Raw genomic sequence first — 72,089 nt, forward strand, 5'->3', positions numbered from 1 at the left:
GATGTTACTACAGTTATGATTCACCGGATCCTTGATAGGCCTGGCTATATTTAAAATTTAAGCATGCATGATTTTACTTTTTTGGGTACAGGTTTTGATTTGATATTTTATCCCCTGCTTCTCTATTTCAGATGTGCCTCTAGTCGTATTGTGTTATGTTTTACATACTCAGTACATATATCATACTGACTCTCCTTTTCTCGGGGGCTGCGTTTTATGCCCGCAGATACAGATACAGGTTTTGGGAGTCCGTCAGCTTAGAATTCCGCGCAGCTCAGCTAAAAGAGGCTCCATTATATCAGAGCCTAGTTTTTGATACTGACCACTGATGTATAAAATTATTTTATCTATTCAAGGATACGACGGGGGCCCTTTCCCGCCATATGTTGTCGTAATATTTTATAGGTCTACAGACATGTATATGTGGGTTGTGTATATCAGTTCAATTTAGCTGGGTCTACATGATGTATGGTATATGTTATTATGTTATGACAGCCTTGTCGGCTTGCATGTCCTTTCATGTTATGACACAAACAAAAAAGGGCTACGGGTTTATGAAAAATATTATCGCCCAATGGGGCTCTGTTACATGATATTGTTTTATTTACAGTTCAATTGGAACACAACTGATAGTTAGGTATACGGAGGGTCCAGGTCGGACCCTAGTCGTGGCCTACGGGGTTGGGTCATGATAGAAGTTATATCAGAGCAGTTCATCCTTAGAGTGTCTACAGACCGTGTCTAGTAGAATCTTGTGTATCGATGTGTTGCGCACCACATCTATAAACAGAAGGCTACAAGACATTTAGGATGTTACCTTTCTTTTACATCTGAGATTGTGCTATAGATCCGAGTCATAGGACAATTCCTTATACTAACCTTGGATCTTAACAGAAGGACGACACCAATAGAAGGAAGTAATTGACGATATGGGAAGTTACAAAGCACGCTGGTAAGTAAAGTAAAGGCCCAAAAGAGATCTATTTTGTAAGGTATTAACATGTGATTGAAATGTAAAGTTGAAACCTGAAAGGAAATAAGACAGGAAGTGCAACAGATACAGTTTGAAGTTGGACATAGATTCCATAAATACTAAGGTGCAACCTAAGATATTGGAAAGCTAAGAGTGGTTGATATTCATATTACTGTCATGTTGAATAGGTTCAAAGGATGACGAGGCGAACGGGATAAAGAGTAACTCATACGAGATATGTGAAGCCCTCTCTTGGCATGTTTTTGACATAGGTATGTAAAGCCTATCTTTTCTCTTTCTTTTGGCATATCTTAGATGTAAGCAGGATATGATATGAGCCTTGGGGGTAATTCCATTCCCAGATTCTGAATATGACTTCAGAACCCTCACTCATTTTTGAATGTTAAACTTTAAAGTAGTAAGCTACTATCTTCAAGTCTTTGATAGGTTAAATAATAACTGGAGGTATAGGCCTCTATCCTTAAGGGCTCCATGAGGACAGACGTATGGATCCTATAAGCTGTTTGGAAACATTGTGACACACGTCTATGGTTCATGAAGCTCCATACAGTCCTCCATGACACCTAGCAGGTACTTTAATTACTTCCAAGTGACGGTTCACTTGATGACTTCATTGAGTCTCAGATAATGATTTAAGTTGTGTTTGATTTCTCACTACTCTACTCGTGCATACTGTAACACTTCTTTTGTCGACCCTGGGGCCGAGAATAGTTATCGTGTACAATTCCACTGCATTGTTCATCGCGCCCTCACTAGAGGGACCGGTACATATGTATATATATGATGATATGATGATGTGTTGTAATAAGGAGGTGATGTTACTACAGTTATGATTCACCGGATCCCTGATAGGCCTGACTATATTTAAAATTTAAGCATGCATGATTTTACTTTTCTGGGTACGGGTTTTGATTTGATATTTTATCCTCCGCTTCTCTATTTCAGATGTGCCTCTAGTCGTATTGTGTTATGTTTTACATACTCAGTACATATGTCATACTGACTCCCCTTTTCTCGGGGGCTGCGTTTTATGCCCGCAGATACAGATACAGGTTTTGGGAGTCCGTCAGCTTAGAATTCCGCGCAGCTCAGCTAAAAGAGGCTCCATTATATCAGAGCCTAGTTTTTGATACTGACCACTGATGTATAAAATTATTTTATCTATTCAAGGATACGACGGGGGCCCTTTCCCGCCATATATTGTCGTAATATTTTATAGGTCTACAGACATGTATATGTGGGTTGTGTATATCAGTTCAATTCAGCTGGGTCTACATGATGTATGGTATATGTTATTATGTTATGGCAGCCTTGTCGGCTTGCATGTCCTTTCATGTTATGACACAAACGAAAAGAGGCTACGGGTTTAAGAAAAATATTATCGCCCAATGGGGCTCTGTTACATGATATTGTTTTATTTACAGTTCAATTGGACCACAACTGATAGTTAGGTATACGGAGGGTCCAGGTCGGACCGTAGTCATGGCCTACGGGGTTGGTTCATGACAAAAGTGGTATCAAAGCAGTTCGTCCTTGGAGTGTCTGCAGACCGTGTCTAGTAGAATCTTGTGTATTGATGTGTTGCGCACCATATCTATAAACAGGAGGCTACAGGACATTTAGGATGTTACCTTTCTTTTACATCTGAGATCGTGCTATAGATCCGAGTCATAGGACAATTCCTTATACTGACCTTGGATCTTAACAAAAGGATGACACCAACAGAAGGAAGTAATTGACGACATGAGAAGTTACAAAACACTCTGGTAAGTAAAGTAAAGGCTCAAAAGAGATCTGTTTTGTAAGGTATTGACATGTGATTGAAATGTAAAGTTGAAACCTGAAAGGAAATAAGACAAGAAGTGCAACAGATACAGTTTGAAGTTGGACATACGAGGTAAGTCAATATTTTTATATTATTATTGACATTGAAAGCCCTGTGTGGCTGTAATATGAGATGATATTAAAAGCCCTGTGCGGCTGTGATATGATACGAATATATATGTGTTTGCCCTATGAGGCATTGTTGGTATTTTCTGCGTGCAGGTTTGGGATAAGTAAGAAATATAGAAGAAACTCTGCCGAAATTTTCTTAGAACAAGAAAAAGGGGATAACACATAGCTTTATAACATGTCTTGGAAATTGATACCGAGTACCCATATTATGCCAAATTAAAGTTGTAAGAGGTACTCTTTATGTCATCGATAAGGGACACCCTTTTTACTCGGGGAAGTTTATTACGGAAAAATAAAAGTCTGTCTGAGCAGTACAGTTCAGACCACAGTATCTCTAACTGTAATTATGCTGTAGAAAAAAAAGAGAAGCTCAGGTTAAAAGGTAAGATGTCCAGTAATTGAGTTTCCCTCATTTTGAAAGTATCAAGCCCCCAACTCCTAATTGTAAATTAGATAAGTTGTTCATAACTCGAGGATAAACCCAGAAGGAGACCAGGTAGGTCAAGTATTAAAAGAAGTACTGTGATGTTTAAGAGATTCTAGTCTCTTCAAACAATGGTTGGAAAATGGTTTACGATAATAGTTTATAGTCCTCCACCGATTAATTGGGGAAAGAGCTTCAAACAGGAGCACCACAAAGAGATGTTAGGAATTGAATATGAGTACGAACAAAAGGGGGGATATGTAAGTATGAATTGAACGGGGTGATACAATTATATAGGGATAAAGTAGGACCACTAGTAAGGTGCACTTAGTATACGTTGACTAAGTTAAAAGCTTGCGTTGAGTATGCAGTAAGAGCATTTAAGATACAAAGAAATGACGTGTGTACACGATGTCACCCCAAAAATAGTGGAACCCTTAAGGGACAAGGATGGCAAACTTAAGGAATAATTGGTGTAACCTACATTAACCCCAAGGAATAAAAGACGGCTCCATTCATCTCAAGAAACAAAGGATATAAGTTGGGAAAGCCCCTACTCCAAGAGAACATGGGACAATGAATGCCTGAATACAAATGTTGCCTAGTTAAAAGAAAATTTAGAACGGCTACAAGTGTATATTAACTTTTTATAAAGACAAGTAGAATGTGGCCTCAGACGAGTTATTCCATGGGTCCATTACTCAAGTACAGATTAATAGATGAGGTGTTGCAATATGTATGAAAGGGTTCTCGACGCTTCATAATTTAGCCAAGGTTCCGTTACCTGGATAATCAGGTTGGCAAAAAAAAATAATGCAGAAAGACGGGGACATGATACAGTACCAAGTACATTGGAGAAGGAGACTGGACGAAATTAAGACTGTACATAGAGCAAGGTATAAGCGGATAAAGGTATAAGTACCCTTTAAAGGGGGGAAGCAAGTTAGAAAACTACAAAGGGTAAGATAAAGGCAATTGATGTGGCAACATGTTCGAGATGGATGCTTAAACTTCAATAAGATCCTTTGTTGAACCAAGTTAGAAGGATCTGGAAGTCGTCAATAATTGGATAGAAGTTAGAATGCTATGCAAGATAGTGTTAAGAAGTTTCCAGCAAGACCTGGAATAACATAATTCTAGAAGGTGGGTACGTATAAAAGCAAAAGAATATAGCAATGAAAGGATATCGAATAGCTCAAGGGACACTACAAAAGATAATGATAGCATGCTAGACCAAAAGCCAAAATGTTAGCTATAGAGTTGGTCACAAATGATGTTACGATAGATGTATAACCAAGGACAAAAGAATAGAAAGCCTCCTGTGGTAGGAAATGAGAAGAACACAGAGTGAATAGGGGAAAGGAAAGAAGTGCGACAAGGTGAGACCTAGCGAGACAATGCTAGGGTATTTCTCAGGTTAAGTTGAGCACCTTCTCACAGTTTCATAAAGGTAAAGGAAGACACGAGATAACAACAATAAAGTGTTACCAGCTGGGGTAAGGAAAGTGTAAAATGGCTTAAGTAAGACGGGCAGAACTAGCTGGTTACTACAAGATGGCGAGCTCTTATGCCAAACTTCTTCGGGACTATATCAACTAAGGATAGACGGAACTCAAAGTGGCTCTAAAGGTTACTATATGAACGAACTTTAACGCTACTCAGTAGCCAACCCCAATGAATGGGTGCGTATAAAAATGGAGGAATATAATAGGAGGAGTTAAACTAAAATGACCAAAAAGGGACATGGTCGTAGTGAAACTAAAGATCTACCCCTATACCGGTTGTAAGATAACAGAGGAAAGTGCAAGGCAACATATAAAGACTAGTGAGACGACGCTAAGATAAATTTTGGGCTAAGTTGAGTGCCCCGCACATTATTGCAAGGATTACCATGAAATGCGACATGAGGACTTCCCAAGGAGGTCACCCATCCCAGTATTTCTCTCACTCAAGTTCGCTCAAGCATGCTTAACTTCTAAATTCTGGTGGAATTTAGTGCGATAATGCGGGTGTGGTCGCGCGAGATGAAAGAATCTGAACTAGCGATGGAGAAACGACATGAGATTATGTTTCTGGAGTACTATAAGTTACGTTGAGGGTGTTGTAAAAAGGATTTAAGCAAGATAAGAAGGATTAGCTAACTGCTAATTAACGACGCACTCGAATGCCACAGTTCTTCAATATATACCAATTAATGAGAGGCAACCCACAAAATGGCTATATGGGCCAGTGGGCGGGGGGTTTTCGATACCACTTGGCAGCCAACTCTTAGGGCGGAAAAAAAAAAAGCAAAACCCAAAAGGTATGGGTACCAGTTGATGTAATTTATGGAAGACAGGAAGTAATACGCGAGGTCGAAAATCCCACAATATGACCCGGGCTACAAGACTCACTTCGCACTCCAGTGCCAGATGACTCTGGAGGGAATATTACTTGTGGATTAACGATATTATCCCCTGCTCCTTCGATCAAAGGCTACCTACTCAGCTGAAAAGGTGAAAAATTATAGGGTAAAAGTGTAGTAGGACCTTATGGAGTCCCCATAGCTATTATCCCAGACGAAGGATCCCAAGTTACAATTAACTACCGAGGATCATTCCACGAAGAAACTGGGAAGACAGATAAGTCTTCGTACACTACTTGACCCTCGAACCTGATGACCAGGCTAAAGCGTACCACTTAAATGCTAGAAGATATGTTATGAGTTGGTGTTGTTAACTTTGAAAATAGCTGGGATGATTATGTATCATTTATCAAGTTGACTACAATAATAATTACTACTCTAGTATCCCAATGGCCCCGTACAAGACTGGTAGAGCAAGACGTGTAAGTCCCCTATTGGATGGGTCGATGTTAGAAAGACTAAGTTAAAAAGGCCTTGACATGATTAAGCAAGCTATTGACTAAAAGCCCAGAGTCGGCAGAAATGATATACAGATAATCGACATCAACATACAGAGTTCAAATTGATGATTGGATGTTCATAATAGGGTCACCCAGAAAAGGAAACTTAACCCAAAATATATTAGACTGTATCAAGTTGCTCGTAAGGTGGGCAAGGTGGATGGAAAGTTGAGCTTACAACCTTATTTGGGAACTATATGCCCAATCTATTAGATAGGGATGCTTCACAAGGGTACTAACGAGCCACCCGGGGTATGTTCCATAGACGATGTCTAGGAAATAGGATCCTATGAGGAAAAACCTATCGCCATCTTAGATCGGCAAACTGGAAGATTATGGACTAAAGACGTGCCTTCCGTCAAGATATACTGTAGCAAAAACCAAAACCAGAAAAGGGGATGACCTGAGAAATTGAAGAGGACATAAAACACAAGTATTCGTACCCATTCCTGATGTCTACAGGTAACCCCAACTCCTAAAACTCGTATATTAATTACTTAGATGAAAATATATGTGATCGCAATAGAAAACAATCTCCCTACAATCGGTATAAAGTCTTAAGGGAAGTTTTATTTAACATTCGGGGACGAATGTTCTAAAGGGGGAAGGATGTTACACCCCACACTTTTGAGCTCGGAATGTCTCTTAAGCTTCTTAGAAGTTACTATGTGAGCCGGATAGTCTACAATGCTATTAAACAACTTCAAGGAAGGGAGAATGTGATACCCCATAGTAGGGAAGGTTGGAAATAGGGTTATGAGAAGTTGGAAGGAGTTGGAGGCCAAGTAAGGAGTTGTAGGAATCGACTTTCCTACGTAAGATACTAACTTAGAATTCCTACACACTTAAGCTACTTGAGTACACATCGAGCTTAAGTATCAAGGAGTGCATAGGCTCTTGAAGTAAGATGAGATTATGAGCTCACGAAAGAGAAATAAGGAAATGACGTGCCTAATCGAAGCAAGTAGGTGATGCACCTACTTGTACAAGCAGGTGATTCACCTACTTGGGGTCAAGTAGGTGACGCAGCAGCTTGGGGTGGACCCCACTGCCACATGGTAGCATGTGATTGGCCGAACAAGTTGAGGTGGCACCCTAAGAGGCTGCCACGTGTCACTCTAAGAGGCTGCCACGTGTCATCCTAGGGGGCTGCCATATGGAACCTTCTAAAGAGGTATATATATTTGTATTTGGATGACTACTAATTCATTCTTATTCTATTTGGGGCCAAAACTTCAGCAGCCAAAGAAGAGAGAAAACGTTAGGGCAAAAGGAGGCAGCCATGGTTAAAGAGAAAACTAAGGTAAGTTTCCAAGTTTCTCCTCGTGAATTACTTACCTACGGTGTTCCTTAACCACGTGGAGGTGTATATATGTGTCTTAGGATGCCTACGGAATCATGTTTTCAGATTTACACTTGGAACAAACAAGAAAAAGTTGAAGGAAAACTTAGAAAGCCAAAAAGAGAGGGTTACGAGTTTGGTCCATAGAAACGGTAAGGCTCAATTTTGTTCCGTGAATTAATTATTTAAGGTATAGAACAGTTGTATAATGATTTTTTATATCAAGAAATTCCAATTTGGGGCAGCGGAGAAGTGGCACAAACAGTCTGCAACTTTCAGCACGTTAAGGGGGTTTCCGAAGTTAATTTTCAGCAAGTTTGGGAAGCCATTTGTTAAGGTATGGCTTGGTCCTATTCTCCCATGTTTTGGTAAGGGTTCTTAAATGATATTAATGTGTTAATAATGAAAAATCATGTCTTGGAGCAGCACCAAACGGATAACAAGCAGTCCGCGCGATTTCAGCAAGTTTGAAAAGTTTCCGAGTTGCAATTTGGCAGTTTGGCCAATTTCGGGTGAGGTAAGATTTGTCCTTTCAATTTGGAATTTATGGTGTTGTTATGGAGTGTATTATACTCCCTATAGGTTCTGTAAATATGGAAATATCATAGGAACGCTTGACGTTCGAAACAAACTAAATTGTAGTCGTTATAGTTGAATTATCGTCGAAGTAAAGTGTTGTTCTTGTGAGGTGCTTCTGCAGGGGTGTGGTGTGTTGTTGCAGGGCCTAAATGTGTTTTAAAAGGGGTAGGGGTTCTTCTGTTTGAATCCACATGACCCCTCATTTCGTATAATTAAAGGTGCTACAAAATAAAGGCTAGACACACTATTTTGATATCGTAATTTTGAGCGAGTCGTTTGGAGTTTATGTTGTATATTGGTGGTGTGAATTACTTAAACATATGCTGCAGGTTATTGTTATTGGTTGGCTGTAGTGTTTAGGGATCTAATTGGAAATTTGGATAGGGCACGTTTTAGGGGAGGTGCTGCCCAATTTTCGTTAACTTCTTAACTAATTAAAGAACTAGTCGATGAGGCGAACAAGGAAATAGATTCCATGAATACTAAGGTGCAACCTATGATACTGGAAAGCTAAGAGTGGTTGATATTCGTATTACTGTCATGTTGAATAGTTTCAAAGGATGACGAGGCGAACGGGATAAAGAGTAACTCTTATGAGGTATGTGAAGCCCTCTCTTGGCATGCTTTTGACATAGGTATGTAAAGCCTATCTTTTCTCTTTCTTTTGGTATGTCTTAGATATAAGCAGGATATGATATGAGCCTTGGGGGTAATTCCATTCCCAGATTCTGAATATGACTTCTGGACCCTCACTCAAATTTGAATGTTAAACTTTAAAGTAGTAAGCTACTATCTTCGAGTCTTCGATAGGTTAAATAATAACTGGAGGTACAGGCCTATATCCTTAAGGGCTCTACGAGGACAAACGTCTGGATCCTATAAGCTTTTTGGCAACATTGTGACACATGTCTATGGTTCCTGAAGCTCCATACAGTCCTCTGTGACACCTAGCAGGTACTTCAATTACTTCCAAGTGACAGTTCACTTGATGACTTCATTGAGTCTCAGATAATGATTTAAATTGTATTTGTTTTCTCACTACTCTACTTGTGCATATTGTAACACTTCTTTCGTCGACCCCGGGCCGGGAATAGTTATCGTGCACAATTCCACTGCATTGTTCATCGCTCCCTCACTAGAGGGCCGGTACGTATGTATATATATATGATGATATGATGATGTGTTGTAATAAGGAGGTGATGTTACTACAGTTATGATTCACCGGATCCCTGATAGGCCTGGCTATATTTAAAATTTGAGCATGCATGATTTTACTTTTCTGGGTACAGGTTTTGATTTGATATTTTATCCCCTGCTTCTCTATTTCTGATGTGCCTCTAATCGTATTGTGTTATATTTTACATACTCAGTACATATTTCATACTGACCCCCCTTTTCTCGGAGGGCTATGTTTCATGTCTGCAGGTACAAATACAGGTTTTGGGAGTCCGTCAGCTTAGGATTCCAAGCAGCTCAGCTAGAAGAGGCTCCATTATATCAGAGCCTGGTTTTTTATACTGACCACTGATGTATAAAATTGTTTTATCTATTTAGGGGTATGGCGGAGGCCTTGTCCCGCCATATGTTGTCGTAATATTTTAGAGGTTTGCAGACATGTATATGTGGGTTGTGTATATCAGTTCAATTCAGCTGGGTCTACATGATGTATGGTATATGTTATTATGTTATGGCAGCCTTGTCGACTTGCATGCCCTTTCATGTTACGACACAAACGAAAAGGGGCTACGGGTTTATGAAAAATGTTATCACCCAATGGGGCTCTGTTACATGATATTATTTTATTTACAGTTCAATTGGACCACAACTGATAGTTAGGTATACAGAGGGTCCAGGTCGGACCCTAGTCGCGGCCTACGAGGTTGGGTTGTGACATGAACTCTGGTGAATTTATCAAAACGGCAACAAGCAGATAACGATGAAGGAATTAAACGATTCGTTAGAAACTAAAAGGATATTGTCACGACTCGATTTTTCAGATCATGATGGCGCCTACTACGACTCATTAGTAGGCAAGCCAACCCATATCCCGAAACTGCAAGTTATGGAATGTCAGGGTAGAAGACTAGCAATACAATCTAAAAGAGTAAAGAAATAATAGGAGCATACATAAACGGGTGGAAGCAACTAAATATATACAAACCAAAAGATCTCTCCCAGAACTTGAAAGTCACATGTACGGAGCTACTAGTAAAAGAGTACAAGTCTCAAAAGTGGACCACGGAAACTGAGTTATCTCAAAAAGTAAAAGATAGACGAAATTTATATACAGAGGGAGATAGAAAAATCCAGGATGCAATGTGCTCACCTTCGTCTCCGATCACCACTGCAACTGGCTCGAATCAATGCCGGTAGCTAGTACTCGAATCTGCATCACAAAAACAGATGCAGAGTGTAGTATGAGTACCAAAACAACAGGTACCCAATTGTTTTCGTAGGCCGACTGAGCAAGATAAGAAAAAGTAAACTAAAATGCGAGTAAAAGATCACAACCAAAGATAGGGTAAGAAGTAAATATAGGTATGTACATGAGCGTACTAACTAACAAAGAGAAGGAATCTAACTAAATCCGTCGGGCTCCCATAAATCCAACGGGTACGTTCGTGCACAAGTAAAAAGTAACCATCTGCACAGACTCCCATAAGCCCGACAGATGTAAGAATAGCTGAAGGAAAAATGAACAGAGCTAAAAGGATTCCAATAATATCACCACTTCTCGGACTTGAACCGAACCATTACCAAACTCTAATGCCTTAACTCAAGGCTGAGAATAGATAAGGATAACAATGGGGCGGGTGTGGGGCAGGTTGAGCTCAACCTGCAAAAATTTTAAACCGCCCCGCCCCGCATAACAATTTTTTTTATTTTCAACCCCTCCAGCCCCGCCCCATATAGACTCGCCCCGCATAAACCCGCCCAGTATAAATTTTTTTTCTTTTTTAATTGTGTTTAATATGAAAAATAAAATTTATAATTTTTTTTTTACTTTTTTCTAATTAACATCTCAATAACTAATTAAATTATTTCTAGTTAACATTTCAACTAATTGTTTTTTAATCTCTAATTAATATTTGTCTAGTTTAATTTTATGTTTTTTAAAAGAAAAAGTTAAAATTAAAGTCAAAGTTTAATATAAAAAGTTTATATCTTTGCTTTTTACTAATTATAAAAAATTAATTTTTTTTTAATTTCTATTAGATACCTTAAACCTGCATAATCCTACAACCCGCAATCCACCCCGCCCCGCGCCATCTAGCTCTAAACCCGCCCCATTGTCATCCCTAAGAATAGATAAAGACTTGAACTAAAGGTTCATCAAGAAATCATGAATCGAACCACGTGTAATATGGACCACGGACTACAACTAGGAAACTATAGCTAACAAGTTGACATGACTAAGCTAGACCACGAACTTTAACCTGGTAACTATAGCCAAGGGTCGAACACGGGTAAGCTAGACCACAGAGTTTAACCAGGTAACTGTAGCTAAGGAGTGTGATCACAAGTAAGCTAGACCAAAGACTTCGACCGGGTAACTATAGCTACGGAGCCGAACACAAGTAAGCTGGACCACGGATTTCAACCGGATAACAGTAGCTATGGGAGTGAACGGAATTAGAATTAGCGATCAACCGTACGTCATGGGGAGTACCCCCAAACTGAGTGTCATCAACGCACCACTCCAGCCTGAACCAAATTAACCCAAATCTTTGAGAAGACTCAAAAAAATCAAGAACCAAGCAATACAGGACCAATAGGAGAATAGGGCATTATGGAGGTAAGGTCACAAGTTCTGTTACTGCCTAGCTATGCTCAGACTATCAGATTCAAGTCTGCTATATCAGTCTACAGGGAGCTAACCATCCGAAATAACGTTGGAGAAACTCTAAGGCCTAACGACATTAAAATTGCGCAAGTCTAAGGCAATCACTAGTCTAAACCTATACTATGTCCCAACATACTTCCAAACATATAACCATAGGCAAATCATAAAACATAAGGCGGGACTTAATGATAAGAGCAGGAATCATGCTTACACAGTCCAACAATTTCCCAAAATAAAGCCTATGATAGAAATTCTAGGAATTTAGCATGCTTGACACCCAACCCCTCCAAACTCAAACAAATCAATATATAATTGCCTAAACAAGCTTAGACTTACAAGGGGAAAATCGTAGCCTACCTGTAGGATGACCATGCGCTCTCCAACTCATGAAATTGGAGCTTTTCCCTTCTGAGCGGCCTCCAAATGCTGCCATGCTATCAACAAATAAATCACAACGTCAATACGGTCGTTATGACACTAAAATTATCAAATTCAAAGACGGACTATTTTTGGGGTCTAAAGAGGACAATGTGGGACCTACGTCCGGAATTTTAAAATTGATCCCAAAAATAGATCCTAAATAGTACCCCAAGCTCAAGGATAAAATTACAATACAATTCGGGGCGGAAAAACAACGTAAGATGATCATGCAAAAAAATGCTCAAAATCCAAACTAAAAAAAATTAAAATGACAGCAACTTGATCAGCGATTCCTCAAAAAGTCAAACTCTCCCAATCCAAAAAAATTACACCATGATGTTCCTTGCGAAAAACCCCACAACTTATCCTCAAAAATTACTAAAACGGAGGTTATATGATCAAGATACAATCTCCAAAAATTCAGCAAAATCCCATTCCCAAAAAAGACTAAAATAGTAGATAATTTTGAAATTTTACCTCACACGACGCCTCTCCTTGAGATTCTGAGCTCACCACCGAATTTACCACGAAATTCTCTTGGATCTAGACCTTAAAATTGCCAAAATTGATTAAGAAATGAGATAGAAATTGAGTTCTAAATCTTTGAATGTGGTTGATTCTCGGTTCTGGTCTTAACTAAAAGAACAAGTAATTTCCCTTCGCGATCGCAGGAACACGTGTCGCTATCGCGACCAGCTCCCAAAAAGACCATCGCAATAGCGAGGGTCAAGTCTCGCGATTGCAAAGACTAACTGGATCAAACCCCTGTCAACTCTTTATCACGATCGCGGTGGACCCTTCGCGAACGCAATGAGGAAAGCCACCTGCACTAGATATCAGCAAAAGTTGAGTTTTTTTCAAGCTCAAGTACTCTGACGGGGTGCTCAAAATTCCGTGTATGCAAACGAAATATGCCACCCCACTAAATTTGATGTTTTGAACTCAATGGCATAGTCAAAATTTCCATATGAGGTCGTTACGACTGAAAGTAGGTCCCACACTCAAGGTCCATTTTGAGTATATTTCTACAACGGGCCTTGGGATTAAACCAAAAGCCTCGGAAAGCGAATGAAGAGTCATTATAGACCAAACTCGATATTTCAAAACTAATCGCGCTATCAGAAATTTTTATCCGAGCGCTTTTTTCAAGAATGTTGACCAAAGTCAACTATAGGCCAAATGTCAAAGGCAAAAGTGCCAAATGTTTCTAAACTCATGCTGACCATTCTATTAGCCTAATTTGGCCATTTCAGAGCTGATGGAACTGTTAGAATTCCGTTCTAAGATCATTTTCCTAAAGCTATGAACAAAGTCAATTTTTCAAGTTATAAAAGTTCCAAAATAGGAAAATGGACCTAAAACCCAAACGAACGACCAGGCGACCGAACAGTAAGTGTCAGCAAGTCATAAATGACTTAGAGTCGCTACAAGAATGCTCTAATATTTGCTTAAGGATGAGAAAACGTTTAAGTGTGAGGTGTTGATGTGAGGACAAAAATATATATTTTTAGTCATTTTTTGCCTCACACTTAGTTTTTATCCTTTTTGAGCATGGATTTTATGAATTATGCTTAATATTGTATTTTATGTGTAGAATTAAAATAACGTGAAGATAAAGAGATGTGAAGCCAAGACGAGTTAAAGATAGAAGATTATAGAAGGAAATTGATCTTAGGCATATTTATATGCCTAAAAGCCAAGTGAAACCCATATTTTGAGCTAATTTCGAGAGCAAATCCTATTTTGTTGATAATATTTGAGTCATATTTATGTTTTTGAACTAACCAATCTGATTGGGTATTTGTAGGTTGGAAATTGCATAAAATAAGCATAAAAAGGTTGAAAACGGAATTAGAGATGAAGCGGGAGCTAAAGCTAAGGACGGAACCTTGATTTCGTAAAGAACACAACTCCGTAATGGCTCCTCATCACAGAGCTGGGAAGTTAAAATTGGCACAAGAAGAAATTTCGAACCAGTTGTAATCCGTAGTGGAGTCGTGTTGTGGAGAAGGCTTTTTGGAAAAATATGCACGGACACAGCAGCTCTACATTGCAGAGCTGCGTCTTGAATTTTGGTCTCGTTTTTCCAGAACTATAAATAGACCGGCTTTTATTATTTTCAGGATTCTTTTTCGAATTCAGGAGGGATACTTCTTGGATGACTTGGGAGGCTCTTTTTAGGGTTCTTTCTTACCTCTTTTCATTACTTTAATTAGTCTATGAATTCTTCAATCCATACAAGTATTACTTTAATTCATGTATGAAATCATTAGTGGCGAAAACCCTTGTTTAGGGACTGTGGCTACGAGTGATGATTTAATATCAATTTCTTTGGATGGAGAAAGTTTATCATTTAAAGTTATTCTTATGGTCTTATTTTTACTATTTTAATGCCTGATCAATATAAGAATACATCTTTTGTCTACTCTTGAACTCGAAAAAGGAATATGGGGATAGAACGAGGAACATAAAGGAGTGTGTTCATTCTAGGTTAGAACTTGGAGTGATTCGTATCTAGGATAGAGACATACCTAGTATACCGCGTTGGTTACGAAACAATATGAGAGCCTAATGCTCCACGATTGATTTAGTCTATCCCCGCTCAACGATGTAATTAGACTGGAAATTATGATAGGCGATTAGAGGTCGAGAGATAATGATCATAAATTAACCTTGTAAATCAATAGTTTGATACCCTATAGGATTCTTAAGTAAAATATATCATACTCGAACTCATGCTATGCTGCAGCCCTAAAATTTCTCCAAGTCTTTGATAAACCTCTACTTGTAATCAAATCATGTGCTAGTTAGTTAGTTTATTTAAACTACTGAAATAGTTAGTAGAATAAATCATTCAAACTTCTTTTACGCATGTGCATTTAATTATAGTAGCAATAGAAATCATGTATTTGCTGAGCTAAATTCCTTTGGGTTCGATAATCCAGCTTGTAAGAGCCACTATATTACTTGGTTGACCACGCACACTTGCGTGTGTAATTAGAAGCAAAAGAAATCAAGCAGGCAGATTAATGGGATGAATATAATATAAAATTAATATTTACATATGTGTTCAAATTGAAGCAGTAAATTCAAATTGAAGAAGCAAAGAATGAATTTGAATTGAAACATGACTGCTGAAATGTGGCAACATATGAAGGCACGTCCAACTTGAAGAGCGACAACAACAATTGTTGAAGGCGGCTGGGCATTGGCGCACTGCAGGCGCGCCACGCCAAGGACAAAACTTTAGAAGCCCAATCCTGGCTCTATGGTGGCGCACTGCCCCAATGATGCCCCGACGAATTTTTCATATTTTAAGGATTTTGAATCCATCTAGAAAAATGGATTATTTTCCCAAACCCTATAAGTAGAAACTTAGGCTTCTTTTGGAGAGCCGTCTTATTATTTAGCGCACGAGCAAGAGAATAGAATTCACCTTTAGGTTTCTTTTCTTCTTCTTCTTCGACATTATTTCATGAAAACAATTCTATTCGAATTTGTGATTATTAAGAGTAGCTAAGAACTCTTGCTCTGGAGCTGCGACTACGAATGATTGTTGAATATTGATTCTTTGGATGAGGTTGGTTATCGTATAAATTACTTTAATTTTGTGTTTTTGAATTAGAATTTTGATGCTTGATCACCACTAAAATAAATATATTGTCTACTTTTGAACTCAGAGAGATGAATAGAGGAATAGAATGTGGAATACAAGGAGCATGATCTTTTCTTACATATCACTTGAATTAATTTGTGTTTAGGATAGAGATATACCTAAGTGTCGTGCTTGGTTACGAAACAGGATGATAACTAAATGCTAAATAGTTGATTCTATCTATCCCCGATCAATGATGTAGTTAGATGGTCAACTGGCATGGGGTAGGTGATTTGAGGTCGAGAGATCATGATCATAATATCAACTCTGTAAATTAGTAATTTGATAACCATCTGAAACCAATAGAATAAATATGACACATGAATTCTTAGTTAAGCTGCAGCCCTTGAATTGTTCCAATCATTGTAAATTAATCTTATTATTTAATTTTTGCAACTTTTAGCATATAAATATCAATTGCACTCTTTTGGCGCGCTTAGATAAATAGTTAGACTGAGTATAATTTAATAAAATAGTTAATTAACAAGTCCTTATGGGTTCGACATCCGTCTCCTAAAAAGAGCCACCTTATTACTTGCACGACCACATACACTTGCGTGTGCATCTGGACGCAACATCCACTTTAGCGGCCATACACCGCTTTAGCGATAACCGCTTTAGCCGTACTGGCTTGCACTTGGCTGCTTAAGCGTTCATTTAGCCATTTTAGTGGTGGTCAATTCAGACTTCTTATACCTTCCAGTTTCAACTTCCACATCAGTTATCTTCAGTTGTTAATTCTACAAATCTTAGTCTCATGCCAGATCATGGGTTAGCTTGTGATCACTTGTGGCTCTCAGCACCGTGTTACGATTAAGGGTAGTCTCGGATCGTGACACAAAGATATCATAATGAAACTATGAAAAAGGGGTAAAATGGTCAAAACATGACAAATCACAAAAATGCTATGAGGGTTGTTATAGTCAAGAATCCAAGAACTTAATCCAGGTTTGACTTGATTCTTCCTTCACGCGGCGGCTATTTTCATCATATTTTCAAAGCTTCCTCCATGTATGCAACTATGTTAATATTTCCATATTTTTTTCTTGTTCCATGTTCCATTAGATTATCCATAATTCTAATTTCTCAAGGAATTCTTCAATGCACTTGAAATCTGCTTTGCGCTTTGATTGATAGTCTTCTTTCAATCTATTGTGAAGGACCTATAATTCCTTTGCTTCTTGCAATGTACTCTTGTAAGCAACTCTTGCAGTAAATATGTTCATAAATTGTTTCTTCAGTAGTTCTTTGTCGTATATACTATTAGTCTTTATTTGAGAGATGCTTAATATCTAGTTTTTTCATATGCTTGTTATGTTAGTTAATCATTTGTTAATCATCAAAACTTCGTATTGTCAACCTAACTCATAGCTCTCTAGTTCATACCTCTCCCTAGACCATATCTCACTAGCTCATGTCTCTTAGCTCAACGACCAAAATGTCTTAGTGGTCCGAAATCTCCATCGTAGCTTAGCAATTGCCTTGGAAACATCACACATAGATTTACCCCCTCCAATGTTGGTAAAAATACATTCTGCCATGATACCTAATGTCAACTCCTTTCTTCCTTGTTACTCCAAAAATATCATGCAAATGTTATATGTAATTCTGTCGATCACTATTAGAAAATATGGAGTTAGCTATGAAATTTGTTGGTAATGCTCAATTGTCCATTGCTAGATAGCTCCTAGCTAATTTATTTTTTATATAATCCATCACTAATTCATAACTAAAAAGTATTAGCATAAAAAAATTGTTTAGTTATAAAATTTTGGCCGTTACTAATTTTATTTTTATTTTTATTTTTTATTTTTATGGCTAATTCATAACTAATATTTGTGTTAGTTATACATAAATAAAAAATTCTATCTCACGAAAAATTAAATAATACCAAGATCGATCAATACATATATTAGATTTTTTAATATATCCTACCAAGCACAAACCTTTATTCAATATATTATTATACATAGTATATCATGGCATTAAGAATACCAATTATTCTTATACTTACACACCTTATTCAATACTATTATACTATACAATAAATATATTATTTTTAATATAACAAATCAAACTGTGGATAAAAAATATTATAATGCCCACATGATTTGTTTTCGTTCCAAACGACCCCTTACTGTCTTACTGCTTCTTCAAGTCGAGGGGTCCAACGTTATCTCCAGTTATCCCATTGTGTTTCACGTGGCTTCCATCACATAGAGGAAAACTCCCAGATTTCCAACACCTGCACACAAAAATATCATAATTAATTTCAAAGAAGTGAAAATCTTTGCATTACTAATATACTTTGCATGTAGGACTATCTAATTAGGTATTAAACGGTCCAAAGATTAAATAGGAATATTAAAATTAAATTATTTCTAATTATAAAAAAAATTGTGTCACATAAATTGAAGCAGATAGAGTAAGAAGGAAAAAAAAAGAATTAAGATTAACCTGCAGTAAGAAGTAACAGGCTTCGAGAGTTGAGTGACATCAACAGTGTGAAGTACCAATTTTGGTACTTCATCCTTGTTAATATTTGGATTAATAGCCTCAGCACGAACCACAGTCTTACGCCCTCGCTTCGCGCTGAACGAAGATAATGAGAACCCACCTTGAATAATTATGCTAGTAATTGATGCCATTGATCTCAATTTTACTATACTCAATCACAATGTTAAGTGTAAATATATAGAGAGAGAAATGAACGTGTGGGGAGCACATCCCTCTCTTTGTTTTTACAAGATTTTAAGAAAAGTTTTACTCACACTAAACTTCTATCATTTCCATGACCTCTTTTACATGCCGGCCCACGTTGTCTTATTTTTCTGTCTTAAATCTTTTACTACAATTTAGGGATTTAATTATAGGAAAAATTATCAAACTACACACCTTTTATTACCATATTTTCTAAAAGTCTCAACCTTTTAAGTAATTTACCAAAATCTCTTATTTTCAGTTTGCCCCTTCATCTTCCGGATACATAACTAAAAAACATTCTCTCTCCTCTAAACCCTTTTCTCTCGTTCTCTCTCCATTTTCAAGATTCAAAAATTTAAGAAATTCACTGAGTATATCCCTAATTTCTTGCCTAAAATCACTCACACGAATTAGAGGTTACAATCTATCATCTCCTTTTGATTCTCCACTGCATTCTCTCTCTATTTTCATAGCTTTTAGTTATCGAAGGGTTCAAGGAATTCTTGTTTCACCGGATTTTGATTCATCTTGGAAAGGTTACGACGAGGTTAGATCCAAACATTGCAACGATCCAGGAGTGATGGATAAGCTACGTGCGAAATTGATGTCGAAATCTCCAGTTCAACATGCACCCAAAGAAGTAGACAAGAAGATTGAAGGGGTTACAACACGCCCTAATCTCCCAAAGGTATGAGTTCATCTAAGATGTGTTTTTTTTAAATGTTGTTTTTTCTGAAGATTCACTGCTTCTGATACATCGTATTTTTGTATCGAATTCTCATGTATCAAGCTTTACTGCTTCGGATACATCATGTTTATGTATCAGATTCTCATGTATCAAGCTTTACTGCTTCTGATACATCTAGTTTATGTATCAGATTCGTATGTATCAAGCTTTACTGGTTCTGATACATCTTGTTTATGTATCAGATTCCCATGTATCAAGCTTTAATGCTTCTGATACATCCTATTTATGTATCAAATTCAAGTTATATTTAAATCATTTATATGTCAATTTTATTTTTTTAAAAGTTGTGTATTTCTTTTTTTGCAAGGATTGTGGTATTTTCCTGGCTATTTTTGCTGAATATCTTAGTGATGGAATTTCTATTCCATCTACTACACTACATGCCGAATTCTTCTGTTCAAGATATGTCTCACTATTATGGAATTATGGTTGTCGAAAGGCCAAGGATGATTATGTTAGCGAAAACGATGATCCAAAAAACCCTAAGAGAGATTTCATCTCTCCTAGTCAAGGAGAACCAATGGACGTCAAGAATTTTTTTTTAATTTAGTAGTAGTATAATGTACAATTATGTTTTTGCACCAATAGTAAATATTTTTTTTGGCTATTCAACAATTTAGCAGACTTTTAAGTTTTTCTCATGTATCAACCTCGAATATAGTATGAAAGTCTATGTATCATATTCTCATATATCAAACTTGACTGCTTCTGATAAATCTTGTTTATGTATCAGATTATCATTTATCAAGCCTTGCTTCTTCTGATACATCTTGTTTTTGTATCATATTCTCATGTATCAAACTTGTTTGCTTCTGATACATCTTGTTTATGTATCAAATTCTCATGTATCATTCTTTAATGCTTCTGATACATATTGTTTATGTATCAGAATCTCATGTATCAAGCTTTAGTGCTTCTGATACATCTTGTTTATGTATCAGATTCTCATGTATCAAGATGTAATAATTCTAATACATCTTATTTATGTATCAGATTCTCATGTATCAAGCTTTACTGCTTCTGATACATCTAGTTTATGTATCAGATTCTCATGTATCAAGATTTAATGATTCTGATACATCTTATTTTTGTAACAGATTCTCATGTATCAAGCTTTAATATTTTTGATACATCTTGTTGATTTGAAATCTTGGAAGCAATTACAAAGTTGATCAACAACAACATAACCCCATGTTTGCCTCTACGTGGAACGATCATTGCCTCAGGTGATCTTGTTATGTTGTCCTACATTGCTGGTTTGCTCACTGGTAGGCCTAATTCCAAGACTATTGGACCCAATGGTGAGAATCTTAATGTTGAGGAAGCGTTCCGCATTGCTGGAGTTATAAGTGGATTTTTTGAGTTGCAGCCTAAGGAAGGACTTGCACTGGTGAATGGTACAGCAGTTGGTTATGGTATGGCATTAATGATCCTATTTGAGTCCAATATTCTTGCTGTTATGTCTGAAGTTTTGTCAACGAGCGATTCGCTTGATAAAAATTAAATTTTGGATTAAATTTTTTGTTCGCAGTTATGCTCTGTTTTTTGAGTTTTTCTTTCTCTTCATAACTGTTATATTTTTTTAAGGATTATTTTCCTAAATTAGCACGGTAATTGATTGAAACAACCAATCATAACTTAAATTATGTTACTATCCATAAATAAATCAACAACATTAATTATTATACACCCAAAATGTGATGTATCAAAAGAACCACTAATGTATCAGAAATCTGGGAAAAATCAGAGAAATTAGGTAATTCAAGAAAAATGAGGGATAAGTTGTAATTGAGTTTTTTCACTATGGGATTTAGGTAAAGTATACTTAATTATATTCAAGCACGTCTTACCAAAAAACAAAGAATGTATTGTTTTTCTTTTTTCAAATTTTTTAGTCCAACTTTTTATATGATATGTTTTTAGACCACAAGATCAAAGGAACTAGACTAACTTTAAGGAACTAATCTAACAATTTAATCTTATCTATAAGATGAGATTAGTTGACTTTTTCAAATAAATTCAAAAATTTAAACTTAAAATACTAACAAACTGATAACCTTAGGTTTATCTCAATACACCCCCCTCAAGTTAGGTGTGGTGCAACAACACCTAACTTGGATAAACATCGAAGAAAGGCAGGTTTGGATAGTGACTTGGTTAGAGTGTATGCAACTTGATCCATGGAAGGAAGATATTTGACAGTCACTTTGCCGGAGTTCATAGTGTTGCGAAGATAATGAAAATCCACTGCAATGTACTTCATCTTAGTGTGAAAAACTAGATATTTGCCAAGATATGACACACCAACGTTATCACAGAAAATACTTGGCATTTTGAAGATATGGTATCGTAATTCATCCAATAGGTTTTGAACTCATGTAAACTTAGAGAGTGCATTGACCACCGATTTGTATTCAGCTTTTGTGGATGACCGAGCAACTGATTGTTGCTTCCTAGAGGACTAAGATATGGGATTTGGTCCAAAGAAGAGCATATGATTCAATGTTGAGATTTTATCACTTGGATTGCCTTCCCAGTCAGCATCAACATACATATACAAATTCCTATCAGCATGATGATGAATTTCCAAACATGATGTTGTTGTTGACTTGAGGTAGAGCAGAACCCTTTTGTTTGTCGTTCAATATTCCAAACTTGGAGAATGCAGAATAATTTGTTACTGCAAATGAGATGTCAGTACGCGTGAATGATAAGTATTGCAACTTACCTAAAGTATGTCGATATAGGGTTGCATTAGGAGGGAGTGACATCACTTGCTCTGGAGGTGAGCTGGAACACATCGGTGTGGCAACCCCTTTGTAGTCTATCATATTTGTATCCGATAGAATTTCAAGAATATATCGAGATTGATATAGGATAATCCCATTGGGAGCATGCTTAATTTCTATTCCCAAGAAATAATTAAGTTCACCAAGATTATTTAGGAGGAACTTGTTAGCCAAAGAGTTGATGACCTGCGCAACTAAGTTTGGATGGTTCCCAGTAATGAGAATATCATCCACATACACCAAAATGTAATGGTAATAGCCAAGGATTTAAAAATGAACAGTGAGGCATCTTATAAAGACTTAACAAATCCAATAGTATTAAAATAAGTCATAGAGCCTCATACTAGGCACGCGATACTTGTTTTAGGCCATAAATGGCCTTTTTAAAGTGGCATACATGATCTAGAAAATCAAAATTAACATAGCCTTTGGGATGAGCCATGAATACCTCCTCTCGTAAGTTATTTTCTAAGAATGCATTCTTCACATCAAGTTGGTGAATCTTCTGGTTGTTTTGGACAATAATGGACAATATAATTCTAATGGTGGTTGACTTGACTACTGAACTAAAGATTTTATGAAAGTTCAGTCCCGGACATTACGTAAAACCTTTGTGACACTAGACGTGCCTTATGCCTATCAATGGAATCATCAGCTTTCCATTTAATGCGAAACAACCATTTACAGTCAACAACATTTTTCATCGACTCCCAAGGAACTAATTCCCAAGTTTGGTTTCTCATTAGTGCTTCATATTCTAAATTCATGGATTTCTTCTATTCGATGGGCTTACCAACATGCTTAGGTATTTGGTGTGGGGAGAGTGAGCCAAGAAGTTGAATCGTTGTTTTGATTTGAAAATATTATTTTTGGACCTTATGATCACACTAGTGGTGGAGGAGTAGAGGTTCATTGGTGGTTAGAGGGTTGTGTGGTTGCTGGTTTGATATTGTGAAGGGGATTTGAGTGAGTGATGGAGTAAAAGTGACGTTTGAAGGATTATTATATAGAAGAGGAGAAGAGGACGAGATAGGGAGAATACCTGATTGATGGAGATATGCTGGTAGTTGGCCTTCCGCCATGGACTCTTGATTATTAAGAGATGAGTGCAAATCTTGTGGATAACTAGAAGGAGATTAAATGGATAAGGAAATGGGTATAGACAGTAGAAGAGTTGGAACAAGGTTGGAGTCCAAAGTCTACTAATTTTTTGAAGTCTATTCTGAATGGGGCTCTATTATTGCTCAGTTTAATTTAGAAAATTTATTTTTTAACTGTGAGAACATTGTGGTAAATGGAAAAATAGTTTCACAAGATTGTACATCATGATTAACAAACATTTTTGAGTTTACTAAATCGAAACATAGTTGTACATGGTAAATAATCGAAACTCCTAAAATATACGCAAGGCGTGGATCTAGATTGAAATTTATTTTAAGTATATGGTTTGAGTCATGGATAACATAGACAACCAAAAACTTTTATCGACGAGTATTTTGGTAGTTCGCCAAATAATTTTTGACAAAGGGACTCATTATTAAGGCCAGGAGTAGAAACACTATTTATTAGATAGACAACATGGTGACAAGTAAATAACCACAATTCAGGTGATAGAGAGGCTTCATTGAGAAGAGTTCTAGTTGTTTCAATGTCGAGACCCAATTTAAGATCGTGACCAGCACTAAGGAGGAGAATCCCAAAGCAAACCTTACCAAAATTCTATAGAAAATAGGGCAGAGTTTCCTCTGTTTTTTGGTTCTATCCAAATTTTACCTTTCTCAAATATCCATGACACAACTAACAACCTCTTCACAATAAGCCACAATATCCATCAACAATCTAGTAGCAACGCAATAATACCAATTTATCTTCAAAATAAAAGAAAGTCTAAATTTAATCACATGACTTCAATACGAATGAATAATCTTGTCTCTAATAGAGAAAGGACAAATGGAGCGACTCTAAGAGTTGTACAAGAAAAGAAACTGAAAAACTCAATAAATTTCTTGCCACGCGAAGCAATGCGGGCTCACCAGATACTATAAATCCACGCTCTCTAGTTAACAAAATCCTTGCCAATGCCACTTGAGTTCTCTGTAAAAACATTTAGCGGGGGGTGAGACGCTAGATCAGTGAGTAATAACACTTAACCACAACTGTTTTAATGAGGGACAAGTCAGAAAATATCTTAGTATGATGATCAAAATCATGAAATAACTGTCTTTTTAGAAAAATGATAACAATACCAAATCTCATCTATCTCATGTAAACAAAATCAATATCATAAGCATATGGTAATAAACTCAGTAAAACACTTTTATATCAAATCTTATAATTGGGAGGTTTCCAAGAATGATTCATGTAATCGGTGTGGCCCCTCATAAAGAAGTCAAATATTCATAACAGTAGATCCATACTCGAGGGATATCGGTAACGATATACTAGTTCTACCTTCCCACTAGTGAGGGATATATCGGTAATATGTAAATACAAGGTGCACCAAGTCTAACGAACCCGCCGTTAGCTAAGGGATCCATCAAAGTCTACTCCCACTTATACTTTTCTTTATAACTAGTAAAAGCATTTTTTAAATATTACGAGACATTCAAGTTCTTATCAATTCACATTATTTAAAACTTAAACCATGAAAAATAAAACATATATAGATAGATAGATAGATAGATAGATAGATAGATAGATAGATAGATAGATAATTACTTTCGTGTAAATAGCAAATTTTTCCATAATGGTAAATCATATTTCAATTAACAACAAACAAGTCTTATATAAGTGAGAGTATCTCACATAACAATTTCTGTAACACCCCAAAATTTTTTGCCAAGACCTGATCCATTCTTCATATGCATATGGACTCGAACTCAATGAATTATAATTATATATATGAGTTAGGATCAATTACTAAATACTTAAAGTATATTATTTGTGGTTTAGAGTCATAAGGGATCTCTAACACCAAGCCAAGTACAAAGAATTTCTATCGGCTAAGTTTTCGTATGAGTCCATTTAAGGTTCAACTTCAAAGAACCATATCTCCTAGAATATAACTAATTAAGTGTCCTATGACCTATAAAATTAAAGTTTCTTGAGTCTTCTTTCCAACCACACCAAAATTGTATTTTTTGGAGTTCGGAGTAAAAAGTTTTGTCTAGTTAAACAGAAGGGTACACGACCAGTCCGCGTCGCGGACTTGGCCAATTTTGATTCAAGTTAAAATTTTAAAAAAACTGAACTATGGGGGGAAAACTCCATGACGTAGACTTGTTCCACGCTAGTTCAAATTTCTGCCTATTTTCAATTTTTGTGAGGGTCTTTTTAGTCTTTTCCCCACCTTTCCCAACCTAACCCACTACAATTTGGGACAAAATCCTCCCTTTATCAGCTCCTAAAGAGGTATTCATCTCATTCACCTTAGAATCTTTGAGAGAAGAGACTAGAAAGTAGAAGAAGAGCTTAGATTCAAGATCTACAAATTAGATCCTTGATTTTCGGTGAGATAATCTTCATTCCAGGTATGTAAGGCTACTCCTAACATGGATTGAGTTCATCCTCGTTCCCTACATCGTTATTGTGTTAAGGTTATTGAACTTCAAGGTTCCATTAGTTGATTTCTTGAGTTATCTATAATTTCTATTTAGTTTTTGTATATATAAATTTATATGTATTGATGATGTCCTTGGGTTGAGTATTTGAGGTACACATTCATGTCTTCATTCACATGAACCCAAATTGAAATTTCATTTTTGTTATACTATGGAGTGATGAAGTTTTTAAATCATGATTTTTGAAGTTTTTAAATGAGAAAGAGTTGAGTTTGAAGAGTTCCATAACTACCATTCTGAGTATGAAAGAGTTGAAAATTTATATATGTTCTTTTAAAACTTATATTTGAGAATGAGTTGAGTTGGACAAGTTTTTAAATTTTGTTATTTTTAACATGTAAATAATTATTTGAGATGGAGTTTTAGAAAGTTATGAATGAGTTTTAGAAATCTCTTAATTATTATTTTCAAACATTAGTATGTTGAGTATAAACGAGTTGAGCATTATTACATTATAACATCTATTTTGAGATTGAGTTGAGAAGATAAAATTATATTTTAAATGCATTCATTGAGTTAAGATTGTATCCATTTTAAAGACGAGAAGAGTTGAGAAGAGTTGAATTTTGAGCTAAGTCCAAGAGATACTAAACGATTATTGTGAGTATTTTACTCACTTTATGTATATGAGCATAATAGAGTATTTTGGGAGTATTATTGAGCACTGATATAGGGTGAGCCCATAAACTACATAGCCAGTGTAGGATAGAGGTTATGCCTCTAAGTCCCAAAATGAAGGACTTGATTGATTCTGGATCCAGTGAGTTTGAGCATTCTTTATACTGACAAGGTATTGTACGGCTACGGTAATGACAGTTCTTAAGTGTTGTATCATCACTGGCTCGTAAGTGATGATTGTTGGTTAGAGAAACTCTCCAGGAGAAAAATATTATATTTCTATATATTGATTTGCATCTCTTACTTGCATATGATTTAAAGCATTGTACTATTTTACTTCATGCTTTATTGAGATGAGTCATTTCGGAGTGAGTCTCTTGAGTTGAGTTGCATGAGGTTGAGTATTATGGATTGTGTTCCTTTCCAGCTATTTTACATACTTGTACATTTCATGTACTGATGCCTTTTTGCCTACATCGTTTTATAATGCAGATGTAGGTACTGGAGATCATCAACAGGCGCTCCGTTAAAGATCTATTTCCTTTCCTGATAGTGGTGAGACCTCCTTGTTTCATAGGAATCATATTTATTTCATCTGTTTCTTAGGAGTAGTTTATTTAAGGTATTTGTGGGCTTGTCTCGATACCTTCTTGATAGTGATAGAGACTTCATAGACATAAATTGAGTAGATCGAAGTTGAGGTCCCCTTTGAATCTATTTTTGCAAAATCTATGACATATGAAATTGAGTTGAATTTTATTATTATTTATTTGAAATTATTCCTTTATTGAGTATTGATTGGTTAGCCCACTTGAAAGTCTCCTTATTATTGAATTAAGTCTTCCGTTGAATGATTGAATGAGTAATTAGGTCAAGTGATTCGCTCGGGAGCAAGTAATGGTTTTTGAGTGTCGGCCACGTCTTGGGTACCCTCCTGGGGAGTGACAAACTTAGTATCAAAATACAGAGTTTAAGAGTCCTAGGGTGTCTATGAAGTCGTGTCTAGTAGAGTCTTGCTTATAGATGTATTGTGCACCACACTTATAATCAGGAGGCTATAAGACATTAGGAATTGTTTCACTTCTTTACATTCTGAGCTCATGCAAAGGAGTTTAACTATACAAAATCCCCTTCTAATTCGTGTGTTTATGCGTTGCAGATCATGCCTCTAGAGAAACGCCGCTAGCACTGAGGTTCCATATTCTGAGATGCCCCCACCCTCAAGGGTGAGAGCTAGGGGTTGACTTGCCCGATATACTGAGGTGCCTCAAATGCCTACTACTCTGCCCACTTCTACATCAGAGGCAGATTTTAGGGGAGCTATTGTCATGTTCACTCAATTGATAGCTGCCCAAAGTGGTAGCCGGAGTTCACCAGCCCCTAACTCTAGCTTTTAAGAGGCATCAACTTCTGCAAGGATTAGATATTTCTTGAGGATGAACCCACCAGTCTTCATGGGATCTAAAATTGAGGAGGACCCCCAGAACTTTATTGATGAGATGTGGAAAATTCTGAAAACGATCCATGCTATCGAAATTGAAGAAGTTGAGTTGGCTTCTTATCAGCTCAAGGATGTGTTAAATATTTGATACAACCAGTGGGAAAAAGGAAAAGGTGAGGATGTTGTGCCTGCTATTTGGGATGAATTTAAGGGTGCTTTCCTTGATCATTTATTTCCCAGAGAATTGAGAGAGGCCAAGGTTGAAGAGCTCGTGAACCTGAAACAAGAGGAAATGATAGTGAAAGAGTATGGTTTTAAGTTCATCCAGTTGTCCAGATATGCTTCGGAGATGATCCCAAATATGAGATCTAAGATGAGAATATTTGTCTCCGGTCTGGGTAAACATGTGAAGAAGGAGTGTAAGGCATCATTATTGATTTCTGACATGGATATTTTTAGGCTCATGGTTTATGCTCAGTAGGCCGAGGAGGATAAGAAGAAAGATAGAGATAAGCACTTGAAAAAGAGAGCCAAATCAGCTGGGCAAGAGAATGAACAGCAAAGGAAGGGCAATAGGGCCTTCTTTCAGAAGAGGTCTTCAAACTATGCTTCATTGTCAGCAAGTGCAACTGCACCCAATTACAAGTATGAACAGAAGTCACAAAGCCAGCATAATTTCAGAGCCTTGGGTTCTCAATCCCAAGAAAGTGTAGCTCAAGGTTCAAAGGGGAAGCCGCCCTGCGAAGAGTGTAGTAGGCTCTATTTGGGAGAGTGTAGGGAGGGCACTAGGGGTTGCTATAACTATGGTAAGGCGGATCATTTCTAGAGAGATTGCCCAATATTGGGCAATAGAGCCCAATCTTCTACCGTGGCACCACCGGGTTGAGGTAATTAGAGAGGTACTACTTTGAGAACAGGTGGGGGTTCAAACCGTCTATATGCTATGGCTAATCACTAGAACCAGGAGGACTCGCCAGATATTGTCACTAGTATGCTTTGAGTCTTTATTTTCGATGTTTATACTTTGCTTGATCTAAGTGCCACATTGTCGTTTATGACCCTTTATGTGGCTAATAAGTTTGAGATCCTTCCCGAGCATCTTCTTGAGCCTTTCAGTATTTCTACTCCTATTGGTTAGTCCATTCTAGATGAGAAGGTCTATAGAGGTTGTCATGTATCTATCTATAATGGAGATACCATGGCTGACTTAGTTGAGTTAAACATGGATGATTTTGATGTTATTCTTGGCATGGACTGGCTATATGCTTGTTATACCTCGGTTGATTGTAGAACTTGAGTTGTCAAGTTTTAATTAATGAATGAACCTTTCATAGAGTGGAAGTGTAGTCTAGTAGTGCCTAGGGGAAAATTCATTTCATACCTTAGAGCTAGAAAGTTAATATCCAAGGGTTGTATCTACCACTTAGTTCGAATTAGAGATGATAGTGTGGAGACTTCATCCCTTGAGTCTATTCCCATTGTTAATGAGATTATTGAAGTCTTCCCTGATGATATGCCTGGAGTCCCTCCATATAAAGAGATCGACTTTGGAATTGATGTCCTTCATGATACGCAGCCTATCTCTATTCCACCATATAGAATGTCTCCTGTTGAGTTAAAAGAGCTGAAAGAACAGTTGAAAGATCTCTTAGATAAGGGATTTATTAGGCCGAGTGTCTCACCTTGGGCGGTCATGTCCTATTCATGCGAAAGAAATATGGATCATTGATAATGTACATTGACTATCATTAGTTGAACAAGGTCACCATTAAGAATAAGTATCATCTTTCTAGGATAGCTGATTTGTTTGACCAACTTCAGGGTGCCACTTGTTTCTCAAAGATAGACTTTAGATCAATCTATCATCAGTTGAAGATGAGAGAGTGTGATATTCTAAATAAACCTTTACGCACAAGATATGGTCACTTCGAATTTCTTGTTATGTTCTTTGGTTTGATTAATGCTCTGCAGCATTTATGGAGTTGATGAATCGAGTGTTCAAGAAGTATTTGGACATGTTTATGATTGTGTTATCAATGACATATTGATCAACTCCAGAAGTAAGGAGGAGCATGACAATCATCTCAGGATTGTCCTTCAGACTCTCAAGAATAGGGAGTTATATGCTAAATTTTTGAAATGTGAATTTTGGCTTGCTTTTGTGGCATTTTTAGGCCATGTTATGTCCGGCGAAGGTATTCGACTCGATTCACAGAAGATTAAGGCGGTGAAAAATTAGCCAAGCCGCACATCCCTGACTGACATAAGGAGTTTCTTGGGTCTGGCTGGTTACTACCAGAGGTTTGTTGAAGCATTCTCATCCATATCTTTACTATTGACTAAGTTGACTCAAAAAAAGGCTAAGTTTCAATAGTCATATGCTTGTGAGAAGTGTTTTTAAGAGTTAAAAATGAGATTGAATACTACGCCAGTTTTATCCCTACCCGAGGGAACAAATGGTTTTGTAATCTATTATGATACGTCCAGAGTTGGATTGGGTTGTGTACTGATGCAGAAGGATAAGGTTATTGCATATGCTTCCAGATAGCTTAAGATTCACAAGAGAAACTATCTGACTCATGACCTTGAGTTGGCAGCTGTAGTATTTGCTCTCAAGATTTGGCGTCATTATCTCTATGGCATGCATGTTGATGTGTTTACTGATCACAAGAGCCTGCAATATGTGTTTACTCAAAAAGATATGAACCTGAGGTAGAGGAGATGGCTTGAGTTGCTCAAAGATTAAAATATGAGCATTTTCTATCACCCTGGTAAAGCTAATGTTGTTACTGATACTCTTAACAGGTTATCTATTGGAGGCACAACCCATGTAGATGAGGGAAAGAAAGAATTAGATAAAAAGGGTGGTACTATTATTCAAAATGGGGATGAATCATCTCTAGTTGCAAAGGTGAAAAAAAAATAAGAACAAGATCCCATCCTCCTCCAACTGAAAGACAATGTTCATAAGTAGAAGGTAATGGCTTTTGCCAAAGAGGGAGATGAAGTGTTGAGGTATCAAGTGTGGTTGTGTGTTCTAGCAGGTATTCGAGAGAGGATCATGGAAGAGGCCCATAACTCCAAGTACTCCATCCATCCAGGTTCTACAAAGATGTACCATATCTTGAGTAAGGTATATTGGTGGAGTGGGATGAAGAGGAATATAGCAGAGTTTGTGTCCAAGTACCCAAACTGCCAACAAGTTAAATTTGAGCACTAAAGGCCTTGTGGAGTGGCTCAGAATATAGAAATTCCAGAATAGAAGTGAGAGATGATAAATATAGACTTTATTACAATTCTACCGCGATCTCGCAGACAACATGACTCTATTCGGGTGATTGTGGATAGGATGACCAAATCAGCCCATTTCTAGCCGATTAAGACTACGGACACTGCAGAGGAATATGCCAGACTGTACCTTCGAAAGATTGTTAGACTGCATGGAGTTCCTTTGTCTATCATTTCAGATAGGGGAGCTTAGTTTACTGCTCAGTTTTGGAAGTTGTTCCAGAAAGGTTTGGGTTTGAAGGTGAATCTTAGTACAGCTTTCCATTTTAAAATAAATAGTTAGGCAGAGTGTACTATTCATACCCTTGAGGATATGTTGAGAGATTGTGTTATCGACTTCAAGGGTAATTGCGATGATCATTTGCCACTTATTGAGTTTTCTTACAATAATAGCTATCATTCGAGCATTCAAGTGGCCCCATATGAGGCTCTTTACGGGAGGAGGTGTAGTTCACTAATTGTTTGGTTCAAGGTTAGAAAAGCTGAGTTGATTGGACCAGACTTGGTTCATCAAGCTATGAAAAAAGTAAAGATTATCCAAGAGAGGTTGAAGATTATACAAAGTCGTCAAAAATATTAGACTGATATCAGGAGGAGAGACTTGGAGTTGAGGCAAAATGATTAGGTATACCTAAATGTTTCACCGATGAAAGGAGTTATGAGATTTGGGAGGAAAGGAAAATTGAGTCCATAATATATTGGCCCCTACCAAATTATAAAGAGAGTTAGCAATGTTGCCTATGAGTTGGAGCTTCCACCAGAATTGGATGTCGTTCATCCGGTGTTCCATATTTCTATGCTTAAGAAATTTTTGAGAGATTATTCACTCATTGTTCCTACAGAAAACATTGGAGTGAAAGGTAGTTTATCCTATGAGGAGATTCCCGTCCAAATTTTTGATAGATAAGATCATAAATCGAGGACCAAAGAGGTCGCTTCAGTTACAGTTTTATGGAGAAATTAATTCATTGATGAAGCTACATGGGAAGCCAAGTAGGATATGAAAGCCAAGTACCCACACCTATTTGTTCCTCCTAGTGTCGGTGTTGAAGGTACTATTTCTACCCTTATCTTTGAATTAGTCCTTTCCTGAATTAAGCAATTAAGTGAGTTATACTTACGTTAGAATCTTTTGAGCTCTGGTGATGTATTTGTGCCTTGGGTAAATCCTTAGCTTAGTCATCATTTGAGGACGAATGATCCCAAGGGGGAGATATTATAACACCCCAAATTGTTTTGCCAAGACCCGAATAATTTTTCATATATGTATTGGCTCGAACTCGATGAATTATAATTTTATATATGAGTTAGGATCAATTACTAAGTATTTAAAGTGTATTATATGTGGTTTAGGTTATAAGGGATCTCTAACACCAAGCCAAGTACAAAGAGTTTCTATTGGCTAAGTTTTCGTATGAGTCCGTTAAAGGGTCAACAACAAATGACCATATCTCCTTGAATATAATGAATTAGGTATCTTATAACCTAACAAATTAAAATTCTTTGAGTCTTCTTTCCAACTCCATATGTCCAGTTAACCAGAAGGGTAGCGGACTTGGCCAATTTTGGTTCAACTTAAAATTTCAAAAAAAAATAAACTATAGAGGAACAACTCCGCGATGCGGACCTTCTCCACCCTAGTTCAAATTTCTACCCATTTTCAATTTTTGTGAGGGGTTTTTTGGTCATTCTCCACCTTTTCCAACCTAACCCATGATATTTTAGGACAAATATCCGCCCCTTATCCGCTCCCAAAGAGATATTCCTCTTATTCACCTTAGGAGCTTTGAGAGAAGAGACTAGAAAGTAGAAGAGGAGCTTAGATTCAAGATCTACAAGCTAGATCCTTAATTTTTGGTGAGATAATCTTCATTCCATGTATGTAAGGCTACTTCTAATCATGCCCTACATCTTTATTGTGTTGAGTTAATTGAGCTTTGAGGTTCCATTAGTTTATTTCTTGAGTTATCTATAATTTCTATTGAGTTTTTGTATATATAAATTCATATGTATTGATAATTTCCTTGAGTTGAGTATTTGAGGTATGCATTCATGTATTCATTCACATGAATCCAAATTGAAATTTCATTTTTGTTATACTATGCAGTGATTGAGTTTTTAAAACATGATTTGTGAAGATTTTGAATGAGAAAGAGTTGAGTTTGAGGAGTTCCATAACTACCATTTTGAGTATGAAAGAGTTGAGAATTTATATATGTTCTTTTAAAACATAAATTTTGTTATTTTGAACATGAGTATTTTGAGTATAAGTGATTGTTTGAGATGGAGTTTTGGGAAGGTATGAATGAATTTGAGAAGTCTCTTAATTATTATTTTCAAACATTAGTATGTTGAGTATAAACGAATTGAGCATTATTACATTATAAAAGCTATTTTGAGATTGAGTTGAGGAGATAAAATTATGTTTTAAATGCATTCAATTATTAAGATTGTATCCATTTTAAAGACGAGAAGAGTTGAGAAGAGTTGAATTTTGAGCTAAGTCCAAGAGATACTAAACGATTATTTTGAGTATTTTACTCACTTGATGTATATGAGCATAATAGAGTATTTTGAGAGTATTATTGAGCACTGATATAGGGTGAGCCCATAAACTACATAGCCAGCGTAGGATAGAGGTTATGCCTCTAAGTCCCAAAATGAAGGACTTGATTGATTCTGGATCCAGTGAGTTTGAGCGTCCTTTATCCTGGCAAGGTATTGTACGGTTGCGATAATGACAGTTTTTAAGCGTTGTATCATCACTGGCTCATAAGTGATGGTTGTCGGTTAGAGAAACTCTTCAGAAGAAAAATATTATATTTCTATATATTGATTTGCATCTCTTACTTGCATATGATTTAAAGCATTGTACTATTTTACTTCATTATTTATTGAGATGAGTCATTTCGGAGTGAGTCTCTTGAGTTTAGTTGCATGAGGTTGAGTATTGTGGATTGTGTTCCTTTCCAGCTATTTTACGTACTCAAACATTTCGTGTACTGAAGCTTTTTCGCCTGCATTATTTTATGGGCAGATACAGGTGCTAGAGATCATCAACAGACGTTGAAGATCTATTTCCTTCCTGATAGTAGTGAGATCTCCTTGTTTCGGAGAAATCAAATTTATTTCATCCGTTGCTTACAAGTAGTTTATTTAAGGTATTTGTGGTCTTGTCTCGATAGCTTCTTGATAATGGTAGAGACTTCATAGACATAAATTTAGTAGATCAAAATTGAGGTCCCTTTTGAATCTATTTTTGCAAAATCTATGACATATGAAATTTAGTCGAATTTTTATATTGTTTATTTGGAATTATTCCTTTATTGAGTATTTATTGGTTAGCCCACTTGAAAGTCTCCTTGTTATTAGATTGAGTCTTCTACTGAATGATTGAATGAGTGATCAGACCAAGTGATTCGCTCGGGAGCCAGTAATGGTTTCTGAGTGTCGGCCACGTCTAGTATACCCTCCTAGTGTATGACGGTTTCAATATCATAGTAAGTAAAAGTCTTGTCCCATATGCAAGTTCAAAATATTCGGTAACACATTCACTTTGTAAACTTTGTTTAAATCATGTGCGTTATAAAAATATAAATTATGGTAAGATTACTACTCACAATACTCATGTCAAAATACCAAGGTTGTTACTCGAGTAATCCGTATGTTCCTTCGTTCAAATCTATAATCACATTCATATAAATTTTGTGTTAAATTCCTTCATTTAAGGCTATTTCATACTAAATTAGAATGCCCAACCCTTAGGATTTCGAGATTTGACTTTCCATTCACCGTGTCCTATCTATTCATGCTATGAATAATTCAGAAAGTTCATATTCATATCTATTTCAACCTATTTACACAATTCATTCAATTAATTTCTTAACAAGAAGTATACCAAACTAGTGCCTAAGATTAAGAACAACACCACTGCCTATATTTTTTTTGTTCAAGCATCAATTAAGCTTTGCACCCAATGGAAATCATAAAAATAAGAATTTAACACATTTTCTCTATCTCTTTAACCCCTCTCAATCCTATTTTTTATATAGCCATGGAATATGTAAATCAAGTCTATAAACTAGGTTCACAAACTTACCTTCCTCTTCCGCTTCTCTCTTTAGTTCAAGAATCAAAACTTTAATATTTTTTTCCTTCGCTTCTTCACTAAAACACAAGGCAGAGCCTCACTTTAGTTCTCCTTCTTTATTTCTACAACTACTGCATGCAGACCTTCACCCCCAAAAGCCTTTTTTAAGAAACTCTTTTCTTTTCTTAAGGCAGCGTTGCTGCCCTTTTGTTTGTGCTTTAGCCCCTTTTTTTAACCTAAAATTACATATGTGCCCTTAATATTATTATGGGTATTACATTTTTCGCACATTAAAAAATTTGGTCCCCGAATTTAAATAAGTGTGTATCTGAAGGCTAAAACAAGTGAGGACACTTGGCTCTCATGTCTTCCTCTGACTCCCAAGTAGTTTCTTTAATGGTGTCATTTCTCCATAAGACATTTACAGACATAATCTCTTTTGATCGTAACATTCTCACTTTTCTGTCAATAATAGCCACAGGTTCCTCTTTATACGTTAAATTTTCATCAATCTTTATAGTCAGTGCTTCAAGTACATGAGAGGAGTCCGATATATATTTCCTTAACATAGAGACATACAACACTTGTTGTATGAAAGACATATCAGAAGGAAGTGCCAAAAGATATGATACTCCTCATATCCGATCAAGTAGCTTATATGGTCCTATATACCGTGGGCTCAGTTTACCTCTGTTGTCAAAACACATCACCCCTTTTATAGGAGAAACTCCTAGAAAAACTTTGTCCCCAACTATGAACACTAGATCTCTTCTCCTCTTGTCCGCATAAGACTTTTGTCTTCTTTGAGCTATGAGCAATCTCTGTCTTATCAACTGAACCTTATCTAGAGCTTCCTACACCATGTCTGGTCCCAACAAATTAGACTCTCTAACTTCAAACCACCTTATCAGAGAACGACATCGCCTACCTTACAAGGCTTCATATGGTGCCATTTGAATACTTGATTGAAAGCTATTGTTATAGGCAAATTCAGATAAAGTCAAGTAATCATCCCAACTTCCTCCAAAATTAAGAATGCAAGCTCTCAAAATATCCTAAAAATTTTGTATAGTACGCTCAGACTGCCCGGCTATTTGTGGATGAAATACAGTACAAAGATCTACTCTCATACCCAATGCTTCTTGGAAAGATCTCCAAAAGCGTGAAGTGAATTGTGACCCTCTATCAGAGATGATGGATATTGGAACCCCGTGAAGTTGAACAATTTCATTCATAAATATCTAACATATTTCACTCTACTAAAAATAGTATTTACTGGGCAAAAATGTGTTGATTTTGTTAGTCGGTCTACAATTACCCATACAGAACCATAACTTTTAAGGGTTCGAGGTAGACCAACCATAAAATTCATAGTAACTCTTTCCCATTTCCACTTTGGAATCTAGATTTCTTGTAGTAATCATGCGTCTTCGTTAGATGCTCTACTTTAACCTGTTGATAAGTCAAACAACTAGAGACAAAGTTAGCAACATCTTTTTTCATACCTTCCCACCAATACAATTGATTCAGGTCATGATACATCTTAGTGAAACCAGGGTGTATGGTATCTCTAGAGTTGTAAGCTTTCTCGAGAATAACTCGTCTTAACCCACCTATGTATAGTACACATAATTGATTATCCAGCCGAAGCATACCATCATAGTCAAAAATCATCTTCTTACATTTACCAGCTATGACCTTTTCTTGATATCTGTAGAGTTGCCCATCCTCATATTGAGTATCCTTAATGCACTCTACTAATGAAGATTTGGCTTGCATACAAGCTAATAATATCTCTGAATTTCCCACACTAAATCTGACACCTGAACCTTTGAGTTTTTGCATATCCTTCGCCAATTGTCACTTTTCAAGAGCTATATGTGCTAAACTGGCCATAGATTTTTTGCTCAACACATCAGCCACAATATTGGCTTTTTCAAGATAATATAAAATAACACAACCGTAATTCTTGAGTAGCTCCATCCATCAACACTGTCGAAGATTTAGATCTCTGTGCTAAAAAATATACTTTAAGCTCTAACGGTTGGTATATATCTCGCAAGTCTCGCTGTATAAATAATGCCTCCAAATTTTAAGAGCAAAAAATCATTGCGGCCATCTCTAAATCATGTGTAGGACAGTTCTGCTCATGCTTCTTCAACTGCCTAGAAGCATAGGCAATAACACAACTATTTTGCATAAGAACGCATCCGAGTCCCACTCTCGAAGCATCATAATATACAGTGAATCCTCCAGAATCCGATGGTAAGGCTAATATAGGTGTGATTGTCAAGCATGTTTTGAGTTTCTTGAAGCTCTTCTCACATTCTTTTGTCCACTAAAACTTCATATTTTTCGATGTTAGCTTGGTCAATGGGGCTGCTATTCTAGAGAAATCCTGCACAAAGCAACTATAGTAACTTGCAAAGCCCAAAAAGTTGCGAATCTTTGTAGGTGAAGTAGGTCTAGGCTATTTTTACATAGCTTCTGACTTTTTAGAATCCACCATGATTCCCTCTTTAGATACAACATGCCCCAAAAATGCTACTAAGTCTAGCCAAAATTCACACTTTGAGAACTTAGCATAAAGCTTATGTTCTCGCAAAGTTTGTAACACCGTCTTCAGATGATTCACATGTTCTTTCTAGCTACGAGAGTATATCAGGATATCATCAATGAGTACTATTACAAACTTGTCTATAAATGGCCTGAACACCTTATTCATTAGGTCTATGAATGCAGCTAAAACATTGGTTAATCTGAAGGCATCACAAGGAACTCATAGTTCCCATATCGAGTTCTGAATGCTGTTTTGGAAATATCTTCCTCCCTGATTCTAAGTTGATGGTAGTCAGATCGAAGATCAATCTTTGAAAAATGGACAGCTCCCTGCAATTGATCAAACAAGTCCTCTATACGAGGTAAAGGACAGATATTACGTATTGTTACCTTGTTTAGTTGCCTGTAGCCGATGCACATTCTTAGAGACTCATCTTTCTTCTTTAAAAACAATACTGGTGTGCCTCATGGTAATATACTCAGTCAAATAAAACTCTTATCAAGTAAGTCTTGCAACTGCAGTTTTAGTTCCTTCAGCTCTGCTTGTACCATACAATACGGAAGTATAGATATTGGCAATATGTCAGGAGCCAAATCGATACCAAAGTCTATCTCTCGTACTAGAGGTAATCCTGGAAAATCATTGGGAAATAAATCAGAAAATTCATTCATCGCGGTTACCTTCTCCAAGCTAAATGTTCTCTTTTTGGTGTCCCTTACCATAGCTAAGAGAATCATGCAACCTTTCTTTAGTAATCTTTGAGCCTTCATAAGAGATATAATTTTACTAACCTCTGGGACTTGACCCCCTTTAAATACAAAAATAAGCTCATTGGGTATCTCGAACGCAACCGTCTTTGCATGAAAATTGACTTTAGCATGGTAAGAAGATAACCAATCCATGCTCATCAATACATCAAAGTCAATCATATCAAGAACAATTAGGTTATCTAGAGTATCCCTACCCTCAAATCTACTTTGACAACCACAATACACATATTCAACTAACAGAGAGTCTCCCACAAGAGTAGCAACAAGAAAAGGATGATTCAATATCTTTGGCTATCTAACAAACTTCAAAACAAAGTATGATGAAACATTGAAATGGGTAGATCCAGGATCAATCAAAGCATGTGCATTAAATGAACAAACTGAAAGAATACCTATAACCACTACATTTGAAGCCTGAGCATCCTGTCTAGTGAGTGCAAAAACTCTTTCTTGGCCTCTACCACCATTTTCCTGTCCTTGATATCTAGCAACATGATCTCCATCACCTCGACCCCTATTTCTTGTGCCAGTAGAGCCTGAAGCATACAAGTAGTCTAAGTAGGTGCATCTATCTAACTAGGAGCCTGGGTGGAATTTTTTAGAGGTAGAGAACAATCCCTAAGGTGATTCCCCAACTGTCCGTACCGAAAACACCATCTGATCAAAACACGACACTGTCCTACATGTGATCTGTCACAGGTCTGACAAGATGGAGTAGTGGCATACATTTTCCCAGAATTATGATGTCCCTATGATGATGGTGGTTCCTGAGTACCCTATTTATGATTTGGCCAGCATGTGGACTATGAGACTGTATCTATTACTGCCTGAGAGCCATATTGTTGTCTTCCCTAACTTCCTGTTTTGTGACTTGTACTATGATCGCTGCCGAAAGAACCCCCTATCTTGGCCTTCTTACGTGCATCAAAGGCTTCTCCCTCTTCACAACCCTTGTTTTCAATCTTTCTAGCAAGGTCAACTACACCCGAGTAGGTCAAAGTACTCATATTTGGGGCTACTGTATTGAATAAATGACTAACCAATCCATTCACGAACCACTGAACTCTAGCTGTTTCATTGGGTGCTAAGTAAGGAGTATATCTAGCCAGTTTACAAATTTTGGTATCATAGGTTGACACATCCATATATGGAGTCTATAGCAACCTCTCAAACTGAGTTGCATATTTTAGCCTCTGACTGCCAGGGAGAAAATGATCATGAACAACATAATGAACTCATCCCACTTTAGTGGTATTGCTCCAGCAGGTCGACCTAGCAATATGATTTCATATAATTAGCTATGTCCTCAAGTTTGTAAGTTGTAAGGTCTATAGCTCTCTCTTATTAGAACATCTAATGGACCGTAATGCCTTGAATGTCCCATCTAAGAAACTTTGAGGATCGGTTGAACTATCAGAACCTATGAACCTTGGTGATTTCAACTTCAAGAACTCTTGCAAGGATACTATTTTATTCCCAAAACATGTAAGTATGTGCAGGCTCCTGAAGTCTGCCTGTGTCTAAGCAAGTGCCTAAAGTTGTGCTTGACCAACGCTCTTCTTTCTGTCTATTCTATCGACCAAACTCTCGATGACCCTCTGCATAGAGGTGAGTGCTTCAATAGTAGCATTCTTATGTGATAGTGGAGGCAATCTAGCGCTTATTTCAGGAGTGACTTCTCTTGATATACTAGTAGTAGTACTTGGATTTCCTATGCTAGCACTACGACCCCTACCTCAACCTGTTCTGTGAGCTTCACCCCTTCCACTAGCTGAGGAAGTTGGATGCCTAACCGAGGTAATGTTAGGTGCTTGAGAAATACCTGTGGTAGCTCTTAATTAGATAATCAATTTCAATCCATCTGGTTAATAAAGCAAAAGATATTAGATTTATCTCATTGTCTTAAAGGTCACACACGTAAGTAGGAATAAGAAGGAAAGGTAAGACAAATCCTATCACGTACTCGTAGAATCACGATTATAGAAATGGTCGGCAACATAACCATAATTGAGATTCTACTACTAATGTGTGCTCCATAAGTCAAAAGAATAACATATGCTTTAATAACAACTTTGTCATGACCCAATTTAACATCGTGATCGGTGTTAAGGGTGAGAATCCCAAAGCAAGCCTTACCAGAATTCTATAGAAAATCGGGCAGATTTTCCTTTATTTTTAGGGTCTATCCAAATTTTACCTATCTCAAATATCCACAACACAACTAACAACCTCTTCACAATAAGCCACAATATCCATCAACAATCTAGTAGCAATGCAATAATACCAATTTATCTCCAAAATGAAAGAAAGTCTAAAACTAATCACTTGATTTCAATATGAATGAATAATCATGACTCTAATAGAGAAAGGACAAATGAAGCAACTCTAAGAGTTTTAAAACAAAAGAACCAAAACAACTCAATAAATTTCTTGTCACGCGAAGCAATGCGGGCTCACCAGATACTATAAATCCACGCTCTCTAGTTAACGAAATCCTAGCCAATATCACTTGAGTTCTTTGTAAAAACATTTAACGGGGGGTGAAAAGCTATATCAGTGACTAATAACACTTAAGTACAACTGTTTTAATGAGGGACAAGTCAAAAAACATACTAGTATGATGATCAAAATCATGAAATAACTATCTTTTCAGAAAAACGATAACAATATCAAGCCTCATCTATCTTATGTAAAAAAAATCAATAATGTAAGAATATGGTAATAAACTCAGTAAAACACTTTTATATCAAATCTTATAATTGGGAGGTTTTCAAGAATTAATCGTGTAATCAGTGTTGCCCTCATAAAGGAGTCAAATATTCATATCAGTAGATCCCTACTCAAGGAATATCAGTAACAGTATACTAGTTCTACCTTCCCACTAGCGAGGGCTATATCGATAATCTGTAAATACAAGGTGCACCAGGTCTAAAGAACCCGTCATTAGCTAAGGGATCCATCAAGGTATACTCCCACTTATACTTTTCTTTATAATTAGTAGAAGCATTTTTCAAATATTACGAGACATTCAAGTTCTTATTAATTCAAATTATATAAAACTTAAACCATGAAAGATAATATATATATATATATATATATATATATATATATATATATATATATATAGATAGATATAGATAGATAGATAGATAGATAGATAATTGCTTTCAAATTAATAGGAAATCTTTTCTGTAATGGTAAATCATATTTCAATTAACAATCAACAAGTCTTATATAAGCGAGAGCATCTCACATAACTATTTCAATATCATATTAAGTAAAAGACTTTTCTCGTATGCAAGTTAAAAATATTCAGTAACACATGCACTTTATAAAGTTTGTATAAATAATGAGAGTTATGAAAAAGTAAATTATGATAAGATTTCTACTCACAATACTCGTGTAGAAATACCAAGCTTGTCACTCGAGTAATCCGTACGTTCCTTCGGTCAATCTATAATCACATTCATATAAATTTCGTATTAAATTCCTTCATTTAAGGCTATTTCATACTAAATTAGATTTCCCAACCCTTGGGATTTTGAGATTTAACTTTTCATTCGTCGAATCCTATCTATTCATGTTATGAATAATTCAGAAAGTTCATATTCGTATCTATTTCAATCTATTTACACAATTCATTCAATCAATTTCTCACCAAGAAGTAGACCAAACTAGTGCATAAGATTAAGAACAACACCACTGCCTATATTGTTTCTTCTCAGGCATCAATTTAGTTTTGCACCCAATGAAAATCATAAATATAAGAATTTAACACATTTTCTCTATCTCTTTAACCCCTGATTTTCTCAAACTCTCAATCCCAATTTTTACATAGACATGGAATATGTAAATCAAGTCTATAAACTAGGTTCAGAAACTTATGTTCCTCTTCCGCTTCTCTCTTTAGTTCAAGAATCAAAGCTTTAATATTTATTTATTTATCCTTTGTTTCTTCACTGAAACACGAGGCAGAGCCTCACTTTGGTTCTCCTTCTTTATTTCTTCAACTGCTACACGCAGACCTTCACCTCGAAACCCTTTTTTAGAAAACTTTTTTCTTTTCTTAAGGCAACGGTTGCTGCCATTTTTATTTGGGTTGTAGCCCCTTTTTTAAAACCTAAAATGACATATGTTCCCTTAACATTATTATGGATATTACATTCAACAATGTGATGATGTTGTCAATTCAGTTATGGCAACTCATTGGGGTGTGTGGTGAAATTAAATGCTCAATGTCATTTTGTTGTAGGTAGGGTTTAAGACGCATGTATTCACTCTCACCAACTGTATAAATAGAGGCAACTTTGTGTTTAAAATACTTTCCACCAAAGGATGAAATTTTTCAAAAATGGAGGCAACTTCACTTTTATATTTTATTGTGTACAACCAAATATATTTGGTGTAATGATCAACAAAGATGAAATAATACAACTTCTTATTAATGGATAAAATTGGTGATGGATCCCATAAATCATTGAATAAAATTTACAACGGAGCATTACTATTTAAAGTGAGTCATTGAAATGACAAACAATAAGCTCTATTGGATGAACAAGAATTACAAAACTCAAACTTTTCTTTGATGGAAATAAGAAGTGAAAATTTATTCAGGATGAAATCTAAAATTTTTAAATGAGGATGACCTAGGCAACGATGCCACAATTATCGAGAGATTTTGATGGCGGTGAAATTGACAGAGGGAGGATTATGACCCATATGTGACCACTCATAAAGTCCATTTTCATTTTGGCCTTGTGCTAGCAGCCTCCGAGTTTTGAGATCCTTCACAAGAAAAAAGTACGGAAAAAACTCAATAGAGGTTAGATTTCACTATAAAACTTGGAAACTAAAATGAGGTTCTGTTTTATAGGAGCACAAAGAGTGTCAGAAAGTATGAAATCAGCATTAAAAGCCTTTATTTGAGCTAAATTAGTATGAGTAATGGGAAGAGTTTTATCGTTACCCATGGACACTTCCTCATTTCCAGTATATTCTTCAAGGTTATCTGAATTTGTTGTTACATTAATTATTTCTCCAGAATTAGGATCGAAGGATTTGCATCTGGGTGATGATTCAACATAAAATTGACTTTTGCTTCAAAGTGATTGTATGATTTTGAGCGACACACATCAGTAGTGTAACCAATCTTTTGGCATAGTTGGCATTTCGCCACTTTTTGGGTTGCCAGTGGACGCATGCCGTTGACCTGGTGATTTTCATGATTGATTGGAGAAGCGGCCATTATTCTTGTATTGTTGAGGTTGACTGTTGGCCCTTTATGCAATTGCAGCAGTGATGGTTGAGGACAACTTTTCAATATCTTAGTGTATCAGGAAGAGTTCTTGGTCTGTGGCTTGTGGAATAGCTACTCAAAGCTTAAAGTTGTGTCTCATGCTCTTATAGAAATAGAGATCTCACGATACCCAAGACCCAAGCCACTCAAAATCTTGACTAGTAGTTCATCTTCAACCACTAGTGAACCTACTACTTTGAGAGAATCAGCAATCGATCTAATTTCTTGTAAGTAATTAGCAAATGGCTTGTTGGCCTTTTTCAAATTTTGCAACTGATCTCGCAAGCACAAGATGCGAGTATGACTTCTATTAGCGTATGCCGTATGAAGGAGTTCCCAGGCCAATTTTATTGATGAAGCCGTTGCAACAGTGGGAGAAATGGTGGGATCAAATGATATCATCATTGCCTATTGGATCAGTTGATCCTGGATAAACCACGTTATTCAGGATTTTCGATAGTGTTATCATTTTGGGTGATGGTGGCTGGTAGAGCAGGTTTGGTTCTAGTGAGATGTCCGATGAGTTTATGCCCGTTAAGCAGCATTACTAGTTGTGTTTTTCATGTTGCAAAGTTGAGATTACCTTGCAGTTTGATAGGTAATTGAGCAGTTGGATTAGTTGTACTATTTGGATGATAGGTAAAACTGCAGCGCCATTGTTGCAGGTGGTAGCAATGAGAGTTTAGAGTGGATCTAATACCATAAAGAGAATGAGAATTAAAAGCAAATTAGTATGATCTTTATTCATTGATTACATCTATTTAAATACAAGTAAATGTAACTAACTCGACTAACTTAAAGGAACTAACTCAAATAACTTTAAGGAACTAATATAATAATTTAATTTTATCTACAAGATGAGATTAAGTTGACTTATTCAAACAAATTCAAAAATTTAAATGTCACGACCCAACCCCGTGGGTCGTGACTGGGTCCGACCTGGACCCTCCGTACACATGTCTATCAGCTGTGGTCACACTGAACTGTAAATAAAACAATATCACGTAACTGAGCCCCACTGGACGATAACATTTTAATTAACCTGCAGCCCTTTTCGTTTGTATCATAACATGACAGGGCACGCAAGCCGATAAGGCTGCCATAATATAATCACATATATCATATATCAGGTAGACCCAGCTGAATCAAACTGACATACACAATCCACATATACATGTCTACAGACCTCTAAAAATATAACTGACAACATATGGCGGGATAGGGCCCCCGCCGTACCCCCGAATGGACAAAACAATTTTATACATCAGTGGACAGTATCAAAAACTAGGCCCCGATATAATGGAGCCTTTTCCAGCTGAGATGCATGGAATCCTAAGCTGATGGACTCCCAAAACCTATATCCGTACCTGCGGACATGAACGCAGCACCCCGAAGAAGGGGGGTCAGCACGACATATGTACTGAGTATGTAAAACATAACATAATACAACTGGAAGCATATCTGAAGTAGAGAAGCAGGGGAACCAATTATCGAATCAGAAATATGTACCTGTACTCTGTGAATCACAAAAGTATGCATGCTCAACTTATACAATATAACCGTCCCTTTTAGGGATCCAACGAATCACATCTGTAGGACCATCATAGGCCCAGTGCTATCACCACCTTATTGCAACACATCATCATCATACATATATACATACATACCCGACCCCTTAGTGAGGGCTCGGTGAAAAATGCAGTGAGTTGTACACGATAACGGACCCGGCTCGGGACTCGGTGAAAGAAGTATTACAGTATACACGAGTAGAGTAGTGAGTAACTATATGCAATTTAAATCATTATCAGAGACCCGATAGGATAAGAAAGTTGAGCTTTTGTTTGAGGACTCGAGTAACGAAGTAGTCATCTCGAGCGTCCTCTAAATTCCATTATGGGCTGTCTCAAAATTAATCTCGGGGACCCTAGACCTTTATTAACGTAGGGCCAAATCATTTATGGAATCAAAACACATAGTCTCGTATAGTCTTTACGACTCGGAGCTTGTACAGTTGGTACCTCTTTAACGTATAGAAGTTTCCAGGAAAATAGTTCAACTACTATCAGGGTTCGATATTCAAAAGTAAACAGGAGATGCTAAGAATGGAGTTACCCTGGAGCTCAGATCATATTCAACTTACAACTAAGACAAAGACATACCCAAAAGAAGAAAGAGAATAAACTCCATATAGTGTGTACTTTCCCTCAGGTGATCTGCATATACATATTTCGTACTCGGCCCATCATGGGGATCGGTGAACCACTATGGCATCATAATCTTATTTTTGTATCAAATACATCTCAATGGAAAGGAGAGATAGCTTCTCACACACTACATTCTAACACATAGAAGCCCTACTAGGCAATACTTAATCTTTATAGGAACTCTAATACTGAACAGTGGATAGGGGTTATGAGGCGTACTTGGAATTCTGGGAATGGAATTATCCCCACACTTCATATACAATTCACTTAAGTCTAAACATTGCCAAAAGGAAAGAAAGATAGTTGTACGCACTTACCAAAAACATGCCAAAAGAAAGTTCCATATACCTCTTATGAGTTATTCCTTATCCTGTTCGCCTCGTCGTCCTTTGAACCTATCCAACATAGAAGTAATATGAATATCAACCCTTCTTAACTTTCCAGCATCTTAGGTTACACCTTAGTATTAATGGAATCTATTTCCGTAGTCGTTTCCTCGACTAATTCTTTAGTTTGTTAAGGCGTTAACGAAAATTGGGCAGCACCTCCCCTACAATGTGCCCTATCCAAATTTCCAACTAGGTCCCTAAGACCTACAGCCAACCAACAACAACAACCTGCAGCAATTCACACCAACAATATACAATATAAACTCCAAATGACTCATTCAAAAAGATGATATCAAATAGGGCGTCTAGTCTTTATTCTATAACGTCTTTCATTATATGAAACGAGGGATCGTGTGGCTGCAACCAGCAGCATCCACACCCCTTTTAGAATGCATTTAGGCCCAGCAACAATACATTACACCCCTACAGCAACAACTCACTCAAAACTATCAAAATGTGAATTCTGGACGGCTTATTGTTTTACCTTGTCGCTTCATTTCGAAGGGGTAATGGAGGGAAATAGGATTTACGTCCTCATGAAAGTTATAGACATGTGTTTTAGGGTCGCATATAATTTTGAATCACCCCTACATCAATTCTGTACAAAACGATATGCCTAAAACACCAACGGCTGTCCATGTAAGATTTCCAAAATCCAAAATCTGGGCAGTACCTCCTCTACACTTCATCACCCTTTTTCGAGAAGCTAAAGGAAAAAATGGATTTTAAAGTCTAAATGAAAGTTATATACCTATTAAATACCTTTCCAAAACATATTGAATCACCCAAAACGAAACTATACACAAGAAGTTATACCAATATTACTAACAACTGTCCCCTCCAAAAACGTGTTTGTTAACTAGTTTTTAACGTTTTCCCTCTTTGTTCTTTCAACTTTTTCTCAAGTTCCAAGCTGAAGAATTAATTCCGTAGACATCGTAAGATACATATATACACCTCCACGTACTTAAGGAATATCTTATATAATTAATTCATGGAAGAAAATCGAGAAACTTACCTTTAATCTTCCAAAGCCATGGCTGCCATCTCTCTCACGTTTTCTCTCTATTTTTTTGGACTTGTTTCAGCTGCAAAATGACTTAATAGTCATCAACACACATATATCCACCTTTTAATAAGGTTCCACCTGGCAGCCCCTTAGGGTGACACGTGGCAGCCCCTAGAACGCCACATAGGTTCATGCGGCCTATCACATGCCGCCACATGGCAGAGGGGTCCACCCCCCCCAAACAGGCAGGTGAGTTGCCTGCTTGCTTGTCACCTGCTTGCTTGAGGTGCTTGCTTGTCACCTGCTTGCTTGACTTTCGTAAGTTCGGAAACTAGTTTTTGCTCCCTCTCGTAGGTTCGTAATCTCGTCTTATTTTAAGAGCCTATGTAACCCATGCTACACAAGCTTGGTACGTACTCCAATAGCTTAAGTATGTAAGACTTCCAAGTTAGTAGCTTACATAGGTAAATCGAGTCCTACGACTCATTACTTGGCCTCCAATTCCTTTCGGATTCTTATGATTCCATTTCCAACCTTCTCTACTACGGGGTATCACATCCTCCCCTCCTTGGAGTCATTTGATAGTGTCGTAGCGTATCCATCTCACATGATAATGTCCAAGGAACTTATGAGACATTCCGAGTTTAAAAAGAGTGGGGTGTAACATTAAACTTACTAACAAACTGATAACTTCAGGTTTATCTCAATAAAAAAATGTAATAGAAATATAAAAAAATCATAGATAATAATCAAATTCAAAAGACAAGAAACTACAAAAGTAATATATACCATGATTATGAGTACGACTAATAATATAGAAAAATAAGTAAGCCAACGCTTAACTTTCCAGTTATGATTATTGTTTGTGCAATGATTAATAATGTGATATTAGATGAATGAATAATGTTCTCCAACCGTATCAAATTGTTTTGACATATCTCTTTAAAAAAATGTGTTAATTAGGAGGGATTTTTGAATATTTTATTTTTATTTATCTTTTAAAATATAATCTTTTCTTTGAATATTTATTTTAAAGTAGAAATTTTCTAAATTAATACTTGATAAATTAATAAATTCTCTAAAATAATATTTTTCTCCGGTCTAGACTTGGATCAATGGAAAAAAATCACATTTCAATAAAATAATAAGAGAATATATTTTCATAAGATCCACATATAAATATATGATCCCATTAATATTATAAATTAATAATTTTTTAACATTACAAAAACATTTAAGATAATTTAGTGCAATATGATTCTAGTATTTTTTGTATTTAAATCTAGTTGAAGTTCATCTCTAACTTTTCTTATTGCATCCAAAAGTTCTGGTATTATCTTCTCGAACTGCACTAAAGATTGTGAAGAGTTCTAGACGTAATAATTGCTTCCTTATGCATAACTAGTACCAAAAGTACTGTATCGTCTTCAACTTCATCATCAATATTGTTTTCTTCGTTGATATCCACAATTTCTTCTAAGTTCTGGACCTTTGAACATATATCATTTTATCCGGATAATCTAACATGCTATTGACATTCATTTTATTGTAGTAACCAAGATTATTAATGATGACCTCAAATTCATGAATGCCGTTTGCCCAAGAGGGTTCATTTAAATTTCTTGAGGCGTCATCCCCCAAATGATGTAATCAAAATTAACCTTCTTTGAATCTTGTAAATACTCTTTAAATTAATATTAAATAATATCTCTACAAAATAATAATATTTCATGATCCTGACTTCCGACAATATTAATTTAGAGAGGTTTTACTGTGTTTATGTATCACTTAATTCTTTGTAATTGAATTGTTCTAGACTTCAAGAATAGCTACTACCCAGGATAAAACGAAAAAAATAATTAATATTATCATAAATTTCTAAAATAAAAATAATTTTTAAAAATCACTATAAATAATTTGAGATGGAGGGTGTCCAAATTAAGTTTTGATAATATGATAATGTTTTTCCTTAAAGTAAAATAGCCAAGGAAAACAAATACATCCATTTCCTCACGCCTATGTTGATTTGTAAATCTTCTTTTAAAGTTTCTTTCTCTGTGTTTGTTCAATAATGGTAGCTTGAACATTAAAAAACAAATTACAATGTCTACCAGTCAAAATAAAATAAATCACAAGTGTTGGATGTTTGCTTTTTATCAAATATTTGCTTCTCTTTATTGGTGTGTTGAAACATACGTATTTGTAATGGTTATTACTCTCTCGGTCCAACAATAATTGTCCACTATTGATTTGATGTAGTGATTAAGAAGCAGTAAATAATAGAGGTAAATTTTCTAAATCATGCTTATTAAATACAAGTTATTTAAACATTGAAAAATGAAAAGCATTTAATAGCTAGAATAAAATAAACACATCATGATAAACTATTTATTAATTTTACGAAATGAATAAGTATTATTAAACATTCTAAAATAATATAGTGAACAAGTAAAGATGAACGAAGGAGTACTAAATAAAAGGGGAGGCATGAGCAATTGGAATGTGGAGAAAAAGAATCGCAGAAGAGAAAGGAATTGCCGTGTGGAGTCTCCCTCTGTATATATATATATATATACTAGACAACGGTGGCCGTCCTAGCATGGCCTAATATCTCTTATTTTTGTTGGCTTTAATTGGTAGGTTGAATGAAAAATGAAGGAAAAAGAAATAGAGGAAAAAATGATTTTTTCTCTCTTGCTTTATGAAATAAGCATTTGTCTCACATAGGTGGTGGAAAGAAAAAGTCTCCTACTTAAAAATAGAAGCACTCCTTCATGTTGCTAAAGGGTCAAGAAGAGGGTCTTTCGTCGCGCCGTCGTCGTCGCTCGGCTTTGGCTTCGGCTTCGGTCAATTGATATGATTGATTGATAATTTTTTTGGACCAAATTTTCTTTAATTTTTTAATTAATTAATATTATTTATTTAATTAATTAATTGAAAATCCTGACCCGTGACCCGACCCGTTTCTTTCTTTTTCGGATTAATTTAAAATATTTCCCTCCGTTTTTTCAACGGAATTTTTCTGAAAGGTTGCAACCTTGTCTGAAAAGTTGCAAACCTTTTCTCAACAAGCAAACATTTTTACAACAGGTACCTTTTCAAAAAGGCTGCAAACATGCTATATATATTTGTTAATCCTCAGCATTGTTCCTTACGAAAATTTCTGATAAACAATCTACTTCTTCTTCTTCTTCTTTTCTGCACTTCCTAAAAATTATGTGATATACTGCCTTTGAGTGGTTCGTTGTCACCATAATTTGTTGTACCGCTATTCTGGTGAGTAAATCGTTCTATCCTAGGAGGAAAGATTCTAAAACCTTAGGTACATTGAGGGGAATAATTTTCTTAAGGACACACTGTGCATTCAGTGGGCTCGGTTTCTTGTTCTTACATAATTTTTCTAGACACTGTTCTTATTTTCTGTTCTGGTTCTATCTTTTATTTCAGAATTTATTATTGTTGTTTAATCATTTATTTTCAATACAGTTTACTAACAATCTTAAGGAAATTATTGTCATTTTTTTCTGATTAAACTATATTCTGTGAAAAAAATGGCAAGTGAAACTGCTACTACTTCTGCGACTGTTGCTACAACAAGCCGCATTTTTGTGCCACCGGCGAAAAAATCAGGGAAATTTTCTGGAGCCAACTTCAAAAGATGACAGCAAAGGGTGTTCTTTTGTCTTACCACTCTTGGTATGAAGAAGTTCACCAACGAAGATCCTCCTGTGTCTGCTGCTGATATGCCGCCAATGAAAAATTTATAATTACTGAGGCATGGACACAGGCGGATTTTCTATGAAAAGGCTACATCCTAAGTGCTTTGGATGATGATTTGTACAATGTCTACAGTGCTATAAAACTTCTAAAGAACTGTGGGATGCACTTGAGAAGAAGTATAAGATTGAAGACCCATGCTTGAAAATAATTGTGGTTGCCAAGTTTCTAGACTATAAAATGATAGATAGCAGAACCGTTGGAACCCAAGTTTAAGAACTTCAACTTATTTTTCATGACCTTATTGTTGAACGCATTGTGGTTAATGAAGCATTTCAAGTGGCTGCAATGATAGAAAAGCTGCCTCCTTCGTGGAGAGATTTCAAAAACTATCTAAAGCACAAACGCAAGGAAATGAAGTTGGAAGATCTTGTAATTCGTCTCAAGATTGAGGAAGATAATAAAATAGCCAAAAAGAAATCGCGTGAAAATTCAATGATTATGGGAGCGAACATCGTTGAAGATGCTGCTCCAAAGAATAAGAAAAGGAAGAAACCTTTTGAAAAGAATAAGGAGCAGAACAATAAAAAGTTCAAGGAAAATTGTTACAATTGTGGAAAAGCTGGCCACAAAGCTCCAGATTGTCGTCTCCCAAAAAAGGACAAGGGAAAGGGACAAGCCAATATGGTGGAGAATAAAGAAGGCATGGATGATCTGTGTGCAATACTATTGGAATGCAACCTGATAGGAAATCTCAAAGAATAGTGGCTTGATTCAGGAGCTATGTCGCATGTTTGTGCAGTCTGTGAAGCCTTTGCTACTTATTCCTCTGCTGCACCTAATGCGACTATATATATGGGAAATTCTGCAACGGCTAAGGTTGAAGGATATGGTAGAGGATTTCTGAAAATGATATCCGGCAAGATGGTGACGCTGAACAAAGTTTATCATGTTCCAAAAATACGAAAAAACTTAATTTTTGTTGGTCTTCTTATCAAGAATGGATTCAAGTGTGTTCTAGTTTCAAACAAAGTAGTTATCAGTAAGAATGAAATGTATTTAGAAAAAGGCTACCCCACTGAGGGTCTTTTCAAACTAAATGTAATGGTTGTTGATGATAATAAAGTTCAAGCTTCTTCTTACTTACTTGAGTCAAATAATTTATGGCATTCGCGTTTAGGAAGTGTCAATCATAAAACTTTGCAAAAACTGATTCACTTAAATGTATTGCCTAACTTTGAGTGCAATAAATTAAAATGTCAAGTATGTGTTGAATCTAAGCATGCTAAACATCCTTATAAATCTATTGAAAGAAATTCCAGTCCCTTAGAATTGATTCACACAGATATTTATGATATGAAGTCAACACCAACTCGTGGTGGAAAAAATATTTTATAACTTTTATTGATGATTGCACTCGATATTGTTATGTGTATTTTCTTAATAGTAAGGATGAATCAATTGATGCATTTAACCAATACAAGTACGAAGTGGAAAATCAATTGAACAAAAAGATAAAAATCATTAGAAGTGATAGGGGTGGTGAATACGAATCTCCTTTTGCAGAGATATATTTAGAATATGGAATTATTCATCAAACTTCTGCCCCTTACACACCACAATCAAATGAAATTGCAGAAAGGAAAAACCGAACATTAAAAGAAATGATGAATGCTTTATTAATAAGGTCCGGTTTACCACAGAACTTATGGGGGAAAGCTATTCTTACAGCTAATCGAATACTTAACAGGGTGCTCCACAGCAAAACACAATCTATTCCATATGAACTATGGAAAGGAACAAAACCAAACTTGAAATATTTCAAAGTGTGGGGGTGTTTAGCAAAAGTCCAAGTTCCTTTGCCAAAAAGGATAAAAATCAGACCAAAGACTGTGGATTGTATTTTTATTGGCTATGATACAAATAGCAAAGTTTATCGGTTTTTGGTTCGGATAATCCCAAAATTTATATTAATACGGTAATTGAATCAGATAATGCTAAATTCTTTAAAAATATTTATCCATATAAAATAGAATATGAGTCCTCAAGTGAAAGATCTTAACGACCATGAGAAGAACCAAAGGAAAGTAAACCTTCCGAAGAGGATCCAAGGCGTAGCAAACGTCGAAGGATATCTACTTTATTTGGACCAGATTTTGTGACATTCTTGCTTGAAAATGAGCCTCAAACATTTAAAGCAGCAATGTCTTCTTCTGATTCAGCATTTTGGAAAGAGGTAGTCAATAGTTAGATCCAATCAATTTTGAATATCCATACATGGGAATTGGTAGATCTTCCTCTTGGAAATAAACCTTTAGGATCAAAATGGATTTTTAAAAGGAAAATGAAAGCTGATGGCACTATTGACAAATATAAGGCAAGACTTGTGGTCAAAGAATATAGACAGAAAGAAGGTCTTGATTACTTTGACACATATTCGCCGGTAACAAGGATAACATCTATTTGGGTGTTAGTGGCACTTACAGCCATATATAGTCTTGAAATCCATCAAATAGATGTCAAGACGGCTTTCTTAAATAGAGAATTGGAGGAAGATTTTTACATGGAACAACCTGAGGGTTTCGTAGTTCCTAGTAAAGAAAGGAAAGTGTGCAAACTTGTTAAGACACTTTATGGACTTAAACAAGCACCTAAACAATGGCATACAAAATTTGATCAAACAATGTTGGCAAATGGATTTAAGATTCATGAGTGTGAAAAATGTGTTTACATTAAAAATACTCTAAATCATGAAGTCATTGTTTGTTTATATGTTTATGACATGTTGATAATGAGTAGAGATATTGCTTATGTGAATGCTACGAAGCGTATGCTTGCTAGCAAATTTGACATGAAAGATTTAGGGGCCATAAAACTCCACAAGGTCTAGCATTATCACAGTCACATTATATTGAAAAGATACTTGATAAGTTCAAGCATTTAAATTTCAATGTTGTAAAAACTCTAATTGATGTAAGTTTTGCACTTCAAAAGAATGAAGGTGAAAGTGACTCACAATTGGATTATGCACGAGTTTTGGAAAGTTTGATGTATAATATGAATTATACACGATCAGATATAGCATATGCTATTAGCAAAGTAAGTCGATTCACGAGTAATCCCAATCAAACTCATTGGATGGCAATGAAATGAGTCTTGGGGTATTTAAAACACACTCAAAACTATGTTTTGCATTATAATAAATATCCTACAGTAATTGAGAGATATAGTGATGCAAACTGGATCACCGTATCATCTGAAATTAAATCCACGAGTGGATATGTTTTTACCGTTAGTGGAGAAGCAGTGTCTTGGAAATCATCAAAACAGACATACATCGCCCGCTCTACAATGGAGTCAGAATTTACAGCTTTAGACAAGGCTGGTGAAGAAGCTGAATGGCTTTGAAATTTTTTGGAAGATGTTCCATTTTGGCCCAAACCTTTGGCACCTAGATGTATACATTGTGATAGCCAAGCGGCAATAGGTAGGGCAGGGAGCGTTATGTATAACAGAAAATCGCGTCACATTCAACGGCGACACAATACTGTTAGACAACTACTCTCTAGTGGGGTTATCACTATTGATTACGTAAAGTCAAGAGATAACATATCGAATCCACTAACAAAAGGCCTATCTAGAGAGACGGTTGAAAGATCATCGAAGGGAATGGGGTTAAGGCTAAGGACAAGTCATCATGGCGATAACTCTACCTAGTAGACTGGAGATCCCAAGAACTAGGTTCAAAAAAATCAAACAAAGTTATGAATGGCGGTTCAACATTGTCAAATAACTCAACCCATTCTTATCATGATGACACTGTTCAGAAAAAAGGATAAAATCTTAAGACTTTTTAATGAGTTAGTAAAGCATTAAAGTTTTTTAATAATTATCTAAGTCTGGCAAAAAATAACTAGATAATGTATCTATGGGACTACACATTTAGAAATCACCTATGTGAGTGTGAAGTATAAGCCGCTTCAAGGGGAATGACGATAAAGGCTCATTCTTTATGCATTCACAAAATCAGGCGGTATTCATGGCTAAAACGAACACAACTGTGAGAACCATAGATGATTGAAGTTTAATTGTATGACTTATGTTGTCTAGTTATACAACAAAGTTCGACGGTTCAAAGATATCGCATCTACCGATTGATCGAGTATATCCTATAAAAGTTTACTATGGAAAGTTTAAAGGGAAACCTACTTATCCAGATGCAATTAATCTTCGCTTGTATATCACACACTTATCTGTGCATTTCTTTATCTTATATCCATTCCCCATTCATGTGGGGGATTGATAGGTCTAATTGATAGGTTAAATGGGAAATGGAGGGAAAAGAAGTGGAGGAAAAATGATTTGTTCTCTCTTGCTTTATGAAATAAGCATTTGTCCCACATAGGTGGTGGAAAGAAAAAGTTTCCTACTTAAAAGTAGAAGCACTCCTTCATATTGCTAAAGGTTCAAGAAGAGGGTATCTGTAACATCCCCTAAAAACGTTGTATACGATGTTTCAATTTTCGCCTAAACATGATACAGCCTCTGTATTTTGGGCATAACTTTTCATAGCAATATCCAAATTGAGTGATTCAAATTTCTGAGTAACCACAAGATCATTACCTACAACTTTTATGAAGACCATATTTTAATATGTGGAGGTTAAGTAGGTCCAATAAATTAATTTATGTAAGCTAGAATGCTGTGACGGAAATGAGTGTTTATAGAAAGAAAGTCATATCTCACTGTAGTTTTATCTAAATTGGTTGATTCTTGAACCATATGAAAATAGACTTCCATATCTACAATTCTTATGAAGACACCAAATCCTAATAAGGAATTTATCTTATTCAAACGCAGCTCCCAAAAAGAGTATTCTGTCAAAAATAACTCATTTTACCTACCATAGAAAGATCTAGATACATTTGACATCACTCATGACATAAATTGTCCTCCATTTAACATCATCCATGACATCAATATATTCCACTAAATTTTCAGATTTTTTTATAATTATTTTATTTATTGTTAGGTCCCTCTTTCCCACCTATAAATACCCACCTTATTTCCTCATTTTATTCATCAAGCTTTCTCAAGCAAATCTTCTCTCTATACACTTCTTTACATATTCTCAAATATAGTTTTAGTTCTTAATAGAAATACTATTCCGGTGATTCATATACTCCGGGTAGTACACAAAACATTCCGGCAAGGAGAGAAGCTAGGACTCAAGAGTGTTCATTAAGTCTTTCGGTACCAACTAAAGCTTCGGTTTCCAGGTATGTAAGGCTTCAATGAGAGTATTTCTTCCACTCTCATGTCTAAATTATTTTGATTATATGATAAATTATATATTTTTTTAAGCTCTACTCTAAGTTATGTGGTGTTTATCCATGGGTTCTTTCACCCATGTAGTCCAAAAACTCTTTCAATTAAGTCTTTTGATTTTAAGTAATATTTTCTTATGGTAATTCTTATTTTTACTTAATAGTATGAATCATGGTTAAACTAATGATTATTGGTCTATTTTGATGCAACATAATTTTATATGTATGAATTGATGGTTTACAAGTAATTCCTCTATTTATTTATTTAAAGATTCTTAAAATTCATGGTGGATAGTTGAAAGCATGATTTTTAATTAATGGATTTCAAAGTATTTATGTATATTTATTTACATACATATTTGCAAGTTGAAGTGATTTGAACCCACCTAGTTTTACTATGTTTTTAATAAAGTTTGACTTAAAAGCTTTGATTCCAAATAAATGTTTATGAAAGCAATATCTATGATAAAAAATGGAGTCTTATGAAATGAAAGAATGATGAAATGATATGAATGATGGATTCTTTATGCAACAAGGACAATTCTTGCATATTTGAATTATCAAATGTTTTAATGAGCTATTCTACCGAATATGATGTTTGAATTCTCAAGTTATATGCTATGAATATTTTGAAGTATTAAACTATTCTGTGGGATTGACTTAGCACCGAATGAGGCATTGAGGTGGGATTCGGTAAGGGAATCCTAGTAGCAACCCCTTGTCTCATTAACTATGTGCCAACATAGGAGCCCTTGTAGGCTTAGGCTAATGGATCCATGAAAGCCCTTAAAGTTAAAGTTAAAGAAATGAATGAAGTTGACGGAGTTCTACCTGACAAGTAGTCTCCCCGGCCAACGTAGTGGGTTATGTTGGATTCCATGTAATAGCTCGCATGGTCTTAAATGTCGGTTATGGTTATTTTCCCACAAAATGAATGTTTTAAAGGATATCCATATGATTTATTATGCATGTATTACATTATGTTCCATATTACATAAATGTTATAATATTTCCTCAATGTTCATGCATCCTTACATACTTAGTACATTCAAAGTACTAACGCATACTCTTTTGCCTACATGATATCACCATGTAGGGATCGGTGCTCCTCCTCGTTCTTCTCCACATGGCTAGTTGATATTCCATTGAAGACTACTTTTGGTGAGTTCCCATGTTTCGGGAACAATACTCCTTTATCTTTCTAGCTTATAATATGTTAAGATATTTTATTATGGCATTTCTTCTATTATGATTGAGGGTGAGCTAGGAACTTGTCTTAGCCCCATTAAATCTAATAGTTAGAGGTATTGTTGGACATATGTAAGTTGAAGATTTATTATTATGATTTCCGCTTGTCTATTTATCATCATTACCTATGAAAGGCTAAAAGAATGCTAAGAGGCTTGTTTGAGGTACTTTCGGGTTCCTCATTCGCCATGTCACGTCTAGGCCCTAGGCTTGGGTCTTGACAGTATCCCCTCGCGCCGTCGTCATCGTCACTCGCTCGGCTCAGCTTCGGCTACAGCTACAGCTTTGGCTTTGGATTCGGATTTGGTCAATTGATATGATTGATAATCTTTTTGGACCAAATTTCCTTTAATTTTTTAATTAATTAATATTATTTAATTAATTAATTAATTGAAAATCCTGACCCGTGACCCGACCTATTTCTTTTTTTTTGGATTAATTAAAAATATTTCCCTCCGTTTTTTCAATGGAATTTTTCTGAAAGGTTGCAACCTTGTCTGAAAAGTTGCAAACCTTTTCTCAACAAGCAAATATTTTTACAACAGGTACCTTTTCAAAAAGGCTGCAAACAGGCTATATATATCTGTTAATCCTCAGAATTATTCCTTACGAAAATTTCTGATAAACAATCTTCTTCTTCTTCTTCTTTTCTGCATTTTCTAAAAACTGTGTGATATACTGCCTTCGAGTGGTTCGCTGTCACCATAATTAGTTGTACCGCTATTCTGGTGAATAAATCGTTCTATCCTAGGAAGAAAGATTCCAAAACCTTAGGTACATTGAGGGGAATAATTTCATTAAGGACACACTGTGCATTCAGTGAGTTCGGTTTCTTATTCTTACATAATTTTTTCAGACACTGTTCTTATTTTTTGTTTTGATTCTGTCTTTTATTTCTGAATTTATTGTTGTTTTTCCATCATTTGTTTCCAATACAGTTTACTAACAATTTTCGTGTTTTAATTTATGTGATATAGATAGAAATTAGAAAGTCAAATAAATTTTAATATAATTTTTAAGTATTTTAAATTATTAATTATTATAATATTTTTTTATAAAATTTTTAAATCATATATGTTACTTTCTTTGTCTCAATTTATGTTGCATTGATAATATTTTGAAAGTCAACTTTTTTTATATTCTTTCTAATATTTAATTTTGTAATTATCGTGATATATATGGATATAATTTTTTCTTTGGAACCGACATTTGCTACTGCGTATTTGTTCTTTTTACAACTTCAAATCGGATTGATTGGAAGCATCTAATCCTTTTTGTAATTGAATTTCTTTCCACATTACTCTTTTTTCTAGCAATTGATAAAAAAATAAAATAAAAACTTTTTTGGGTGTATATATTATTTTTTTGTCTCAATTTATGTGGCACTTTTCAAAAATTTTAATGTCTTTTTATTTTTAACTTTTTAATTATCGTGATCTATATTACGCTTATGTCATTTTTAAACAATACATGATATTCATCTATCCCTATTTATGCGACATTGATTAAAGTATTAATTAAATTTTTTATATGTCTTTTAAATATTTTAAGTATTTAATTATTGTGATTTATAGTATTTTTTATACTTTTACGTAACATGTTTTTAAAATTATTTTAAGTTGTCAATCATCACAATTAGTAATATTTTTTACACAATTTTTAAATATATGAACCACTAAAAATAAGACAAATAAATTAAAACGAAAAAATCATCAAAAAATTATAGATATATTTTCAAGCTGCTTAAGCAGGCATGTCGATCTGCTGCCTACTTGAGCAGCTCACGAGGCCAGAGAAGAAGCAACATGAGAAGCAAGCATGACGATGAGTCAGCCGAAGCTCGTCACTATTGCTTCTAATATAGTAGAATATATATATGATCTATTGATTGTATTATGATATGTTACATGTGACTTATCAAGAGGTTCATTGAATAATAACTGAGGCAAGCATATTTTAAGGAGGCGGAGTCAAAAAATCTATTAAGAGGTATATATATATATATATATATATATATATATATATATATATATATATATATTATAGGTTGATTTTTTAATTTTTGCTCAAATTTGTGGTATTAAGGGTTGAGATTTGCACAAGCCGTGGCGGAACCAGCTAATACTAATGAGTGTAATAGTGATATTCATTCCTCGAAAAGTCTCAAAAATTAATTATGCAATGTATTATTATTTTTTCAAAATAAATGAATTTTTAGCATTTTTTGTGATGTTCTTGGATCGAGTGGAAGTTATCATATCCTTGTTCTCCTTTACCTTTGATTTCTCGTTCATGTTTTGTGATTTCTAGTAGATAGGAGAGAGAAATTAAATGGAAATTTGCTTTCCTTTTGTGTCTTTTGAGGATTTTGTTTTTACATGAATATTTTGAGAAAAATTTTACTCGCACTAAAACTTTTATCGCTTCCATATTCAAAAATAATTTAGAAATAAAAATTAAATAATTTGGCATACATGCATATCATATCTATTAATTTTATTTATAGTTTTAAATAATTATATATTATTTCACTATTTAATAATCAGGCATAATACATAAATATGTCTTTTAACTTGGTTTCAGCTAGGGTGTTCAAAATCGAACCGTAACCAATAAGCTAATCGCAGAATTGGCTTATTGGTATTGAGTTATCGAATAAATGGTTGGGGAATGGATAAAAAATTTATAATTAACAACTTATTGGTTTGGAGGCGGATTGTTCAATATTTTTATTGGGTAATCCGTTAACCCGTTAAAAATTATCATATTTACACTTTTATTTTAGGTACATTAGCCTCATTTAATATTTTACCATAATATATAAGAGTAATTATATATTTTTTCTTTGTTAGTCCTAACTCTGAAAGGCTAAAGCCATAAAGCGAGGAAAATATTTTTAGATTTTTCTATAATTATATATTTTGCCTTCAAAAATAGAGAGCAAGTCAGCAAACTCAAAAAAACACTAAAGTTTAAAAGAGGTAAACCCTCACTGCATTTAAAAATAGTGAAAATATGTCATCTTTTTTGTAAGGTGCATTCATCGAAAAAAATGTATCATAAAAATTAGAGGTTAGCAGATACATCGTCCGATAACCGTCCGATATTTGCTAATCTGTTACTGAACTAACCGATATCTTATAGGTTGGCTAGCGAATTAGTAATTTAAAAACCAATATCCAATAGGCCAAACCGTTAAGTGAAATTATCTGCCTGATAAACAACCTTAGTTTCATCTGGCATCTATGCCCTCCAATTTTGGGTGTGCACAAGTAGACACTTAAACTTATCTAAAATTGAATAAGTAGACACGCGTTTCTTCCATGGCACAATACACGTAGGACGACACATAGGACACAAAATTGTCATGTAGGATGTCATGTAGGACAAATGTAACTATTTATTCAACTTTTGGATAGTTAAAGTGCCTACTTGTGCATTAATAAAGTTAAAGATCATATTTGCTAATTGAAACTAACTTAAGGATCATATTTATGTATTATACCTAATAATTATGTAGCAGATTTGAAGTCAGATATATTGAGATACATCACTCCTAAAATTAGCTAAAAACAGAGCCTTACCTACTTAATTTACTCATTTACTCTAAATCAACCAACTCTTTTTCCTAATTCTCCCCTCACATTTATCACTCAATTCTCTCTGCTCCTTTCTGATTCAAGAGTTTCACCATACAATTTCGCTCCAACAATGACTAATTTACTCTCTTCTTCTCAAGATATCATCACCATGGCTATCGAAATCTCCCGAACTCAAACCTTATTTTGTGTTGTTCCTTTCTACAGAGACCAAATCGAAGTAATATTACAAAGAAAGCTTCAATGAAATTTTTCAAGTATAATTTTAGTAAATTCATGATGGTGTTTGTATCTCTATGAGCTAATAATTTTCGTTAAAGATGACAATTTCATGATGGTAAGGAGACGGGCAGCGAGGTGGCACTAATCACTAGGGTTGTTCATGATCATGGTTAAAAAGTCAAATCGAACCGCAATTTGAATCAAACAAATTAAAAATATCAATATTTGGTTTGATTTTAAATTTTCAAAACCAATATCATTTTGGTTTGATTTTGATTTTACTAAAGAAAAATCATAAAAATTTAAGTCCAACACTTAAATTTTGGTATATAATTTTCTTGTACCCCTCCCCAGGTAGTTCCTCAAATGTTGAGCTTGGGATTATTTTTTTGGCTATAAAAATTTTATCTTTTGATCATTGGTATATTATGACTTTAGTATTACTTAACTAAATAACTTTGTTCGTGTAATAATAATTCTAGTATTGCTTAATTAAATTCTCAGTAGCTTTTTTGTGGATTCTTCATGTACTAGGTGTTTATGTCTATCGAGATGTGTATGCCCTCAACAAACTTATTTTCGAACGGAAAAAAACCCAAAAGAAATGAATCAAACCGAATCTGAACGAATGGAAATGACATCGGATGGAAATTCTGAATGCACTATTGAGTCCGAAACGTCGAATTTGGTGGGGTAGCATAGTTCGTTTGCGCGCATGGGGTTGCGAATAAATCCCGAGCACCCTGTCAAAGATTTTGAACTTTGCCAAAATCTAATGTTGCAACAAAGTCTAGTGCAGGGCCATTTGCCCTTTGTGTTCGCGGGCAAGATGTCGTGTTCGCAGAAGCCAAGCAGAATGGCCTCCGCATTCGCGAGGCTCTAGCCACGTTCGCGGAGGCTTGGCAACTTCTTCTCCGCATTCACAAGCCAATCTCCGCGTTCGCAGAGCTCTGGTTCCCTCTTCACCGCGATCGCGATGGCCAATTTTGTTTGTTCTTTTAGTTAAAAGACAAGACACGATTAAGCTTTCATTTCAAACTTCAAACTTCGATTGTGAGAGTTATGGGTGTCCAAATTGAGTGATTTTAATTATGGTGTATCCTTAACATTCGTGGCTATGTGTTGGAGTGTTCAAAAAGTGCCGAAGGTTCGTCTTTTGAGGTAATTTCCACCCCAAAGGGGATGCCCAAGCTTGAATTAAAGCTTTAATGGTGAATCAAATTGCATAGACTGATTTTCTTGTTTTCGAGCGTTGAATTGTGTTGTATTTTGAACCATAAGTTCATTAAGCTAAAATACATTTTTTTACGGAGTCAAATTCAGAATTCTCAGTGCAAGTTCCACAATTCCATTTTAGATCAAATTTTGGATCATTCTCCAAAAAATATAAATTTGGTGTCAAAACATTTTTATTGACATCGTGATTGTTATTTTATTATCGTGGCGGCAATTAGAGATACTTCGGAGGTGGAAAGCTTCAAGTTGGAGGATTCGGAGCCCGCATGGTCGACTTCGAGGTAGGCTACGGTCACACACTTTGACTTAATTTTAGTAGATATTATTTAGTATATTTGGCTTATGATTTAGGTTGCTATTTGTCGAGATTATTGTATTGACTTAGCATTAAAATCATCTTTAGGATTTATATTGATAGACTTAGGCCAAGTTGAGCCTTAGGTGTTTTAGCGTATACCTTGTTGCTCTTATAGCTAGGTATAGCTTTTGATAGGGCTTATTTTGGATAGTGCACCTTTATGCTAATGCCTGAGACCTCTGTGGCTTGTCATAGTTGTAGGTTTGGCTTAGCTATGCTCGTGGAGCTAAGATGACATATTTTGGGGTAAGGCGTAGATCCTAGAGATATATTCTCCCCTTATCTGATTTTGAGTCATTTTTTAAGTACTTCGCTTTTTGTTTAGCGATAGGCTTGAGATGTCATTATATCTACTATCTGTTGTTGGGATCGAGGACGCATTCGAGGAGCAATTATATCCCAGGTTAGTTCATTTTCCTGATAGTATGGTATGACTTGATGTTACTTTTCGGACTGTGTGATGGCATGCTTGCATTGATTGAGTAGTTTCACATATTTTATGATACGATTCTGGCTCCTTCATGGATTTTTACTACTATTTTGAGAAGGCGTTTTCACACTCTTACTATATTTTAAAATTGGTTTTAATGAGAGTCATATCACCTGGATCATTTGAACACTAGTTTTTGAGATTTATCAGGCATCGAGGACGTACTCCTTTTATATTGGAAGTATCAGAGGCATTGGGGATGCACCCAGCTAATACTGATATCCGGTGCGGCTTCGCCCATTTTGTACATTAATTGCATCTGGGATGCCTTTAGCCTGTACTTGATCATTCAGTGTTGCATTGCCGTTTTCTACGTCGGCTTGGCTACTCACTCTGCAGTACCACTACGGGAATGCTTTATGTTTATATAAGACATGGGTTAGACCCAATCAATTTATATGAACTTCTCGCATCCTCTCTAGGCCTCTCTAGCCAATGCACCACTGAACTGGATAAAGGAGCTATATGGGTCCCATCTAGCAAGTCGAGGGCGAATGTGGTTTTATACACTTGTTGATGATCTCGGAGAGTCACTGATGGTGTTACTGATTTTATTACAAACTTGCATTCATTAGCATCGCCTATCACCAATATATTTGCTTATTGTTTGGCCCTTCAATTTTATGGGGGTCGGGGGTATGTTTGTCATTGTTTGTACCTTTCGGAGAGTATAGGTGTTTGGTTGGTTATTATTTGATTATACTTGTACTTATCTCTTGTTGTATTCGTAGTTGGTCTGCAGGGTGTCATAGTCTGGAGTTGTTGTTGGCAGTTTCTACTAGGTTTAGTTGGATTCAACCTTAGGTGGCTATGTGATTTGTGGGGACAGTTAGTATTCCATTCTTGTTTAGTTGGCTTCTATGGCATATGCTTATTGTAAATAGATGGTTGGCCTGCACTTTCAGGTGCGTTTCTTGGCTATGCTCTTTTATCTATGTATCTTATCTCTTTTTCTTATTTTTTGTACTATCCTATATTAGTTCTTGATTAGTTACTTGTACTGTATTTACCTGGATGTTAATTATACTTACTTTATCTATGTGGTTCAGTCGGCCTATGCCTACTGAGTACCATTCATTGGTACTCATACTATACTTCTGCATCCTGCAGGTTATAGTATGGGTTATCGCCATTGATTTGGACTAGTGCAAAGCAGCTATTGATTCAGAGATTGGGTGAGCTGCTAGCGTTCGAAGTTGCCGATTTCCATCTATTTTGGGTTAGGACTAGTTTTTACTTGTTTTCAAAGACTGTCTGTAATTATGTTTGTATTTTAAAAGACTTGTACTCCAATTTTGATTTAGTTGCTCGATTACTGACTAGTGTCAGGTCTTGGGGTGGTTTCTTGTATTTTATTTCAATTGTTCTCATTCTTTTCATTTTTATTTACCTTCTGCTTTATTTATTCATCTTCCGCTTGATAGGTTGTTTCCTCTGATTTCGAGCTAAGGGTTGAGGGTTAACCTGTCACGACCCAAGCCTAGGGCCTAGACGTGACATGGCGAATGAGGAACCCGAAAGTACCTCAATCAAGCCTCTTAGCATTCTTTTAGCCTTTCATAGGTAATGATGATAAATAAACAAGCGGAAATCATAATAGTAAATCTTCAACTTACATATGTCCAACAATACCTCTAACTATTAGATTTAATGGGGCTAAGACAAGTCTCTAGCTCACCCTCAATCATAATAGAAGAAATGTCATAGTAAAATATCTTAACATATCATAAACTAGAAAGATAAAGGAGTATTGTTCCCGGAACATGGAAACTCACCAAAAGTAGTCTCCAATGGAATATCAACTAGCCACGTGGAGGAGAACGAGGAGGAGCACCGATCCCTACATGGTGATATCATGTAGGCAAAAGAGTATGTGTTAGTACTTTGAATGTACTAAGTATGTAAGGATGCATGAACATTGAGGAAACATTAAAAACATAATTTAATGTATGCATAATAAATCATATAGATATCCTTTAAAACATTCATTTTGTGGGAAATTAACCATAACCGACATTTAAGACCATGCGAGCTATTACATGGAATCCAACATAACCCCCTACGTTGGCCGGGGAGACTACTTGCCGGGTAGAACTCCTTCAACTTCATTCATTTCTTTAACTTTAACTTTAAGGGCTATTTATGGATCCATTAGCCTAAGCCTACAAGGGTTCCTATGTTGGCACATAGTTAATGAGACAAGGGGTTGCTACTAGGATTCCCTTACCGAATCCCACCTCAATGCCTCATTCGGTGCTAAGTCAATCCCACAGAATAGTTTAATACTTCAAAATATTCATAGCATATAACTTGAGAATTCAAATATTATATTCGGTAGAATAGCTCATTAAAACATTTGATAATTCAAATATGCAAGAATTGTCCTTGTTGCATAAAGAATCCATCATTCATATCATTTCATCATTCTTTCATTTCATAAGACTCCATTTTTTATCATAGATATTGCTTTCATAAACATTTATTTGGAGTCAAAGCTTTCAAGTCAAACTTTATTAAAAACATAGTAAAACTAGGTGGGTTCAAATCACTTCAACTTGCAAATATGTATGTAATTGAAGTATACCTCTATATCCAATTGCATATTTCAAGCCAGATGGCCCGCTGCTTAATGACTCATGAGGTAGAGCTGGACAATCCAAATAAATTTTGTATAGTGATAATGAAAATTCGTCCAAACCAAAGCACACCTTCATCAATTAAAATTCTCGTGAAAAAATTGATATCAACTAATTCTATGCTTCTGCTAATGTTATTTTAGTCTAACTACTCCTAAATACAATGTAGTCAGATATATTTAGGCTCATGTATTTGTGGATTCTGTCATGTATCTGTTGTGTATCGTGTCAGTAAAGTATCTATTATGCAATAAGTCCATGGCATAGTTTATATGAATCTAATACAATGTCAACTTTGTTTATGTTTGTATTTGTAGATTAATTTTTTTTTTATATAAAGTCTAATCCAAATGTCAACTTTGTCTATGTTTGTATTTGTAGATTTTTTTTTTATATAAAGTCTAATCCAAATACATTTTTTTAATGCTGAGTAATCAATCAATAGCATCCAAATACATATATCATTTCCATTTATATGGTGTAAAGTATAATTCAGATACATTTTTATAAAGTCTAGTTCAAATACAATAAATTTTGAGTATCAGATTTATCTTAACCTAATATTTTTTAAAGAACTTTCAAAAATAACAAAGATTTGAAAGATGATTAGGCTCCTTAGCTACAATTTGCCAAATTACATTTCATTATTATAGTTTCAGTTGTTATGTCAATTTCTGTTTGTATATCTCGCTGCTTTATACAAATAAGGATTTCCGTTTGTATATCTCGCTGCATTATACAAATTGGATTTTCAGAGAAATTGTATATACAAATACAAATTTGCTTTAGAGATTTGTATATGAGCCCCTAAATTCACTTTATATACAAATAAAAACCTTTAGAGATTAGTATATGTGCTCCCACGATTTGTATATGAGCTCCTAAATATACAAATACCAAAGAAATTATAAATTTGCTTTAGAGATTTGTATATTCGCTTCCAGATTTATATATAAGCCCCCAAATTTGTATAATAGCAAATTTCATTAAAATGTAGCCAATTTGTGTAATTTTTTGAATCTATAGCTATATTATGTAATATACTAGTAATGTTTACCATTTCTCGTAATTTTTCCTATTTTTTATGATACAAAACATAGAATTTATATGTTAGAATTTACCAAAAATGCAATAAATAGTATATATGAATTCTTAATTATAAAATTATAATAAATCCAATACTAAATTAGTGCGTGATTTCCTCCTTAATTAGTGCATTTCAATTACATTTTATTTTTAGATACACAATTTGTTAGACGCGTGATTTCCTTCTTAATTAGTGCATTTTAGTTACATTCCACTTTTTAGATACACATAATTAGATGTATTGGGTTCGCATGTATTTGAGTTACTTCGATTGCGCCAGATACATGTATCTGGAGATCAAAATCTGACACAATTTCTAATTTCAAAAATACACAAAAAAAAAATTACAATTAGGCCCTAAGCTAAGTATTGTTTGCTCTTTATTTTAACCCAACCCACTAACCAAAAAAAACACCCTAACTCCTAATTCCCAAACCCATGCACACCAGATTCTAGTCATCCTTTTTCCATGTTGTTGATTATGAACATCACCATATAACTTTTCTGGTAAATCTGATTCAAATCAAGCCTTGATGCTTCTGTTAACATTTGATTCGTAAGAATGTCTCTATAAACATTCATGTGAAGATAAACACTAGTCTGAGTAAGAGGGAGTTTACAACAAGCTCAAGGAATTTTCTTGACATATATTTTAAGCATTGTTAGGCTTATTTGATCTCTAAAATCACTTGCCGCACTCAAAAAATCAATTAAAGACTCGTTATCCAAGATAATATAAGACTAATAGTTTGATAGTTTGATAATTTTTCAAGAAGATGCTGAAAATATCAACAAATAAGGATGACGGTAGATTAAACAAAGTTCTTTAAAATATAGGAGATGAATGAATTTCAATCTCATCCAAAGTGTGCTTTTAATAGAGTTTAGATGAGCTTTAAACAAAAAATCTAATGAAAAAGCATCATATATTGAATTATATTTTTCTGGTATTCATTTCTAGATCAAATCAAGTACAAATATAATGGAAAAAGTCTTATGGAAATCACAGAGACTCCGCCCTAATTTTAATGACTCATATAGCGCACTAAACTAGTACACTGTAGGAGTCCATGAACCTTAAGGATCATTAAGGCCTAGACCATTTATGTAGGGCATATAGATCACTAATTTAGTGGTAAAAAATAAAATAAAAAAGTTTATTTTAATCCTTTATTAGTGGTGAAGTCGAAATTTTCATTAAGTGGATCCAAAATATGAAAAGTAAAAACACTAAGGCCTCATTTGTTTTCATTAAGATCAAGAAGTCTGAATTTAAATGCACATCTGAATGATTAAGATCTTGTTTTTAGATATGAACACTAAATAATTAAGATTGTTTGTTTTAAACATCTGAATATAAATAATTTACCAATAAGTAAAGATAATAAATATTATACTTCAAATAAAATCTCAACAAAATATTAGAAAAAACTCCACTCTAGAAAAATAAAATTATTATTTAATAATAGTTAAAATATTTGAATAATAAATAAATATTTTAAGTTTGATAAAATAAAGTGAAACTATTTGAACTACATAACAAAATTATATAAACAAAATTAATTGTTTAACGTTATTAGCAGAAAATGAAGTCATCATTTTTTACCATTTTTTGCAATTAACTTTCTCAATTCTTGATGATCAAGCAATGCGATCAAGAATTAAACGTTAACAAAATAAAAAGGGGGAAGAATTTGGATAGCTGATAGTCGGAGAAAAGAAAGAGACATGAAATGTCGAGGGAGGAAGCACTACAACTAAAGTTTGATATGATAATAAATAATGAAAATAAATTGGACACGAGAATTTTATGTGAAAACCCCTCAAACAGATAGAGGAAAAATCCACAGGGTAGAAGTATCTTACTATGATAATATGGGAGTACACTGCTCTCAAATACAAGGAGAAAACAACAATTAACACTTCTCTCTTGTAAAAGAAACAACTCACTAAAAAGGACACTCAAGACTACAATATTTATCTTGGTGTATAACTCTCTTTGTATTCTTACTCTTTTGGATTGTATTTTTTGTGGGATAATCTAAATGAGGGTAAGAGGCCCTCTATTTATAGGAAACTAGAAACGCGTAAAATCTGTGTATTGCACCTCCCTTTTTGACTACGCATTTTGTTCCCTTTTTGATTACGCATTTTGTTCTCTTTTTGACTACGCGTTCAAAATGCGTTTTGTAGTATATGACTATCTTGCATTCTCCCACGTGAAGATTTCATTGAGAATCAATTAATGTTTCATACCATCCTTTCTACCTAATTACTGCAATGTTATGTTTCTGCTAGGCCAACAGAAGATCGACACCATATAAACTTATTACTTTTGATCGGCTTCGTAAACATATCTGCTAGGTTATCATTAGTGTGAATTTTCTGAATATCCACACTGCCTTCTCCCACCTTCTCACGAACAAAGTGATACTGAACTTGTATGTGCTTTGTCCTTGAATAAAATGCCAAATTCTTTGCAAGATGCAAAGCGCTCTGACTATCACAAAACAGAGCAACCTTCTCTTATTTGTGCCCGAGCTCCTCCAGTAACATCTGCATCCATATTGCTTCTTTGATAGCTTGTGTAGCTGCTATATATTCTGCTTCCATCATAGATGTATCCATGATAGACTGCAGTTTTGAAACTCAACTTACAGCTCCTCCAGCAAGAGTAAACACATAACCTGTGGTGGACTTGCTTTTATCAAGATCACCTGCATAATCTGAATCAACATAACCTTTAACATTAAATTTTGATCCTCCATAACACATTGCAATATCTGAGATACCCTTGACAAATCTCAGCGTCACGACCCAAGCCTAGGGCCTAGACGTGACATGGCGAATGAGGAACCCGAAAGTACCTCAAACAAACCTCTTAGCATTCTTGTAGCCTTTCATAGGTAATGATAATAAATAAACAAGGAGAAATCATAATAGTAAATCTTCAACTTACATATGTCCAATAATACCTCTAACTTTTAGATTTAACGGGGCTAAGACAAGTCCCTAGCTCACCTTCAATCATAATAGAAATAAATATCATAGTAAGTGTCTAAAGATCTCAACATCTCATAAGCTATAAAGATAAAGGAGTATTGTTCCCGAAACATGGAAACTCAACAAAAGTAGTCTTCAAATGAAATCTCAACTAGCCACGTGGAGGAGAACGAGGAGGAACACCGGTCCCTACATGGTGATATCATGTAGGGAAAAGAGTATGCGTTTGTACTTTGAATGTACTAAGTATGTAGGCATGCATGAACATTGAGGAAGCATTAAAACACTTATGTTATATGAAACATAATGCTATGCATGCATAATCAATCATATAGATATCCTTTAAAACATTCATTTTGTGGGGAAATGACCATAACCGATATTTAAGATCATGCAAGCTATTACATGAAATTCAACATAACCCCCTACGTTGACCGATGAAATTACTTGCCGGGTAGAACTCCGTCAACTTCATTCATTTCTTTAACTTTAACTTTAAGGGCTTTCATGGATACATCAGCCTAAGCCTACAAGGGCTCCTATGTTGGCACATAGTTAATGAGACCAGGGGTTGCTACTAGGATTCCCTTACCGAATCTCACATCAATGACCCATTCGATGCTAAGTCAATCACACGGAATAGTTTAATACTTCAAAATAGTCATAGCATATAGCTTGAGAAATTAAAACATCATATTCGTTAGAATAGCTCATTAAAATATTTGGTGATTCAAATATGCAAGAATTGTCCTTGTTGCATAAAGAATCCATCATTCATATCATTTCATCATTCTTTCATTTCATAAGACTCCATTTTTGATCATAGATATTGCTTTCATAAACATTCATTTGGAGTCAAAGCTTTTAAGTTAAACTTCATTGAAAACAAAGTAAAACTAGGCGGGTTCAAATCACTTCAACTTGCAAACATGTATGTAAATAAATATGCATAAATACTTTGAAATCCATTAATTAAAAATCATGTTTTAAACAACCACCATGAATTTCAAGAACCTTTAAAGAGATACAACAACAACAACAAACCCAGTGTAGTCCCACCATGTACGGTCTGAGGAGGGTAGAGTGTACACAAACCTAACCCCTACTGTTACGCCCCGGGAGGGTACCCTAGGCGTGGCCGGCACTCGAAGGCCATTTCTGACCTCCTAGTGAATCACCTGGTCCAGTCACATATTCACTCAATCACATTTTCTTAGCGGAAAACTCAATTAAGGGTATATTGTTTATAAGTTAGGGCCAAAGGACAAACAATCATCAACTCGACAAGAAATTTTAAAAAGGGCTACTCAAAAGAACAATTCAATATTTCTACACTCCGGTCTATGAAGCCTCTATCTACAATTTGGAAGGTGCCCATGACAAGCCCATGGCTACCAACAATCAAAATAAAATAAGTAACATCAGAACTATACAAGAAGAGCTCAACATCTTCCGGAATTAGGAGGACTCACCGCTAGTTGGGAGGGGGTGGGGATCTTCAACGGAGCGCCGGTTAGTGATCTC

At 35.5% G+C, this 72,089-nt stretch overlaps 2 protein-coding genes across 2 annotated transcripts; one reads left to right on the forward strand and one right to left on the reverse strand.

Annotated features, from left to right (window-relative positions):
* Positions 1 to 18,059: 18,059 nt before the first annotated feature.
* On the reverse strand, positions 18,060 to 18,903 carry LOC129877750 (CDGSH iron-sulfur domain-containing protein NEET-like). Its single transcript, XM_055953278.1, has 2 exons — positions 18,576 to 18,903; positions 18,060 to 18,363 (listed from the first exon to the last, which is right to left on the reverse strand). The coding sequence occupies exons 1-2, from the start codon at positions 18,764 to 18,766 to the stop codon at positions 18,261 to 18,263; spliced, it is 294 nt and encodes a 97-aa protein (XP_055809253.1). The 5' UTR covers positions 18,767 to 18,903; the 3' UTR covers positions 18,060 to 18,260.
* A 1,807-nt stretch (positions 18,904 to 20,710) lies between these two features.
* LOC129875805 (phenylalanine ammonia-lyase-like) lies at positions 20,711 to 21,073 on the forward strand (the record flags this gene model as incomplete). Its single annotated transcript, XM_055951040.1, has 1 exon — positions 20,711 to 21,073. A coding segment is annotated over one exon (363 nt), but the record flags the coding sequence as incomplete, so codon positions are not given.
* Positions 21,074 to 72,089: the final 51,016 nt, after the last annotated feature.

Source organism: Solanum dulcamara, chromosome 12 (genome assembly GCF_947179165.1).
Source record: "Solanum dulcamara chromosome 12, daSolDulc1.2, whole genome shotgun sequence".
NCBI lineage: Eukaryota > Viridiplantae > Streptophyta > Magnoliopsida > Solanales > Solanaceae > Solanum > Solanum dulcamara.

Excerpts from the sequence above, each read along its gene's own strand:
- LOC129877750 (XM_055953278.1), bottom strand. The coding sequence starts at position 18,766 with ATGGCATCAATTACTAGCATAATTATTCAAGGTGGGTTCTCATTATCT. Across the intron at positions 18,364-18,575 it reads CCTGTTACTTCTTACTGCAG|GTGTTGGAAATCTGGGAGTT; the intron begins GTTAATCTTAAT and ends TTTTGTGTGCAG.